The sequence below is a fragment of the Haliotis cracherodii genome, unplaced genomic scaffold (genome assembly GCF_022045235.1).
Source record: "Haliotis cracherodii isolate W230 unplaced genomic scaffold, xgHalCrac1.p SCAF_7, whole genome shotgun sequence".
NCBI classification, from domain to species: domain Eukaryota; kingdom Metazoa; phylum Mollusca; class Gastropoda; order Lepetellida; family Haliotidae; genus Haliotis; species Haliotis cracherodii.
Genome location: NW_027266330.1, coordinates 35,041,645 through 35,113,733, shown reverse-complemented (window position 1 = coordinate 35,113,733; position 72,089 = coordinate 35,041,645). Strand labels below are relative to the sequence as shown.

The following is a 72,089-nucleotide window of genomic DNA, read 5'->3' as shown; positions in this document are numbered from 1 at the left end:
CCTCCCTGTTGCTCAAACCAAAGGGAAGTAACTCTCATTTGAAATTGTCATAATCCTTGCTAATAAACACTAGGCAGATTTCTGATGCTCATTTCATATCTTATTTATGGCTTATTGTATCTATTGCATTCACCCGGGGGCATGGGTGGCCCAGTGATCTAAGGCGCCGCAGTTCACTGTGCAGAGTTGCGTTCCTTCGGCACGCCAGAAACCTATGATTGTGGGTTCGAATCCCGGTTCGCCCCGATTATGTTTCTAGATTTGTCAGCACCATGCCCGTGCTGGTGGGTTTCACCAAAGTGGTAAATGTCTGAGACCTGCATCACTTTGGGCTTTCCACCCACTTTAAGCTGGTCACAACTGGAATACTGTTAAAAGCGGCGTTAAACCTAACTCGCTCACTATTGCGTTCACCATATTATCGACAATACTAATGGTATTTTAAATTTCTATTGATATAGTACAATCGTAGGGGAAACAATTGCAAAAAATTGATAGTTCGATATATAGTCAACTCCTAGTCTGCCTCAGTGGTCTAGTGGAAGAGCATCAACCCGGAGAGTGGAAGATTGGGGGTTTGATTCCTGGCTTCGTCATACCAAAAGAGGATAAAAGATGGTACTTGTTGCTACCCTGTCTGGCGCCTGGCATTAAGGGGTAAAACAAGGACTGGTCGTCTTGGTCAGTATACTGTGTCTGAGTGGGGTATTCATGTTAAACTGAGGCATGGTATCTCAGTGGACAGGACTAGCATGCACGCATTCACATCACTATAAAAGTGCAATGATATTAGACACGATGTTAAACCCCATTTCACCTCACCTAGTCAACTCTAAATGTTAATGTTAATATATTCTTGCACAGAGATTGTAGAGTTTGGCAAATGAGAATAAAAACAATTAATGATGTATTAGTTATTTGTTACATCATGTTAGAATGAGGGCGGCAGTGGCTAGTGCTTCACATGTATGCTGATTGCTAGGGGTCAGGTTTGCTTCCTCACTGGGGTACTACTTTAGAAGCCCTGTTCTGGTGTCCCTAACTGTTCTGGAAGATTGGTAAAATTTGAAGACTGTGTCCCTCCCTGTGTTACAGGTGGAGCAGTTCTGGATGTACTACAGCCACCTAGTCCGGCCGGGAGATCTGTCGGGGCACAGCGACTACCATCTGTTTAAAGACGGAATCAGACCCATGTGGGAGGTGAATATGTTCACGAAAGCATTTCCCCAATGGGATTAAAGATCAGGGCCTTGTTCAACAAAGCAATGTTTCCGCTGAGATGATCGTAACTTCCATCCTTTAACAGACTACAGACAATTGTAGCGCGATGATTGCGTTGTGGAACAGGGACCCGTTCCACAAAGCGATCTTAGCGCTACGACTGTCGTAAGCCTATGTTAAAGTATGGGACTTACGATCATCTTACCGTTAAGATCGCTTTGTGGAACAGGGCCCAGGTCCCGGATCTGCTCCTCTGTATGTTATGCTTGTTGCTATTGGCAACAGTCATCAAGTCTATTTTACTCGATAAATCAAGTTTGATGTATCTGGATATTATTGAATTTAATTTCTATATTTGTGGAAGTTGCACTGCAAAGACGATGGTTGTAAGTAAATATTTGCTTGCATGTGATGGTGATATACAGATAAACAAGTTTGTTTTGCATATAAAAAATGTTTTGTAATGTTGATGTAGGGGCAGTGGAGGGAGTTCTGTATGTTTTGATCTGTTCGAGTTCAACAACCCAGTTAAATAAACTCAGCAACTTGTCGTAAGGGGCGACTAACAGGATTGGGTGGTCAGGCTCGCTAACTGGTTTATGCATGTCATCGTATCCCAGTTGCTTAGATTGATGCCAATGATGTCAATCAGTGGATTGTCTGGCCCAGACTCGATTATTTACAGACCGCCGTCATATAGCTAGAATATTGCTGAGTGTGGCGTTAAACAACAAACAAACAAACAAGCAGCTTGTGCTTGTCGTATGAGGCAGTGGAACAATGGACACGTCCAGTGACCTGGTTGACTGCGTATTGCTAATTAATGGGGTTTATTTTATTCCTGTTAACAGTACTGGTGTTAGGGGTAAAAGGTTGTTAGTATTGATACTTCAGGACAGCGCCAACAAGTCTGGAGGCAAGTGGATCATCCGTCTAAAGAAGGGCCTGGCATCTCGGTGCTGGGAGAACCTGGTGCTGGCCATGCTGGGGGAACAGTTCATGGTGGGGGAGGAGATCTGTGGCGCCGTCGTCTCAATCAGATACCAGGTAACAGGTTCGGTAAATATCCGGGGTAGAATAAGTCTTCAGCAACCCATCTATTGGGGGGGAAGGGGGGTATGCTTGTTGTCGTTAGAGATGACCAACAGGATTATGTGGTCAGGCTCACTGACTTGGTAGATGCATATCATCATATGCCAATTCGTAGATCGATGCTCATGATGTCAATCACCGGATTGTCTGGTCCAGACTTGATTACTTACAGGCAGCCATCATATTGCTGAGTGCAGCGTTAAACAACAAACAGATTAGCAGGCAACAGTACCTAAACTAGGATGTATTAAGTCACGACACATTTTTTATAGTTCTAAGATCATGTATCAATACAAGGAAGTCATGGAATACAGCTAAAGACATAGCATGTAGTTTTTCAGATTTTGTATCATATTTTTGTATCTTGGATTGGCTAGACGGGAATGGATAGACTCAGGATTCAGACATATGGCTTTTGAGACCAAGTGTATGGTTGCAGTCCGACCTTTCATGATAATTTGAGGATCCTACATAATTGAGGCTGCTTTGATTTTACATTTAATAGCTGCAAAGTTGCTGATGCAATTTGTGTAAAACAATTAAATTCCAAATGCATGTTGGTGTATTGTCAGGAGGATATCCTGGCGCTATGGAACCGAACAGCCTATGACCAAGTGACTACCTCTAGAATCCGAGACACACTGAAGCGGGTCCTCAATCTTCCTCCCAACACAATCATGGAGTACAAGACACACACCGACAGCATCAAGTAAGAAACAGTTGTCAGTTTTGTTAAGAACAACACGCTACCCATGAAGATCCGGGCTAGAATAGGTCCTCAGCAACACATGCTTGCCGTAAAAGACTTATATGATTGTCATAAGAGGCAACTAATGGGAAGTCAGGCTCGATGACTTGGTTGATGCATGTCATTGTATCCAAATTTAATAGATCAGTGCTCATGATATCAATCACTGGATTGTCTGGTCTAGATTTGATTATTTACAGACTGCTGTCATATACCTGGAATATTACTGAGTGTGGTGTTAACAAACAAACAAGGACAACACACAGAGTCATGACTCCTTTGACAAATTAGGGGGGAAAAAAGATTTTCAAATAAAAATAGCTGTTGACATGAATGTTGTTTGAGTCTGGTGATTTTAAACTGTTTTCGTTACTGTCACTTTAGAATACACTACTGAATGGTAACTCAATAAAGTATATTAAGCTCAGAAAGTAAATAACAGTATTCATAACATGATTCCCTTGTTTCAGAGACAACTCAAGTTTCCGCAACACTGATGTGTTCATGAGGTGAGATTTCCATGCTTAATGAAGTCATCTCAAAATGACCATACTTATTTCAATGAGCCAGTGGGGCTGCATGGATAGCCAGTGGTATTGACAATGATTGCTATGTATGACTTTCCTGTGTAGGAACATTTGATATGGAATCTCGGGGTACATATCTGAATTTGTTTATACAGAGTTCCTTCTTGGGATTCAGGGAGACCGTTGGATGGTCAGGGAGATCCCCAGTGCTGCTTGCTGGTCAGGGAGATCCCAAGTGCAGCTTGTTGGTCAGGGAGATCCCCAGTGCTGCTTGTTGGTCAGGGAGATCCCCAGTGCTGCTTGCTGGTCAGGGAGATCCCATGTTCTGCTTGCTGGTCAGGGAGATCCCCAGTGCTGCTTGCTGGTCAGAGAGATCCCCAGTGCTGCTTGTTGGTCAGGGAGATCCCCAGTGCTGCTTGCTGGTCAGGGAGATCCCATGTGCTGCTTGCTGGTCAGGGAGATCCCCAGTGTTGCTTGTTGGCCAGGGAGATCCCCAGTGCTCTTTGCTGGTCAGGGAGATCCCCAGTGCTGCTTGTTGGTCAGGGAGATCCCCAGTGCTGCTTGTTGGTCAGGGAGATCCCCAGTGCTGCTTGCTGGTCAGGAAGATCTCCAGTGCTGCTTGCTGGTCATAAAGATCCCCAGCGCTGCTTGTTGGTCAGGTGGATCTCCAGTGCTGCTTGCTGGTCATAAAGATCCCCAGCGCTGCTTGTTGGTCAGGGAGATCCCCAGTGCTGCTTGCTGGTCAGGGAGATCCCCACTGCTGCTTGCTTGTCAGAGTTTAAGTATATGTTTAAAGCAAAATTCTATGATCACTTTTGTTGCGTTATCCAATGTTTCAAGTTTTGGATACCATCAAACTCTTACCTATACACTTGTTTCAGGTTTTAACAAGAACAGGAAGCAGAGGAATACATGAAACCGTGGTGGAAGTCCTGATTAGAGAGAATTCTAGTCGTTTCTAAATCAGATACATATATTCATTGTTGCAGAAAAATCTAAGAATATGTATCTGGTGTCTTAATATTTCTCAACAATGCTCGACCATGTTATTGTGTTCGCAAATATTTTTTGTAATATAACTTGTATTGTAAAAGGCCATAATGTACATCCAGTACACATGTAAAGAGGCATTCTACTTTGAAATTAATGTGCCATGTTCTACTTTGAAATTAATGTGCCATGTGCTAATATGATTTCATGTATACATTGGAATACATGTAGCAGATGACAAGTCATGAAAATGCATAAGAAAATGGTGGTTTTACCTATTGATTGCAGATGTGTTGAATTCAGTTATTATCTATCAAATTGTTAAAATATGCTTTGCTGTGAAAATGTTTGGCAACAACACAGTTCACCGGGCGCAGCTTATGGAGATGGTGATAATTGGCTCAGGCTGTCGTTCTTGCTTCACAGATCTGCCGTGCCTCCTCCATCCTTAGAGTTGGTTACCTCTATCCTCAGCTCTTGAATCCCTATTCTGATCAAGAATCCCTTTGTGATCATAAGGATTTGTTGTAAGCTTGGGTATGGTTAGCTATCTCTTTTAGTGACTTAATTTTATTTTTTACTTATCCTGCATTACCTTATGACAATAAAGAACAGCGCCTAGCGGTGGTCTTGGGTGAAGAGAAAAGTTGTTTCGCTCTCAGATCCCACTTTTTATATGGACCATCGCTGCTGTCATGTGACCTTAATGGAATATCATTACTGCCGTATCTCAGCTGGACAAATTGCCTCACCTAAAGCCAGGCAGATTTCATCTGCACGCTTGTTTCGTCTTAAAAAGGCATTAAGTGCGTAGGGCTATTCAGCGCAGGCTGACAGGACTATTGCATTCCTCTACCAGAGGTTTATTCTAAGACAAATGGGAATCATTTGAAAACTATTGCAAGGCAACAAATAAAGATCCCACGACATCGTCACCACAATTCTTAGCTGAATACCTCCTACACATGCTAACCAAAAGACGTGGGGTAGAATAGGTCTTCAGCAACCCATGCTTGCCATAAAAGGCGAGTTTGCTTGTCGTAAAAGGTGACTACCGGAATTGGGTGGTCAGGCTTTACCACCGCTAGGTGCTGTTCTTTATTGTCGCAAGTTAAGCTGTAAATGCATTAAGAAGTAATGCAAATGTAAAAAGTATGTAGATGGAACTAATTTTTCCTAAAATTTTAGTAACATTTTTATCACGTTTCGCTGAGAAAAAAAAACAGTGGGGTGCTGTTTCTTTGTAAATGAGCACTAAGTATTTGTGATCGCTCCAGAGGTCCTGTGTTCGCTAATTAGATAAGCTTATCTTCAAGGTGGCAACGTGAGTCGATCCTCCACATGGTGCTAATTGACATCTGAAACAGTGTGCCCGGTAAAGAGCACACCTCCCATGTGTGTCACCCAAGGTAAAAGACATCATCTATTATGGCCTCGATTTCATACTGCTATTTCAAATGTCCTTTCAAGATTACTTTAAACCCGTCTCGTGCACTTGAAGTGTCAACTAATTAAAGCTAGGTGGACCATGTCTTGAAAAACTTGGCAACATCAGTCAAAAACGCTTTGGCACAAATATTGGTAAATTGTTCGATAGGCATTTCTTAGAAATTAGTGAATGAAAATGAAGATATTGTCAAATGATATTTGTGTTGCCATGGGTACCAGCTGACATATTTGTTGCATAATTCTAATATGTATGTGTGACATTTCTAAGAGGTTTTATACTAGAAAACTTGTTTTGAGGATTAGAGATGTGAAAATGGCACGAGTGAATGTTACTGTAGCCTTGATTCAGGCTTCATCAATTTTCCTTAGATAAGAATTCATCCTGTCCTCACCAAACTGTACATGACCACATAAACAAAGGAGATGGGGTGAATTCTTTTTTGTCAATATTGTTTATTTTTGAAAAAAATGTACAGTTGTAATTAAAAGTCTCAAGTTTATATTTGTGTCTGTTATTGTTTGAAAGGATAACCAGATTCAGCGTCTAAGGCGTCACAAACCTTCTGCTGATTGTTAGAATGAATCCCAGACCTTCCCTGATTGTGTTTGGTTAAACCCATGAGTATGGCTGCTGACAAAGTGATGACCATCTTTGGCCTCCATCAGTTCTAGATTATACTGAAAGTGGTGTTAGCTTTAACGAGATGCCGGTTGTTTCAGAAGCATTGGGACTTGTCACTATTTTTCAGCTGCTACATATCTATTCTTGACAGAAATACATGAGTCGCTATCTTTGTACTGGCATACACTATAGACATGGTCAGATGTGCAGGCCTGGAGAATTGGTCGAGTCATTATACCCATACAGAATGGCGTGACTACTTTGCCAGCTTGAATAATATTGATGGAAGTGGAATACCTCAACCATAGGGATGGTGGAGTAGCCTAGTGGTTAAGGTGTTCGCTTGTCATGCTGAAGACCCAGGTTCAATTCCCCCCACTGTCATCAGCCGTGATATTTCTGGAATATTGCTTTAAAGGTCAAGTAAAATCAACGTAGAAACTTTGCAGATTTTGGGGGATACTTAATTACAAATGCTTGACCAAAGTTATATTCAAAAATAAAAACGGCAATCAACAGACTGGTGAAATCATCCCTTAAATGAAAAATTCTGTCAATGTCCCCTTATTGAAGTTAAAACAGTTTCCTGGTACTGTGGAACGATCCGACGCCAAGCCTGCCCTCTTCTGCCGCAGATTTTTTAATACATTGTCTTTTTTCTGTCTGATCACCCATTTGATTACCATGTCCATTACTTGAATCAACACTGAAGATGGCAGGCACTTATTGTGTGCCATGGGCGTCTGGTGTTTTATCACCCAAACAGGATGTTGGCAATAAAATGCTAGTTGATGATTGTTTATTATTCACAAAGTCAAAATGAAAGGTTGTTTCACACATTCAACAATGTATGTGATTTTAATTTTGTAGGATTAACAGAAATTGCAGAAACAGTATCATTTTTATAACAGCTAAGAACCACAAGATAAACACAAACGCAGCAAACATAACAGCCAATGAAAACTGTTGTAGGCCACGCCCCCAAATAGGTTTGTTAGGGATGACGGAGTGTGATTTCAGCACTTTTACTTGGACATTTAAATAAAGTATTTATTTTTTATCCGAATGTAATGAATTTTTCTTGGGAAATGTACACAGGAAAATTTATCTTCGCAACAAAATTGCAATCATTTTACTTGCCCTTTTAAAGAATCAGCATCAGACCACACACTTTATCTGGAAATTATGGAATGATCTTCAAAAAGCTGCATTTTATTCCACATGAAAAATGCTTTTCTGGCTTCATTTAATAAATATGAGTCATAGGGCTATGACAATAGCATATATCAAAGTAACGCAAATTGACCTAATCTAGCCTATCCAACTGACACTGTGATTACCCTTAAAATGTACTTTTTCAGGTAAAATGATGATTTAGACAATACTCGTGTGTTGTCATGCATGTATGAAATGGCCTATAACCTGAGGTAATTGCCTAACACCTGTCCCGAGGTGATGACCTCACACCGTCCGTGCTTTCTCACAGGTGCAAATGTCACCCGAATGGTCTCCTCCCATTAGTAAGACAGCCCAGTTGTGAGACACCTTAAAACAACAAGGTCATACCTGGTTGCACATGTTAATCAGGTAATTAACCCCTATCATGAAAATGGACTTGTCTTATTATAGACAAAAGAAATTACTCAAGATGTTTGATACCCTCTTTTACTTTATTTAATTCAACATTTTAATTCATCCATCCCTTAAAATCCATTAAAATCCAGTTAAAATTAATATCACAGTTCACACCACAGTTCACATCGAGGTTGTCACACGAGACAACCTTAGTCCATCTTCAGAAGTTTGCCAACAGCATCCAAGAACTGGAGTGGTGTCTTGACACCCTGGGATAGCTGATCCTTCAGTCTGGAAAGTCGATTGTCAATCTCCTTGTACACACGCTTTCTTGCTGGTGGAGCTGCACCTAGGTCTAACTGAAATAGCTTGGTCTTCTCAGATTTCTCAATCATCTTGATGATCTCGATGAACCTGTAGAGATTAGGATGACGATGATTCAGTGATGCATTGAGGCGACTGTGGAAACCCTCCAGGTTGTTGTTGGTCCTTGGGCCGAATGTCTGGTGATGGTTCCACAGCGAAAGAGGGAATCTGGCTTCATAATCCGCCAGTTTGTGACTATGTAGTCGTTGAATTCTTCAGCATTGGGTACATCGGGAGACTGGTTCATGGAGTCAATCCATTCATCCTGAACCTGTTGCAGAGGCAGCAGAGGCAAGGCAGCAGCTCGTTGGATCCACTGTTCCACAAGTGGGTTACCTCTGTATAAAACAGCAAGACCAAGCTCCTGTGTTTTCCGCCAAATCGCCTGGGTAAAGTGGAAGAAACACCCCTTGATGTCTGAACCTTGAAACTCTGTCCGGAGGGCTCTAATGGCAGCAACTTCAAAGTCCACCTGGAATGTCTCTGGGTTGAATGGTTGGTTCAGTAGTTGTTGGATGTGGACCTTCAACTGAGCAAAGAGGCGTTGGTAAGTTGTAGTCCGACGATCAGGCATCAATGCGTAGACTAGGGGATAGGTAATGCTTCCTTTCCGTGCATGCAGTATGTAAAGCTGATTCCAAAGATCTGGGCAGGCGGAGAAGGAACCATCCATATAGACAATGGAAGCCGAGTGCCAATGCAGGTCTTAACGGTACATCGCCAATGAGTACCAGTTTGTCTTACTTTGTTCTTGTAGTGGAGATATCCCTGAAAGAGGACCTGGAGAGTACCTCTTTGACTGGTAATGAACTCAACCTGCTAGTTCACAGACTAGGGGGAATTTATATATGTAATATGTAAGTTTTATCAAAACATGCATCTCAACTTTCTTAGTAAGCTCCTACTAGCTCCTAACTAAGTTATTTCCTGAGAATATTCAAACAGAATTACTGGCCTACTCTTATTAATTAATCCGCTAATCATGGGCTGTGACCATTGTTAAGTGGGTAGCCTGGCTGTGTTTGATTAATTAATCCCACCTACTCCACTGTCTTACAATGGGTGTCTCACTAATGGGATGTCTCACTAATGGGATGTAACCCCCCCGAATTGGGGACGGTCTCACATGCTCATATTTCTATAGGACCGCCTCCATGGTCTAGTGGTAGAGCGTCCGCCCGGAGAGCGGAAGGTCCGGGGTTCGATCCCCGGCCGCGTCATACCAAAAGACGTTAAAAGATGGTACTTGTTGTTACCCTGTCTGGCGCTCGGCATTAAGGGGCTAAAACAAGGACTGGTCGGCTCGGAGTCAGTATACTGTGTCTGAGTGGGGTATTCATGTTAAACTGCGGCATGGTATCTCAGTGGGCTAGCACTATAAATCAGCATCAGTCCGGACTAGTACAAGCAGCCACACACACAAGTACATGCACGTAGCTATAAGTGCAATAATCTTGGACGCGACGTTATACCCCATGTATAAGCAGTATTCTCCAAAGGCACTTCGGCTATTCAACAAACAACAGAACACGTCCTGACATGACAAAGTTTATACTGTACAGTTCAGCCCGTACGTAATGTTTACATGTGGCCGCCGCAACCACGTGACCACTTTGTGCAATGTTAAACTCATTCATGTTGGAGTATACACCTATCTAGATGCTAGCAAATACTTGTACATGTTCTCAAATAAACCTCATAGCACCAATAAAATACAAAGCATATAAAATGAAAGGCCTCAGTGATTTATTGTGGCTGACTGTAAGCTAACAGAGGGGGCGGTATTCTTCCACAATGACACTCGAGGCAAGCTTCTACAAAGGAGGCAGACTGGAAAGAGCATTTCAATGGCACTGCAATCTGGAATTCAAGGTCAAACCGTCTTTGTCTCTTCGTAATTAGATGGAAATTTATTCAAATGTATGATTTTCCTTTTTCTTTAATTTTAATAAATCCTGATTTATTTTTTGACAGTTTTTATTAAAATTCTCTGATGTAAAAATATGCAATAGGTCCTGAATAGCTATAGTGAACAGTAAGTCATACTTCACATTAAAACAAATATACATGGTTACAAATTCCACGAGGTTAATTATGACAACATTGATCACAACCAAAACCTTAACTTCTATTTACAAATGACATTTCCATAAATTACATTGGTTCCTTTAACACTAACTTGGTCCATTGAAGATGCCACGACTGAAACAATACCACAGCGTCGAGAGGGTGAAGCCGAATTTCTAGCTATGATGGTAAACAATCTTCAGAATTAACATGGATTTTTTAGTACTGGCTGATCGCAAAATAACATGAGATGCCAACACCATTTTGTTTGTCTGTTTGTTGTTTAACGCCGCACTCAGCAATATCTCAGCTATATGACGGCGGTCTGTAAATAATCCAATCTGGACCAGACAATCCAGTGATTGACATCATGAGCATCAATCTACACAATTGGGATATGATGACATGCATCAATCAAGTCAGCGAAACCTGACCACCCAATCCCGCCAACAGCATTTTAAAGCAGTTAGGAATATCTGGGTTGATAAGAGATGTGAATTTAGCAATTTCCAAAAATCCACTGTAATTATCATTGGCACAATTGTCCTCTCTTGTCAAACATAAATGATCTTTTACGATGCTAAGAAACAATGAACTCGACAAACTGAACTTGGACACTGCTGATGAATTTACTTTACTTTGTCAACCAATATGAAGCAATATGTTTTCTCCATTAACCACAAACACAGTGCCAAGGGAATCCAAGAGTGAGTGAGTGAGTGAGTGAGTGAGTGAGTATGGTTTTACGTCGCTTTGAGCAATATTCCAGCAAAATCACGGCGGGGGACACTAGAAATGGGCTTCACACATTGTACCCATGTCAGGATTTGAACCCGGGTCTTCCGCGTGATATCGAATAGGTGTCATCTCTGAATTTTAGCACTAGAGCTGACAAGGCTTACTCCCCAGCCAACGGAGAGATTGAATTTTTAGACTTTGCCTGAAACATCCAGTGGTAGTAAATACATCTGAACTACAGTGCTGCTGGCAGGAAAATACACATGGAAAAAAATGGAGCCCAGTATTTTTTTATTTTCATATGTACCAAACATTTGTCACCACTCACCCCTTACCCTAACCTGCAAGAAGACTCGTGCCCCTATCGATGAATGTTATGCGCAAAAATATGATAAACCAATCTGAATGGGTTTGTGACTTCAAGTACTTCAGTCAAAGATTTCCTCAGGAATAATTTTTTGTTTTACACATGTCTTGCATCTATAAATATACCCTAGATTGTGTTCAGTCATACTGTATAAATACCTTAAGTCCCGATGTTTTTTAAATAGCATCTGGAAAATATATGAATCATTACAAAACGAGTTAACAATTCTTTTAACAATGCCCGTTTGCGCTTAAATGGAACCCAGTCGCAAATTTGGCCACGAGAGGGGCACGAGTCGCTATTCAGCTTGTCCCGGAATAACACGAGTTGGTCAGGAATGATGTACAAAGCTAAAGGTAACACACATCCTGTTACGCCACGAGAGGGGCACGAGTCGCTACTCAGCTTGTCCCAGAATAACACGCCAAGTACAACTTATTATTGTAAATGCAATCCATGATTCATTTTGAAGTTTGTTTACCAGCTGTTGCAATATGAGTATACACGAGACCTAACTACATCATTAGTGATTAGTAATCTTAACCCGAAAGTGCAAGAATATGAACTAGCCATGTTACAATGGTCCGAGTACTGTTAACCTAAAGACTTATTTCAGTGACAACCAAATAACACTGAACATGAGGCTACCAAGGCCTGCCTTGATATAAAGACAGTGAAACAGGACGCCACAGAAGCCATGAAGAGAGGTGGATGTCATGACATTGCTATGATCAGTCAATGAATGGTGGCAATTTATACATAATGGGGTTAAAGAAACAACAGTTTGATTACATTATGTGATAGGCAGAGAATGGGTTAGCACACAAAGATACTGGTAGCACTAGCGTTTTAGAACAAAACAAACATGTAGACAGTTGTCTAGAAAATACTATTTGTGTTTCCAATTTTATTTACCAAACACAGACATACAAAATGCCCTGGCGTAATACCATTTCAAACAACTTTTGTTTGTTTAACATTCTAGTTGCCTGGGAACCAAGAACAGATGTTAATTTCCTGCTGAATCTTTTCAGTAGCCATGTTGGAAGTTCAGTGACGAAACAGCACCTAAAACACACCTGTTTCACGGAGCAGTTGACAGAAAACGCAACATTTACAGAGGCCAGGTCAGGTCAATTCATTTACTGTCTTACAGATTTTCTCGATATAAATACCAAAACGATCAGGCAAAATAAATGCAAATATAAGGTTTGTGTCTATCATATTTTCATAATATAATTAGAAAAAAACCCTTAAAATAACTTCTTTTTTAAAAACACCCCTACCTTTCATAATTTAGTGTAGATCTGACAATGAAATGAAAATTAAATTTGTCTGGCTTAAGAAGTCTTGTTTCCTTGAAGAACATGAAACTGTTAATCTCTTGTCACTAGTTCAAGACTGGATGAGTTTTCCTGGTTTGAACGTGGGAAAACTGATCCCCATTCTGCTTCAAATGAAATAACGAGTCTCAGAACCTAACCAGCATCTACGTGACACAAAACTACCTATATTGCTTTTAAGGAAAGAATCTACCGCAAAGATGGGATTACAAAGTACAATACCAACTTTCACAACACTGACTAAATGCATAGAGTAAGTTCAAGTAGCATATTCAGCCTTAGCGTTCCCTTCTAATAAAGGGCCTAACTCTTTCAGCAGCATATTTATCTCAAATAATCAGTTTTCTCAGAAGTAGTGAAGAGACAAAAATCTCACACTACCATCCCTACTGCTTCAGTTCACCATCTCTGTTGTCCAATCTTGTAGACAATACCAACACAGCCTAGTGTTGCCACAGTATTCCATAGTGAGACAATATTCCTGTGACTTAGTTTGCAAAACTGGGGCCAGTCTTGTCATTTGTATTGAATCGTTTGATGAATGTAAGTTGCAAGAAAATGTTGATGGGCCTGATAAACATGTCTTCCCAGTGTTGAAGCAAACGGTTTGTTTATTACATGGTGCAACCATTAACATAGAGCAAAATGACACCACACATTAGAACATGTCACCAGTACATCTCTACCATACCAATAAGATGCGTTCATAAATCTGGTTGGGGCTTCTTTGCCCAAATCAGCATATTTCAGCTAGGTCATGACATCCTGCCCAGTCTGGACCAGTCAAACTAGTGGTGGACAGCATGTGCACGGATCTAGCAACAATCATTGCTGTCAGGACACGATGGCCTCAAACAAGTGATCGATATCATGAGCAACGATCCTTGCTGCTAGGACACGATGGCCACAAACAAGTGATCGATATCATGAGCAGTGATCCTTGCTGCTAGGACATGATGACCACAAACAAGTGATCGATATCATGAGCAGTGATCCTTGCTGCTAGGACACGATGGCCACAAACAAGTGATCGATATCATGAGCAACGATCCTTGCTGCTAGGACATGATGACCACAAACAAGTGATCGATATCATGAGCAGTGATCATTGCTGCAGCACACGATGACCTCGAACCACTGGTGGACAGCATGAACAATTCCCCATGTTGCCACGATACATATACTGCAATCAAACAGGTCATCATAAGAATCGAACCTCCTGGCAATCAACTCAGATCCATCCATAGCATCACTGTGTCCACCCAATCCACATCTTATGGACAAAAAGGATCATCTGGGCTTCCCAACAGGCATCAACTAAATCTAGCTGAGACACTACCAAGTGGTGGGTTTGCTGGACATGTAAAGCCACAATCTCATTAAAATCAGATCTTAGTTCTCGCTATGGCTAAACAAAGATCTGAGGACATCCCATTACGGGTCACGTCAGGCCGACCTAGCGCAAACTTTGACCGACCAATGGAATGACCAATCAGAAGGCAGTTTTCTCACGCTTTACGGCACAAATTTCAAATTGGCGACTACGCTTCGAAACATATTTTGACAAATTCTTGATTACAAATTTGAAACCTGAACAAAAAAAAAAATTCTGGAATGGCTAATCGATGGTCTAGATTGTATGGATTCAGTCGTTAAACCCGTAACTATCTTTCGGAATAAAGTTTTCGAGATTGCATGATTAGAAATCACATCTCTGTCACTTTCATAATCTGGTAAGCGACGCACTGATTGGTCGGATGAAAGGTCGTTCTGAAGTGACCCTTAATGGGGTGTCTTCAGATCTTTGTTTGGCGGTAGCGAGAACTAAGGTCTGATTTTAATGAGATTGTGTAAAGCCACTATGGAGAATGTCTTCAATGAGTCCATTGACTACACTACAGTTGAATATTGAGAGATTTGTACAATGACTCCAAACAAAAGAACACCCACTCATCCATACATCTGATGGCCACAGAAAATGGCTGACGAACACACATCAATCATGCACACATTGCTTCTGAATGAATCTTCTCTTTAACAATTCAGTTTTTCACAGTGAAGTGTTATCTTTCCCCTGTTGTGTTTTGAACCAAGTCGAACAAGTGATGACTAACACTCCGCTGTGAATCTACCCATGTCATCTCAAAACCATCTACCTCATGTATGGTTGCTTGGGAAATAGCATGCTGCTATGGACACTGACGTCTAGAAAGCGGATTCTAGGGAAATGATTTCAAGATAGTGGGTTGTTATGGATACTGAAATCAACAAAATTGGTTTCCCTGGATACTGACTTCAAGATAGAGGATTGTTATGGATACTGATATTGGTTGCTATAAATGCTGACATCAAGGGAATTGATTTTCATAGACAACGAAAAACAATGCTAATAGAAAGTTACTTTCTATCTTCTGAATACTGATATGAAGTGAGCCATGTTTTGGCAAACTAAGGTTTGTCATGTGGCCTTTTAATGAGAGAATTCTTTGGTATGTTTTCATCAGCAGGATCAAATGAACCTCTTGAGCATCAAGCAGAAAGAAAAAAAGAAAAAAAATATCATGGAGAAATTGACTCGTAAAGTTGTGAAGCAGACTTTCAAAAGAGTCATACATTTTCCTAGAAAAACGCAAACAGTATTTCGCAAAAACAAAATCTCACCTAACATGAAAAAAATCTGATTTCAATTCCTGAAGCACTTTTTCACATGCCATTCATTCACCCATTCATTCTGCCACAGAATAACAGCCTGTTTACGGCCCATTATGTCAGTCTCAACTGTCCGATTTCATACCAGATCTAGCCAGTCCATTGAGCAATCACATGATCAACATATGAGCATCACGTAAAACACAGCCATTAGAAGATTCATCTGTGTACCGCTTCAGTTCAATGTACAACGACAGAAGCCTCAATCTCAGTTTCCACTTTGTTTCCAGGAGATGTGGAAAGCAGTTTCCTATTTGGACGAGAGGTCAAGGGAGACAACTCAGTGTCCCTTCTGTGCCTCCTTAGCGGCAAGAATGAGCGGGACGAGGCTGGCTAATGGCTTTGCTAGTCGCAGGAACGGATGCTGAAAGAGAGACATCATGGTTTAATTTCATCCGAAATTACATTGAATTCTTGATGTGTTCACAGGACAGGTGAAATCATTTGTCATACATTATGAGCTTCACTACCCACGTGTTTCTAATTATTGATTGAGTGAGTGTGTTTGGGTTAACGCCGCTTTTAACAGTTATATCACGGCGTGTAAGCTTAATGTGGGAGGAAAGCACGAAGTGATGCAGGTCTCAGACGTTTACCACTTCGGTGAAACCCAAGAGCACGGGTATGGTGCTGACAAACCTAGAAACATAATCGGGGCGAACCGGGATTCGAACCCACAATCATAGGTTTCTGGCATGCCCAAGGGATGCAACTCTGCACGGTGAATTGCGGCACATTAGACGACTAGGCCACCCGTACCCCCCTACTCACATAAAAGACAAGGTAGGTAGGATGAGGGCCCTTTGTGGCCTACTAGAAATGTCAAATTTTAAAGTTATATTGATAATGAAAATATAAGACATGTTCAACTAGCTGACAACTAGCCTTTAATCATATTCATATTCACATTAGTATTATTCTAGTAAAATCCTAGATAATTTTTATATTTGTATACTTATCCTGCACTACTCTTTAATGCATTTACTGCTTGTTCTTGACAGAGAGAAAGTGCTTATGAGAGGTCTTGCTGCTGAAGAAGTTGTACCAACTGGTTGTGTGGCTTACCCTATCACACAGTTCCCATGTGACCCCAGAAGTAGTGACATCGCTGATCAGCACATTACTGCTGTCTAGACCTGTTTTTGTGTCTCAGCATTAACACTTAGAATCATTTGAGTATCAGCTACTAAATGCATTAGGGAGTAATGCAGGATAAGTTAAAAAATATTATTATTGGTGTTAACAAGGAAAATGAGTGAGTTGGGTTTAATGACGCTTTTAGTGAGTGAGTGAGTGAGTGAGTGAGTATGGTTTTACGCCGCTCTTAGCAATATTCCAGCAATATCACGAAGGGGGACACCAGAAATGGGCTTCACACATTGTACCCTTGTCAGGAATCGAACCCAGGTCTTCCGCGTGTTGAGCGAACGCTTTAACCACTAGGGTACCCGACTGCCCCCAATGCCGCTTTTAACAGTATTCCAGTTATATCACAGCGTGTCAGCTTAATGTGGTGGAAAGCCCGAAGTGATGCAAGTCTCAGACGTTTACCACTTCCGTGAAACCCACGAGCACGGGTATGGTGCAGACAAACATAATCGAGGCGAAACAATCATAGGTCTCTGGCGTGCCGAAGGGACGCAACTCTGCACAGCGAATCGCAGCATCTTGGATGACTGGGCCCCCCATTAAGAAGGAGATAATTCTCCGTTACCTTTAGTAGTTCTGAAGCCGATGCTCTCTTCTCCACGTCCACCTCCAGACATTTGTCCAGGAAGTCCTGGAAGACTGGAGACAGTTTCTGCTTCTCCTTGATCTCTGGTTTGCCGTTTGTTGCAATCAAGTACAGAGCCTAATGACAGGGAAAAAAGAGGTAATACTTCACAAGACAGCTTCTACAACATCCACATGTTTGTTTGTTTGTTTGTTGTTTAAAGCCGCACTCAACAATATTCCAGCTATATGACGGTGATCTGTAAATAATCAAGTCTGGACCAGATAATACAGTGATTGACATTATGAGCATCGATCTACAAAATTGGGATACGATGACATAGACTTGTCAGCGAGCCTAACTACCTCTCATGATAAGCATGGGCTGTTGAAGACCATTTCTAACCTAGATATTTAAGATGCAGATCTTAGGCATTTATCACTTTGGTGAAACTCAGAGGTATCACTTGGAGCTGAAAAACCTCAAATAGATTTTGACCTGAAGAACATACAATTGCGACACTAAGGGAAAAAACAATTTCGGAAAATTTTAAAGAATTAAAGAGAAATTGTTTAACAACTCCCCCCACAGAAATCCCACTGCACAGTTCATTGGAAATAGGTCGGACATGTAGGGACTGTACAGGGAAATAGGTTGAACATCTCGGAACTGTACAGGGAAATAGGTCAGACATCTCGGGACTGTACAGGGAAATAGGTTGGACGTCTCGGGACTGTACAGGGAAATAGGTCGGATGTCTCGGGACTGTACAGGGAAATAGGTCGGACGTCATGGGACTGTACAGGGAAATAGATTTGACATCTCAGGACTGTATAGGGAAATAGGTCGGACGTCTCAGGACTGTACAATTCAGTGGACTTACCCTGAGTGGGTTTTCATTCAGGTAGGGTGGTTCTCCCTCAATCATCTCAATGGCCATGATACCCAAACTCCAGATGTCAACTTTAGGCCCATACTGCTTTCTGAAACACACAGACCCTCAAGTGTGAAAGTCACTCAGAACCATCATGTGCTCCAAACACCAAAGACAGCTGGAGTAGGACAACTACATTTAAGTAACAATCTCAAACAGTAACAAATTAAACATAAATACTGATCAAGTGTCGCTTCTTACAGACAACAGAGTACTTGCTAGCACTTCCAAGTTTAACCCATCCCTTGATTGTCAGCAGGAACGCATATTTTCAATAGGCCCAATGCTAAATGATGGTTCCATGCTGGAGTACCTGGTGACAACCTCTGGAGCCATCCAATAGGGTGTGCCCACCATGGTGGACCGCTTGCTTTGCTCCGGAGACAGCTGAGCACAGAAACCAAAGTCAGCTGAAAGACAAACAATCTCAGATGTCATCATGTCTCTTTATCTCCATATAAATTTATTTGTTTGTTTGTTTGTTTGTTGTTTAACTTCGCACTCAGCAATATTCCAGCAAATAATCGAGTCTGAACCAGACAGTCCAGTAATTGACATCATGAGCATCTGTCCCAGCTATTGGAATACGAGGACATGCATCAACCAAGTCAGCGAGCCTGACCACCCAATCTCGTTAGTAGTTTCTCATGACAACCATAGTCGTCTTTTCGGCAAGAATGGGTTGCTGAAGACCTATTCTAGCCTGGATTTTCACGGGTCGAGTTATTCTATGAGCGAACTTTTGCAACAGTGAGTGTGTGAGTATGGTTTTACGCCGCTTTTAGCAATATTCCAGCAATATCACGGTGGGGGACACCAAAAATTGGCTTCACACATTGTACCTATGTCGGGAATCGAACCCGGGTCTTCGGTTGGACGAGCAAACGCTTTAACCACTAGGCTACCCAACCGCAACACTATAGCTGGGATCATTTCCGCTTCAGAGGAGATTTAAAAACAGCATGATCTAAATGATCAACAAGATGTATACTTGACAGTGAATTTGACAGTAGCCATTTTGTCTTTTAGGGTGTCCTTTGTCACGTTTATCACCAAATAGAGTGGAAATTACAGTATTGAACACACTCCCTACAATATGTAAACAAGGAACACAGTCTTGTGTACAGTTAGTTCAATAAACTTTGTCCACCCAACAGACTCATGTGACCCTGAAACTAGGGGGAGATGTACTTACTCAATTTGACGCTGCCGTCCATGCCGAGGAGGATGTTGTCGGACTTGATGTCTCGGTGGATCACCTGGTTCTCATGCAGGAACTCCAGGGCTTGCAGACACTGGGGGAAGAAACAGACACTGCTGGGTTCCATGCATAGACTGACTTGAGTGAGTGAGTGAGTGAGTTGGGTTTAACACCGCTTTGAACAGTATTCCAGTTATATCACGGCGTGTCAGTTTAATGTGGGACATCTTCCCGAGGCAAGAGAGTTAACTGACTTTAAAAGTCCTGTTTCGTGACACGTGTCATATCCTGATCTCACTCTTGTGACACATATCGTATCATGATCTTACTATTGTGACACGTATTATATCCTGATCTCACTCTTGTGACACGTGTCATATCCTGATCTCACTATTGTGATACGTAACATATCCAGATCTCACAACTGTGATACGTTACTTATCCAGATCTCATTATTGTGATACGCATCGTATCCTGATCTCACTATTGTGATACGTTACTTATCCAGATCTCACTATTGTGATACGCATCGTATCCTGATCTCACTATTGTGATACCTTACTTATCCAGATCTCACTATCGTGATATGTATCGTATCCTGATCTCACTATTGTGATACGTTACTTATCCAGATCTCACTATTGTGATACCTATCGTATCCTGATCACACTATTGTGATACGTTACTTATCCAGATCTCACTACTGTGATACGTTACTTATCCAGATCTCATTATTGTGATACCTATCGTATCCTGATCACACTATTGTGATACGTTACTTATCCAGATCTCACTATTGTGATACGTATGGTATCCTGATCTCACTATTGTGATACGTATGGTATCCTGATCTCACTACTGTGATACATTACTTATCCAGATCTCACTACTGTGATACGTATTGTATCCTAATCTCACTACTGTGATACGTGATACGTATCGTATCCAGATCTCACTACTGTGATACGTATCGTATCCAGATCTCACTACTGTGATACGTATCGTATCCTAATCTCACTACTGTGATACGTATCGTATCCTGATCTCACTACTGTGATACGTACCGTATCCTGATCTCACTATACGGGAGACGTATCGTATCCTGATCTCACTATTGGGGAGATGTATCGTATCCTGATCTCACTATTGTGATATGTATCGTATCCTAATCTCACTATTGGGGAGACGTATCTTATCACATCATTGTGTATCATTCCATCCCTGACATCAGTTAACCAGTCGCTTACCCCTCATCACTCCGTGCCCAATACAGGAAGTACTCTTCCCACCCCTTGACAACTCACCTCTCGACAAACAGCAGCAATCTGGCCCTCATCCATGCACGTTTCCGTGACGACATCAGTTAGTGATCCTCCAGCTAAGAACTCCATAACAACCTGAAATGTGTCAACCACAGTGAGTGGTGTGTGAGCAAAATCACAGACCAATTTACTGTAGGCCATAAGGACCCATACACATTGGACACAACAGGCCTGGCAAGAGATCTATCTGCCAGAGGCCTACGTGCAGGCACTTATTTCGAAAAATGGTGAACAGTAAATTTTCTCTGCAAATCCTGAGAATTTTTTTTTCAGGATTTTTGAGAAGTCATTATTAAAAACAAACATATTCTAAGCCCCCTCAGAACATAAAACGGTCAGTTCCTATAAAGCAGGAGACTGACTCCATGAACTACAGTACTGATGCATTTACCCAGAGCTCCTCCCCGACCAGGTAGCTGTCCAGGTAGTTGACGATGTTGGGGTTCTGGTGCTCCCGCATCACGAGGATCTCATTGATGATCAGTTCCTTCTTCGGCTGCTGAGACAGGTTCATGGTCTTGATGGCAACTTCGCGCCCCGTCGCCACTTCGATGGCAATGTATACTGTGCCCGAAGCTCTGGAATTAACACAATAGATTTATCTCCAAGAATTGGTGACAGGACTATACTTTAGGAAGACATCCAATAAGCTTGTAAACCTTTCAGGCAGGACCACAGTTTGGCATTCATGTTACCAACTCATCCTACCGGGTACCCACTAGCTTCTAGATGGACATAGATATGACGGGGCAAATTTCAAACGAAGACACTGGACTATGACTACGCCACATGTTTTAAAACCTGTGTTGCAGTGTGGGACAGGAATGAGCCCAAGAAACTCTCTGGAGTCAAGCTTATTCCTTCACAAGCATTGCTTAATTTCACCTGATTTTACACTATCTTTTGGACAAAAGCCTCCACAAAAGGTTTCATGTTTTGACGGATGGAATTCTCATTCTACAGGTTTAACGTTGCTTTTAACAGTATTCCAGCAGAGCTTCAGATAAGTTTTTGGTGTTGTGGGTATTTTACCCATGCATTTTAAAATCATTGGGTATCAGTAATTCTATCTGGGTATTCAAATTTCTGTAACTCACTAGTTTTTACACATGTGGGTATTTAAGTTAAATATTTAAAAACACTATTTATTTAGTCCTTGCAAACTGGTATCATGTGGTTAAGAGAGCTTTATAGGACTCAAACTGTTGATTCTCTAATCGAATACGCAGAGTTACTTCACAATATTTTGATGATACGCACAAGTTTTATTTTTGTAGCGTATCTGTAATTTTCGTTGTGTATTTGATACGTTTGTATTTTCTTTTACTGCGTATTTCTGCATTTCTGATGCGTATTTTACGCAGATACGCAGCTTATCTGGAGCTCTGGTATTGCAGTTATATCATGTCAGCTTAATGTGGAGGAAAGCCCCAAGTGATGCAGGTCTTAGATGTATATAACTTCAATGAAACCCACTAGCATGGGTATGGTGCTGACAAACCTGGAAAAACAATCGGGATTCGAACCCACAATCCTAGGTTTCTGGCATGCCCAAGGGACACAACTCTGTACAGTGAATTGTGGCCCGTCAGACGACTGAACAGGGGTAGAAACTAACATATTTAGTCCACTAGTCCTTATAATGATGACATATAGCAAAACCCTTAAAAAATGACAAATTTCTACTAGTCCTTAGGATACCTAACTAATGGGCAGTTTGGCAATGACTACAGGACTAGTGCCAATTTCTAACGCTGCTGGACCACCCGTGCCCCTTCTACATGTAATGAATGAGTAAGTTGGATTTAACACCACATTGAGCAGTATTTCAGTCACTTAACAATCTCTATGTGGGAGGAAAGCCTGGTGACACAGGACTGAAATGTTTACCACTTTGGTGAAACCCACAAGCATGGGTATGGTGCTGACAAACCTAGAACATAGTTATGGCGATGCTAGGATTCGAACCCACAACCATAGGTATCTGGCACCCCAGCATACACAACTGGCTCACCCATTCCCCCAACAATCAATGACAAAACAAGCTGGAGGAGACGTGTATGTCTTGTATTATCACCTACCCCTGGCCAATCTTCTCCATCTTGGTGTACTTCCTATTGGGATCGCCCAGTGAAACAATTGTACGAAGTTTCTCCATGATTTCTTCATCGGTCATCTTCTTCTTTTTTGGTTTTTCAGTTTTGTTGTCGGAGTTTTTCTCATTTGGATGTTCATCTTCTACTGGTTTTGTGTACTGAAACAGACACATAGATTGTCATAGCAAAAGTGAGTGAGACGGTGTTGGTAATTGAGGTGGTTTTGACGATGGTAGTGTATTGGACTGAGTGGGTGAGTTATATTTACGCCGCTTTTAAGCAATATTCCAGCAATATCCCGGCGGGGGACACCAGAAATGGGCTTCACACATTGTACCCATGTCGGAAATCGAACCCGGGTCTTCGGCGTGACGAGCAAACGCTTTAACCACTAGGCTACCCGACCGCCCCTGTTTAGGGAGTGACTAAAGGTTCATGCAGTTTTTAGCAATATACCATCAATATTAAGTCGGGGGACCCAAGGAATGGGATTAACACATTGTACCCACGTAGAATATGGAACATGGGTATTTACACAATAGAATGGTGATATAATCAGGGCTGGCTATTGATATCGATCTTAGAAATCGATAATCGTTAACTAAATATTGATAAAAATCAAAAAGTAACTTTGAGCAAATAGCTAAAAGCTCAGAGACAAAACAACATATTTCACATCACTGTTGAGTGGTGACACATCTAGGCATGGATTACTTTGTGGACATTTGAGATGTAACGAAATCAGTTGCTTTCTGTCTTTGGCAATGGACATAATAAGTCTGCTTCGGTAATTAAAACTTCATCACAATAGATTATGTAAGATATTATCAATGACACAATTTTCATATCAATAATAGCTAAAAAATTTCCACATCAACGATAATTCTGATTATCAATCTTTTTAGCCAGCCCTAGATATAATACATTGGGTTATCAAGGAAGTATCAGTGTGAGACTCACTATCGACTTGGTCTTGTCGGGCCGGGCAGCTATGGGGGGTGGGGGTTCCTCTTCTTCCTCCTCACTGGGGGTGGGGGTTGCCGAATTCTGCTCCTTCGACTGAAACGTATCCTACAAAATCCCAGTTAATGGTTCTCAAGAGGAAAGGATTGAAGCTACTCATATGCAAGACTGAAACTGACCTGTAACTTGGTGTTTCACCAAGTTCACTTTCCTGCCATAAAAGTCCATAATGGACACTGTAGATTACAAGTGATGGATGACGATGAAACATCAACGTCCTTCACCAAGGAATATCACCGAACATCCTGAAGCTGGGATGCTTACAAGGTCATGTAGTAAGTAATTGATCAAAATGTTCAATGAATGCTATTTTACATAGAGAGTCTGACAGTTAAGGCAAAGATGACAACTCCGATAAAAAATTGAAGTAAGTTTTTTCGAAAAAAACAACATATGTTAAAAATACAAATGTTTTCAAAACGTGAAATAAAACATTCAAATTTAAGTAGTACTTGTGTAGTACTTAGCTCAGAAAACAGAATATTGTATAATTGATTATTTAATGCATTGATCCAAAAACAATGAACAGAATAAAATTGCCCAGCCCTGCGAACATGTGTTTGCAGCTACCTTTACCTATTGAACTTGCTCTGAAGTATTAATCGTATTAAAAGTTTCCACACAATTTGACGTAAATATGGATATCGCAATATGTATCATTTCGTGATCTATGTATCGTGATACGCATCATTTCGTGACCTATGTATCGTGATACGTATCATAATGTGACCTTGCTGTATCGTGTCACCCCTACAGATTAAGTTAACTAAAGTAATAGGAAAGAATCGGGTGATCCTTAACTTTTTTTGAGTAGTGTCCGTATGATTAGAATCCAGCTGCAGCATCAAATTGTTCCCTGGGGTGAACCCAGAAGTTGAATATACAGAAACTATTAAACTAAAGCTGAATACATACCTGTGTGAGTACTACGGGAGACGAGAGTTTATCAGACAGGTTCGACTTTGTGGAAGCGCTACCTGAATAAGAGAATAGAACTGCACATAGCAACGTGTAACCATGGTAACAGCTGTGGAGTTGTGTACATATTGGGCAAGTGAGTAAGTATGGTTTTACGCCGCTTTTAGCAATATTCCAGCAATATCACGGCAGGGGACACCAGAAATGGGCTTCGCACATTGTACCCATGTCGGGAATCAAACCCGGGTCTTCGGTGTGACGACAAACGCTTTAACCACTAGGCTACCCGACTGCCCCGTGTGAACATATTGAACAGAACAACTTCACTCGTGAAGGGAGAATGGTTTTACGCCACACTTAGCATTGCTTCGGCAATATCATGGCAGGGGACACCAAAAAGGGCTTCACATAATGGCCCCATGTGAGGAATAGAACACGTGCCCTTCGGAATGACGAGTGAACTCTTTAACCACTAGGCCATCCCATTGCCATTGAAATCTACCCGTGAAGATCTGATGTAGAATAAGTCTTCAGCAACCCGTGCTTGCCGTGAAAGGTAACTATTCTTGTCGTAAGAGGCTACTAACGGGATCAGGTGGTCAGGCTCGCAGATTTGGTTGATCATGTCATTGTATACCAATTGCATGGATTGATGCTCATGATGTCAATCACTGGATTGTCTGATTCAGAGTTGATTATTTGCCGACCGCTGTCATATAGCTGGAATATTGCTGAGAGCGGAGTTAAACAACAAACAAACAGACTAGACTCTGCAGCTGGTTCCCATGACAATTAGGGGATACTTGGGAGCTAGTCTTGCCCAGAATCCATACAGTTGTCTGAGATGAAGTATTATTTTTCTGACATTTTCAAGTGATGATCCACTCACTTGCTGGTTTCAGGTTGAGCATGTATTTAGACTCCTTCACGTCCTTGGATGTCTCGTAGTAGTTGAGCACGTCCAGCACAGCTTGTGGATTCCGTTTCTGCTCCATCTTGGAGATGTTGGAGTTCTGCAGCAGTCGCGCCCATGACTCCGGCATCCCCTGTAACATCAACATCATCAGCAATGTGTGGGGAGAATTGTTGAAAAATATCTGTAAAAACCTCAAGACACAATGTTTTAGAAAATCCTATAGTATAAATAAAATGTTCAACCCAAAGCATAAGAAGGAGGGCACATTTGTACGCATGTGGACAATCAAATCCGGGTCTTTGGACACTTAAACACTTAAACCACTAGGCTACCGCACAACTACTGATGTTTTTTTACAAATACATGAAGGATAGTAATCCTGGTAATACATGGCCACCCCATACCACCCCAACCCATCCTACCCCCACCTCCATGTCATGGTTCTCACACTTACCGTAAACCGAAGCCCACCCCACCCCACCTCAATGTCCATGTGATGGTTCCCACACTTGCCGTTAACTCTCTAGTGTGAGGATCGAAGCTCACCCCACCCCCACCTCAATGTCCATGTGATGGTTCCCACACTTGCCATAAACTCTCCAGTGTGAGGATTGAAGCCCACCCCACCCCCACCTCAATGTCCATGTGATAGTTCCCACACTTACCGTAAACTCTCTAGTGTGAGGATCGAAGCCCACCCCACCCCACCCCACCTCAATGTCCATGTGATAGTTCCCACACTTACCATAAACTCTCTAGTGTGAGGATCGAAGCTCACCCCACCCCACCTCAATGTCCATGTGATAGTTCCCACACTTACCATAAACTCTCCAGTGTGAGGATCGAAGCCCACCCCACCCCCACCTCAATGTGCATGTGATGGTTCCCACACTTACCGTAAACTCTCCAGTGTGAGGATCGAAGCCCACATGAACTGTGTGCTCAAAATTGGAAGGGGCTGATATGACTGGCTTTTCATTTTCTTTCTGCTTTGCAATTTTGTTCCCTGAAATGAAAAAAAATGTTATTAATTGTTGCACTACAAACAGATTAGCCTGTGAGTATATTTGCTCATAATGATATATAAAAACTGCATTCAGACTCAAGGCTGTCAACACAATACACAATACATACAGTATTATATATACAGTATTATACTAACGGGATCGGGTGGTCAGGCTCACTGACTTGGTTGATGCATGTCATCGATCCCAAATGCGTGGATCGATGTTCATGAAATGAATCACTGGATTGTCTGGTCCAGACTAGATTATTTACAGACCGCCGTCATATAGCTGGAATATTGCTGAGTGCGGCGTTAAACAACAAACCAAAACACTAATTTTGTCCCTGCAGCACATCATCTCCACACACAAGGACGTAATTAACTACGTAATTAAATATTTGTACAAGTATCACTTGTCCCCAACTTGTATTTTCATGATTCAAATAAAACTGTTTTCTATAAACACAGTCCAGGGGGCAACTGCCCACCCTGCCCCTCCCTGCCCTGGCTGGCTACGGCACTGACACGTTATGTCAAGTCAGCATTATTCAGCTATATCACACAACCGGTAATTTGCCAGGCGTGGCATGACAGCATAACAACAGTAGAATGAAACATTGAGTGGTCCTTCATTTCTTTTGAGTGGCATATTTCAGAGTACATTTGAGTGGCCTGTAACTACATAGTAGAGAATGGGTCACAGGCAGGGATGGGATTGGAGGTTTAAAGTGTATCACAATATTTGGAATGCACAAGGCCATATTGCATACGTATCACGAAATATTGCATAATTCTAAATTTCTAATTCAGGGGCAATCTGTTACATTAAGGTATGAACTGAAGTTCATAAATGGAACGAAACAAGATGATGGTACAGTGAGTGAGTGTGGTTTTACGCCGCTTTTAGCAATATTCCAGCAATATCATGGCAGGGGACACCAGAAATGGGCTTAACACATTGTACCCATGTCGGGAATCGAACCCGGGTCTTCGGCGTGACAAGCGAACGCTTTAACCACTAGGCTACCCGACCGCCCCAGATGATGTTACAACATCATGTTTACTCAGTCAACAAATACGCAGCCATCTTGGATGCTCGCTCCTGGGCAGTGAAGGCGTTCCACAAGTATATAACATTAAACACATGATAAAAATCTCAATTTGAAATCACTTGATATATCGAGCATGAAAAAGTGATATTGTGGTACGTATCGTGGAAAGAATGAACCTCAATTTACTGATATATTGGTAATACCCCACAACCTTAGTCACAGGCTTCATCATAATAGAATATAATTATAATGCTCCAGCTAATCAGGGATGAAAAGCCAAAGTATAGCTAAGACGCTAGGAGGCCAGTGCCAGTTTCTATCTGTGCTCGGGTGATATTTCATCCCTGCATGGTGCTACAAATGTACTGTGATACAATGACTAGAGACCAGCGCCTGACCAACTAATTGGACAGGGTTACATGATATAACCTGATTTCTCCCTTGTGTGTCACGGAGCTCTGACATTGTGTCACATGCACTTCCTTCTTGCTGTGTTGGTTTCCACACATCATAATCTAAAACATCATCATATCAAAACAACCCTGCATGAACTACTACCATACCAAATTAATACAGAATGGATCGCAACCATTTCCCAATAACTACTGGTACCGAAGTCTCTTGTAATCATAGGCATCAAATTCAGATCACCGAAACCACTTCACATTTTCCATTAAGTCGCCACTTCCCAATTACCCGGAAATACATATATACTTCAAATTTCTTCTAAAAATCAAAAAGATATTTTCATTGATGATATATTTTGCTGCCAAAATTTAATTTATGTACAGCATTATCAAAAACAACAACACAGCATCGTGAGAATTACATCTTCACCAAATATATTCGAACAGAAAAAATATTCAAATCGTACATACAGATGCTTGACTGAGTGTACAACCTTACCACTTCTTCGCTTCAGGGTTGCTGTGAAGTGCCTAACATTTCCTAACATAATGGTGGATTATCGGTGCTGGGTGGTCATGTGGACTGTCGGTGTCTGGTGGTCATGTGGACTATCGGTGTCTGGTGGTCATGGCGACTAGAGCTCCATGTGACTGTTGCAGCTCCATCCTGGACCTGTGTCTCACTAACAGTAGGCTCGGTTTACTCCCAGCCACATACCGTACTTATTCTAATAGACACCCTTGTGACAGTGAGTCGGGTTACTCCCACTTACATACCGTACTTACTCAAATATACACTCTTGTTGTGACAGTCTGTTGGTTATTCCCACTTACATACCGTACTTACTCTGACATATACCCTTGTGACAGTGAGTCAAGTTACTCCCACTTACATACCGTACTTACTCAAATATACACTCTTGTTGTGACAGTCTGTTGGTTTTTCCCACTTACATACCATACTTACTCCAACATAAACCATTGCTGTCACAATCAGTTGGTAACTCCCACTTACATACCGTATTTACTCTAATATACACCTGTGTTGGGACAGTTGTTAACTTCCACTTACATACCGTGTTTACTCTATTAAACACCTGTGTTGGGACAGTTGTTAACTCCCACTTACATACCGTATTTACTCTAATATACACCTGTGTTGGGACAGTTGTTAACTCCCACTTACATACCGTGTTTACTCAATTAAACACCTGTGTTGGGACAGTTGGTAACTCCCACTTACATACCGTATTTACTCTAATATACACCTGTGTTGGGACAGTTGGTAACTCCCACTTACATACCGTATTTACTCTAATATACACCTGTGTTGGGACAGTTGGTAACTCCCACTTACATACCGTATTTACTCTAATATACACCTGTGTTGGGACAGTTGTTAACTCCCACTTACATACCGTGTTTACTCTATTAAACACCTGTGTTGGGACAGTTGGTAACTCCCACTTACATAACGTATTTACTCTAATATACACCTGTGTTGAGACAGTTGTTAACTCCCACTTACATACCGTATTTACTCTAATATACACCTGTGTTGGGACAGTTGTTAACTCCCACTTACATACCGTGTTTACTCTGTTAAACACCTGTGTTGGGACAGTTGGTAACTCCCACTTACATAACGTATTTACTCTAATATACACCTGTGTTGGGACAGTTGGTAACTCCCACTTACATAACGTATTTACTCTAATATACACCTGTGTTGAGACAGTTGGTAACTCCCACTTACATAACGTATTTACTCTAATATACACCTGTGTTGAGACAGTTGGTTACTCCTACTTGCATATCATACTTTAATACAAACCCTAGCAGTGACAGTGAGTCATCGTATTGTTGTCAGCAGCATCTATATATACATCACCACATATCTAGCTAGCTCTTTGTCTTTGGGAGTTTTACATCCTGCAAAGAGTTGTACATTTGAGTCAGCACTAGGAAGGAAGTAGCAGCTTATTTAAGTGCCCTTGCTACTCCCACCACAGCTGGCTGGCTGTTAATTAACACACTCCAGACTGTGGCACTGCTCAATGGTGGGACTTACTTACTGATACTGCTAACCCTTTGGACACCATGACAACCAGGGACTTACTGATACTCCTACCCTGACGACACCATGACAACCAGGGACTTACTGATACTCCTACCCTGACGACACCATGACAACCAGGGACTTACTGATACCCCTACCCTGATGACACCATGACAGCCAGGGACTTACTGATACCCCTACCTTGATGACACCATGACAACCAGGGACTTACTGATACTCCTACCCTGACGACACCATGACAACCAGGGACTTACTGATACCCCTACCGTGATGACACCATGACAGCCAGGGACTTACTGATACCCCTAACTTGATGACACCATGACAACCAGGGACTTACTGATACTCCTACCCTGACGACACCATGACAACCAGGGACTTACTGATACCCCTACCCTGATGACACCATGACAGCCAGGGACTTACTGATACCCCTACCTTGATGACACCATGACAACCAGGGACTTACTGATACTCCTACCCTGACGACACCATGACAACCAGGGACTTACTGATACCCCTACCGTGATGACACCATGACAGCCAGGGACTTACTGATACCCCTAACTTGATGACACCATGACAACCAGGGACTTACTGATACTCCTACCCTGACGACACCATGACAACCAGGGACTTACTGATACTCCTACCCTGACGACACCATGACAACCAGGGACTTACTGATACTCCTACCCTGATGACACCATGGAAACCAGGGACTTACTTACTGATATTCTTACCCTGATGAAACCATGGCAACAAGGGACCAATACATCTACTTCAAGGTAGGTATACTTTCATTGTAGGTGTGTATGCTTGTGCATCATTGTCTTTTTGGAGAGACACTGTGCCATAAGTAGGACATAAGTATGCTCTCTAATCTAGTCAACATGGACGAGTATATTTCTAGTAGCATCAAAGCTCATTTGGCATGCTCAGGAGGAGTCATTGTATCAAAAACATTCTAACTTGAGTGTTCAGTCGGTTCAGATTTGGTTGGGATTACATCATTGAATAGTCATTACTTATAATCAGTTTGTTCCAAACAGATAATTATCTGTTACAAATATGTTGCATATATAACTGCTTCTGATCATGATAAAATATATTTTTGAAATCTATTTTACTGATCAGTGTAATTAGGAGTACCATGGACCGATAGATTTAATGAATGGTTAACATGGTTAAACTTCAAAATTTGAGATTGAATAATATTTTTATTATTATAAATATTTTAATCTCACAACCAATCAAATGCTTCTGTACATCTGGTATGTGTTGACTGTTTGATAGTCAATAGTAATAAGAAAGGGTCAGGGGCTTAACCTTAACCTCCAGCTGTGTAAGAAAGGGTCAGGGGTTTTACCTTTTCTCTAGCTGCGAAAGAAAGGGTCAGGGGTTTTACTTTTTCTCTGGCGGTGAAAGAAAGGGTCAGAGGTTTTACTTTTTCTCCAGCGGTGAAAGAGAGGGTCAGGGGTTTTACTTTTTCTCTAGCTGCGAAAGAAAGGGTCAGGGGTTTTACTTTTTCTCTGGCGGTGAAAGAAAGGGTCAGAGGTTTTACTTTTTCTCCAGCGGTGAAAGAGAGGGTCAGGGGTTTTACTTTTTCTCTAGCAGTGAAAGAAAGGGTCAGGGGTTTTACTTTTTCTCCAGCGGTGAAAGAAAGGGTCAGGGGTTTTACTTTTTCTCTGGCAGTGAAAGAAAGGGTCAGGGGTTTTACTTTTTCTCTAGCGGTGAAAGAAAGGGTCAGGGGTTTTACCTTTTCTCTAGCAGTGAAAGAAAGGGTCAGGGGTTTTACTTTTTCTCTGGCGGTGAAAGAAAGGGTCAGAGGTTTTACTTTTTCTCTGTCGGTGAAAGAAAGGGTCAGAGGTTTTACTTTTTCTCTGGCAGTGAAAGAAAGGGTCAGGGGTTTTACTTTTTCTCTGGCGGTGAAAGAAAGGGTCAGAGGTTTTACTTTTTCTCTGGCGGTGAAAGAAAGGGTCAGAGGTTTTACTTTTTCTCCAGCGGTGAAAGAAAGGGTCAGGGGTTTTACTTTTTCTCTAGCAGTGAAAGAAAGGGTCAGGGGTTTTACCTTTTCTCTAGCGGTGAAAGAAAGGGTCAGGAGTTTTACTTTTTCTCTAGCAGTGAAAGAAAGGGTCAGGGGTTTTACCTTTTCTCTAGCTGTGAAAGAAAGGGTCAGGGGTTTTACCTTTTCTCTAGCAGTGAAAGAAAGGGTCAGGGGTTTTACCTTTTCTCTAGCAGTGAAAGAAAGGGTCAGGGGTTTTACCTTTAGGTGTCTTCATCTTTCTTCTCTCTTCCGGCTCCTTAGGGAGCGGCTTGTACTCCTGCGGCATGGAGGACTCTCTGAAACAGAAGTGAGTGAGTGAGTGTGAGAGAGCGAGTGAGTGAGTGAGTGAGTGAGTGTGTGAGAGAGTGAGTGAGCATATTGCTTAACCTCACGGTCAGCAATACTCCTGGCTTATCACGGCGGTTTCTTAAAGACCGAAGCCTGGCCAGAGGGGGACATAATGAGAAATAAACACACCATTGGGGTGCACTGCCAACAATCAAGCATGCACAGTCTGACCACCTAATTCATTTTTTCACCTCTTATGACAAGCAAAAGTGCTGGGTACCAATTCTATTATGGGATCTCCTTAGGAAAAGTAGCTGTACAGCTTTATCACTTCCCATAAGTGTGTAATTTGTGAGAACTGTAATTAAACTTTGAGGCAGACAGAGCACTGAGAGAAACTGGTGTGCATCCACCCACATCACTGAGTACAGTGTACACACTAATACTCAGGTCACACACTTACGAGGGGTTGTAGAAAAGTTCTGAGCCTTTGAACTGTGTATTGTACACCCTCAACAGTTTGAGTGAGTGAGTGAGTGAGTGAGTGAGTTGGGTTTAACGCCGCTTTTAACATTATTCCAGTTATATCACGGCGTGTCAGCTTAATGTAGGAGGAAAGCCTGAAGTGATGCAGGTCTCAGACGTTTACCACTTCGGTGAAACCCACGAGCACGGTTATGGTGCTGACAAACCTAGAAACAAAATTGGGGCGAAGCGGGATTCGAACCCACAATCATAGGTTTCTGACAGGGCCAAGGGATGCAACTCTGCACAGCGAATCGTGGCGCCTTAGACGACTGGGCCACCCGTGCCTCCCTCAACAGTTTGAATGTATTGAGTTACTACATAGAGAATCTCACCTGATTGTCTTCCGAGATTAAATATTATCAACATTGGCTTGTAAAAGTTACAAATATCTGAGGCTTGCCAGGGGTACTTTCACTTTTATCAGTGAGTCGTGATATATTTGAACTTGGAAGATACAAGGCTGTGATTCCATTTAAATGATTCTTCCACCTGTTTTAGTTTGTAAACAAAAATGATAAGGGTATGTGTGTAAAAAGTACAGCTAACCATTTTCAGAGATTAGAGAAAATCTTCTGATTGTGACATCATGGTAACTGATGATGTCACAATGGTCTGCAAAGCACTGTGATGAAATTTCATTGTTGCAATATCTCCTAGGATATATCACTTGATATCACCCAAGTGATATCTACTGATGAAGCCTGGTTTTTGGGGCTGGGAAGGGTTACTTGGGTACTCGGGTGGGTCACTAATGTTAGCATTTCTTTCTGACTATGCACCCATTCTTTCTGACTTTTATATGTTTGACATTAAATAATCAGAAAGAATGGGTGCATAGTCAAAAAGAAATGCGAACATTATCGACTTGTAGTGTAACCAGAGAGTTTTAGATAACTTTTTTAATTAAACGATATATCACGTGACTAACCACAGGTCTGGGTAAAATGCCTGAAATGCATCATTGAAAAATGCGAATAGCCCTGCCATTGTCACCGACGAAGATTGTATGCATGGTATGGTTCCATGTGTTGTCACAAACAAGTCTGTGTAATCCTTTGAACGTAAATGAGCAGAGTATGACAATATACTCCAATATTTCAAGATAAAAATGTGTTACTTTAATGTGTGCAGGGACACACTCATTTACATATTTGATAACTTGGGTCTGTAGTCAGTTCCGGTGATCATCATGTTTTTGTGTCTATTCAGACCTCATTACAAACATATTGTGACCTTTCTGTTTTTGTGTATATTCAGACCTCATTACAAACATATTGTGACCTTTCTGTTTTTGTGTATATTCAGACCTCATTACAAACATAATGAGACCTTTCTGTTTTTGTATATATTCAGACCTCATTATAAACATATCGTGACCTTTCTGTTTTTGTATATATTCAGATCTCATTATAAACATATCATGGTTATTGTATATATTTAGACCTCATTACAAACATATTGTGACCTTTCTGTTTTTGTATATATTCAGACCTCATTACAAACATATTGTGACCTCTCTGTTTTTGTATATATATTCAGACCTCATTACAAACATATTGTGAAATTTCTTTTTTGTGTATATTCAGACCTCATTACAAACATATTGAGACCTTCCTGTTTTTGTATATTTAGACCTCATTACAAACATATTAAGACCTTCCTGCTTTTGTGTCTATTCAGACCTCAATACAAACATATTGTGACCGTTCTGTTTTTTGTGTATATTCAGACCTCATTACAAACATATTGTGACCTTTCTGTTTTTGTGTATATTCAGACCTCATTACAAACATATTGTGACCTTTCTGTTTTTGTGTATATTCAGACCTCATTACAAACATATTGTGACCTTTCTGTTTTTGTGTATATTCAGACCTCATTACAAACATATTGTGACCTTTCTGTTTTTGTGTATATTCAGACCTCATTACAAACATAATGAGACCTTTCTGTTTTTGTGTATATTCAGATCTCATTACAAACATATTGAGACCTTGTTTTTTAAATTACACAAAATGTGTTAAAACTACAAAAATTAGGAGGGGGGAGGGATAGCTAGATTTAAACTAAATTATTCTGAACACTGTCCATAATTATAAAGATTCAGAGGCTGTGAATATATGCTCACTTTAATGTTGTGTTCAATTTCTTCAAGATCATAGCATTTATATAGCGATGTACATGCATGCTAGCTTTATAGATCTAGCCCACTGAGACACACCATACAGATGCTTTACATAGATACCTCCACTCAGACACATTCTACTGACTCCGAGCTCCCACCTCTTTCTTTTATCATGTTAATACCAGGCAGGGTAACAGCAAGTGCCATCTTTTATGTCTTTAACAAGGACAGGGGATCTCACCACTGTCCTTCCGCTCTATTCCAGGCCCTCTATCCACTACACCAGATTAAGTGAGTTGTGTTTAACGCCGCTTTTAACAGTATTCCAGTTATATCACAGCGTGCCAGCTTAATGCGGGAGGAAAGCCCGAAGTGATGCAGGTCTCAGACGTTAACCACTTCGGTGAAACCCACGAGCACGGGTATGGTGCTGACAAACCAAGAAACATAATCCGGGCGAACCGGGATTCGAACCCACAATCATAGGTTTCTGGCGTGCCCAAGGGACGCAACTCTGCACAGCGAATCGCGGCGCCTTAGACGACTGGGCCACCCGTGCCCCCCCACTACACCAGAGGCTCTCCACCTCAAATCACAATCTGGTCTTTGCAGGGCACTGTGATCTCGTCGACATATTGCGAAGTGCATAAGAGTATTTACAAATATTGAACTTCAGGCCACTGTGAGAATAAGTTCCAAAACATACCTCTTTTTGAAAGCCCGAAAAAGCATAATTAGCACTGGTGAAAATGAAGTATCCCTTGAGTTGAACACCTAAATGAAGTCTCCCTGGTATTGAACACCTCCATACAGCCCTTCACTATGCTATGTAACCACCATATGCTAGCACCCTGTTTTATGTTTAACCATATGCTCCTTATGTGGGCAGACAATGAGGACAATTAGAGAAAATAACTCATCATTAACATAATTCCACATTCCTGATGGACTACACACTAATTGTGACTGCCAAACCAACCGCAGTAGACACTTTGCTTCTTTACTCCTCTTTGATCACATCCATTCACATAAAAACCTGTCACGCCGCGCTTTTTTACAACATGAGATTTCCCAGCAGCCCCACTTCCAACATGCACAGTATCCATTATCATCATGATCATATCGACATTTTTTTTTTATTCAGTAGTTCTGGGATTTAACTGGCATTCCAAACTAGGTGTCCTTGGCAAACAAAATTGAAAACCAAACTGTAATTTCAATCAAATTTGGGATTTAATCAAAGTCACAAATTTGATTGAAATTTGGAGGTATTATATATTTTATTCAATGCAAAAATGTAAAAGTAAACATTACAGCCTCTTCTTGTTTATGAGTGAGTGAGTATGGTTTTTTATGCCGCTTTTAGCAATATTCCAGCAATATCACAGCAGGGGGACACCAGAAATGGGCTTGACACATTGTACCTATGTCGGGAATCGAACCCAGGTCTTCAGCGTGACGAGCTATCGCTTTAACCACTTGGCTACCCGACCGCCCCCTTATTGTTAATGAAATGTAAGTCAACTGATGGCAAAGCCATAACATTAGTTATTACTTGTACAGCATAACTTGCCAAATACTTTTATTCCAGTTTGGGAATATTTGCAGACAATGGCCTCAGAATAAGTAAAATTACTGAAACCCCATAATAATTAATGTTCCCTTTATGACTCAGTAGCAGGGCGGGGATGAGTCAATATTTACTACCGGGGTACCCACCCCCCTATTACCCTACCCTACCCTAGAACCCACTGTAGGTCTCAGGAGATGTCTGAAAATGTCCGACTGGTAACATTTTTAGCACAGCCCTGGGAAAACGAATTTTGATACATGTATTAAACAATCTGGTCATTCATACACTGAAGTTGAATTAAGTTATACCTTTATTCAACCAAATGAAAAATCAGAAGGAATGGGTGCATTGTCAGAAAGAAATGTGAACATTAGTGACTTATAGTGTAACCATAGAGTTCCAGATAATTTTTGTCATTAACTATATATCACCTGACTAACCACGGGTCAGGGTAGTCCTGTGGGTACCCAACTCAGTACCCTTCCAACCTGGGTACCCGAGTTACCCGTCCCAGCCATACCCAGAAGGCAGAAACCAATGCACCAAACATGCCAGCATAATTAACATGACTAAGGAAAGACAACTCTTACATCAAAATCCAGATCTGATATTAAAACAGGACAAAAACCAAAAGATACCGACCGCCCTTAAAATGATTCACATAGCTTACCGTATTCGATATAATAAGCGCCCAGGGCTCTCTCAAAATTACAAATATGGGGGCTCTTATTAGAATAATTTTTTGGGGAAAAAAACAGAGTTGAAAGATATATGTGGTTGTTTATGCTGACAGGTATATTTTTCCAGAATTTAATTGCCCATATTTAGGGTGCATAAAACACACGAGTGCATATTATACGGGAATAAATAAGTCTTGTGTACATTGATCAATGGGAAGGGGTGCTAATTGGGATTGTTCACTAGCCAATATACTAGCAAATATCACCGTGGGCACTTATTAGAGCGGGGCGCTTATTATGTCAAATACGGTCATATCAATGACCTGATTGATGACAACAAACAAAAATTAATTGCCTGATTATAACACATCCTAACAAATCTTACTGGCAAGTATTGAATACTAGATTCAAGCAATTCTCCCTCCATGACCTGTGTTAATGTGGTGGTTCATAGGGGCCTTTCACCTACACAAAGTAGAGACACTCTTGATCATGAATTTATACCATAATTATCCTGATACTGATCCCTTCACCAGACCCATGAAGATCCAGGGTAGAATAGGTCTTCAGCAAGCCATGCTTGCCGTAAAAGGCGACTATGCTTGTTGTAAAAGGCGACTAACGGGTTCGGGTGGTCAGGTTCGCTGACTTGGTTAGTGCATGTCATTGTATCCCTGTTGTTGGATTGATGCTCATGATATCAATCACTGGATTGTCTGGTCCAGACTCGATTATTTACAGCCCGCCGTCATATAGCTGTAGAATTGCTGTGTGTGGCGTTAAACAACAAACAAACCAAAACACTTCACCAGGTTCAAGATAACTGAGTCAGGGAGCATTATTCACATCATTCACATTGGATATTGGGTTTTCTTTGGGTATTCCACTTAAGTTTACTACCTTGGAGCCAGTTTGTTGGGTTTTGTAAACCAATGAGTAGATTTTTTAAAATAATCCTACTTTGCTGTTCCAGTAAAATCAACATGTAAAAACAGAGCTCCAGATAAGCTTTTGGTGTTGTGGGTATTTTACCCATGCATTCTAAAATCATTGGGTATCAGTAATTCTATCTGGGTATTCAAATTTCTATTACCCACTAGTTTTTACACATGTGGGTATTTAAGTTAAATATTTAAAAACACTATTCATCTAGTCCCTGCAAACTGGTGTCGTGTGGGTTCGAGAGCTTAATAGGACTAAAAAATACCACGATACTTCCACAAGAAAGTGTGATGGCAAATGATCATGATGGAGTTTGGCAAGGTTGATGGAATGCCCGTTTATAATTTCAAAATAAGTTGCTGATTTGCTAATCGAATACGCAGGGTTACTTCACAATATTTTGATGATACGCACAAGTTTTATTTTTGTAGCGTATCTGTAATGTTCATTGCATATTTGATCTATTGGATTTTATTTTACTGCATATTTCTGTATTTCTGATGCGTATTTTACGCAGATACGCAGCTTATCTGGAGCTCTGAAAAAGTATATGTTGGTGTGCTACTGCAATGACAGTCCTGCACCATGACTGTGGAATATATTTATTTAATGAAAACAAAACAAAACCAATCTAGATGAATATACAAAAGCATGTCTAGCCAGCTCATGTTAGCTCTATTAGCATCAGGATAATTATTTGTTATAAATTTAGAAGAGAGAAGTGTATTGTGCAATATAAGATTTCATAGACAATATGTTGGCCTGCCGCAATGAGTCATGTCGCAGTTTCTCATAACAGTGATACATTATCCACTACAGTTCACATATATACGCGATGCCTGCGTCAGTCAGCTAGGAAACATCTGTAGTGACACGTGTACACAAGTTAAAAAAGTTACATTGGGTAATTACTCTGTGTTGTGCTACTACTGGGTTATCAAATTTATTCATAATAAAACGTAATATTGACTGATAAACTTATCAATTATGTCCCTACATACTTGTTATGGCCTCCCAACGCAAATGCTTTAGGTCAATTTCTATGGATGTCAAAATTAACAATATTTATTTAATTTATTTTTACACATATTCATTGACAAATGTTAATGCACTGGTTGAAAAATTATGTACAATTTTGTAAGAATACGCACAATACGATTGAACATGTATAGACAAAAAGAAAACCCATTTCTCAGGTATTTGAAATTGACATTAATATTTACACTGCCATGATGTAATGAAAGACAAAATAGATACGTAGACGTACTCTTAATCATAACTAGATTGGCCTTAGCAGACAGGTTTTTTTCAAAATAGATCCGTCTCTTCATCGCAACTAGATCGGCCTTACCGGACATGTTTTTTCCTCATCAACACTTTAGCCTGCATCAGGTAGATCAGTCGCTAACTCACTGGCCCAGATGTCGTACGTCTAACAAGTCCTAAACATACTGCTGATATCACAGGGCGGTAACTGGTCTGGTCGAGCTGAACAAGGGCTTCCCATGACAATACACCTCAAATCTATATCTTGTCATGGTTCAAAGCTGTAAGTATCATTACAGGGAAGAGGTATATTTAGAAGATCTGATTGATGTGGGATAATTAGTTTTATAAACATATAATTCAGGCGTACTTACTTTGATCCGACACGCCCTCGTTATGTGTGACTAATAGTGACATAACGCAGAGTGAGTGAGTAACTTTGGCTTAATGCTCCTTTGAACAATGTTTCTGTAATATCACACACTGATTTATCTGGAACTCCAAACAAAGCACCTTGGACAGGCACGTTGGGAAAAAAATTGTTTTGTTCAAATCTGGCATTTTTGAAACTGTTTTGTTTTTTATATTCAGAAGTAGTTTGCATTGTATGCAAAACACAATGTAAGCTAAAGCACTTAGGTCTCCCCCTTTTAATTGGTACTGTTATCAGTGAAATACAAGTCACCTCTACAATGCTGTAAAATTTGTTATGACATTATTATCATGAAGTTTGAATTTTTTTAGTCTAATTTGGGAATTATTCCCATTATTTGAGTCCGACTTGGAGCCAGAAATAGGCCTCTGAGCAGGTCAACTGACATCCCTGATAAAGTTGTGCCAAGCAAGCCAATCCAAACTGATGTCCATCCCTGATCATGTTGTGCCAAGCAAGCCAATCCAAACTGATGTCCATCCCTGATCATGTTGTGCCAAGCAAGCCAATCCAAACTGATGTCCATCCCTGATCATGTTGTGCCAAGCAAGCCAATCCAAACTGATGTCCATCCCTGATCATGTTGTGCCAGGCACGCCAATCCAAACTGATGTCCATCCCTGATCATGTTGTGCCAGGCAAGCCAATCCAAACTGATGTCCATCCCTGATCATGTTGTGCCAGGCAAGCCAATCCAAACTGATGTCCATCCCTGATCATGTTGTGCCAGGCAAGCCAATCCAAACTGATGTCCATCCCTGATCATGTTGTGCCAGGCAAGCCAATCCAAACTGATGTCCATTCCTGATCATGTTGTGCCAGGCAAGCCAATCCAAACTGATGTCCATCCCTGATCATGTTGTGGCAGGCACGCCAATCCAAACTGATGTCCATCCCTGATCATGTTGTGCCAGGCAAGCCAATCCAAACTGATGTCCATCCCTGATCATGTTGTGCCAAGCAAGACAATCCAAACTGATGTCCATCCCTGATCATGTTGTGCCAGGCAAGCCAATCCAAACTGATGTCCCTCCCTGATCATGTTGTGCCAGGCAAGCCAATCCAAACTGATGTCCATCCCTGATCATGTTGTGCCAAGCAAGCCAATCCAAACTGATGTCCATCCCTGATCATGTTGTGCCAGGCAAGCCAATCCAAACTGATGTCCATCCCTGATCATGTTGTGCCAGGCAAGCCAATCCAAACTGATGTCCATCCCTGATCATGTTGTGCCAGGCAAGCCAATCCAAACTGATGTCCATTCCTGATCATGTTGTGCCAGGCAAGCCAATCCAAACTGATGTCCATCCCTGATCATGTTGTGCCAGGCACGCCAATCCAAACTGATGTCCATCCCTGATCATGTTGTGCCAGGCAAGCCAATCCAAACTGATGTCCATCCCTGATCATGTTGTGCCAAGCAAGACAATCCAAACTGATGTCCATCCCTGATCATGTTGTGCCAGGCAAGCCAATCCAAACTGATGTCCCTCCCTGATCATGTTGTGCCAGGCAAGCCAATCCAAACTGATGTCCATCCCTGATCATGTTGTGCCAGGCAAGCCAATCCAAACTGATGTCCATCCCTGATCATGTTGTGCCAGGCAAGCCAATCCAAACTGATGTCCACTTTGGTAATTTGTGGCATCTGACCACTAGGTCGACTGCAACTCAAACATGTTTTGGTGGGTCTCATGTCCACCCTTTGGATGGTGTTTCTTACCATCAACATTACCCAGGGCCAACATACAGGACTACTCCCCAGGGCCAGTGTATATGCTGCTAGTATGTCATGAAATGTTTACCACAGCTTTGGTTCTGTCAGTGTCAACTTAGGAGGCAGTCTGTGCCAACAGCTCTGGAATTCACAGGTCATTTGAATCATATTCTCATCACTCAGCATTATTTCCCCAAAGATTTAAGTGAAAGTACAAGTCTTTCATAAGCTATGCTTCGTACACCAAAAGAAATGCGCTGGCGCTGGTCTAGAGGCCAATGTGTCAAGGAACTAGGGGTGACAAGTGGGGCTAATTTCACAACTGCAACTGTATTGCAATAGTAGCACACACTACTGCGATTGTATTGCAATAGTAGCACACACTATTGCAATCTAAGCAAACACTATTACAATCGTAGCAACCAAGACAGTTTTAATTTGTACAATCTGTCCCTATCCTTGTCATTGAAATTGATAATACCCAATTCATCAATGTACAAAACGTGTCATATGTTCATTTGTTTATCATTTATTTGTCCTTTTTAATTTTTGGTTTAATATAACAGCTGATGTAACAGATATGTCACAATGTGTTGTTGTCAAAATAACATCTGTTATAAGTATGACCTTCAGGTATCAGGCATGATATTAACCATGCCGTTATGATTATTAACCATGCCATCACTACTAAAATGCAATGAATTTCGAACCCTGTTATTGCAATAGTATTGTGATTTCAACTGTTGACCTTTTTCCTCCCCATTCTTGCCTTTTAAGACGACTATGCTTTTCGTAAGAGGCTACTAACGGGTTCAGGTGGTCAGGCTCACTGATTTGGTTGATGCATGTCATCGTATCCCAATTGCGTGGATCGTTGCTCATGATGTCAATGACTGGATTGTCTGGTCAAGACTCGATTATTTACAGACCGCCGTTATAAAGCTGGAATATTGCTGAATGTAGCGTTAAACAACAAACAACCAACCTTGAATGATGTCAGTGCAATATCTCCCCAGTACTTGTCAATTCTAGAAACGAGCAGTGCGGCTTGGTTAAAAAAAATATTTATGGTACTCGTCAGTTCTGATAAGCATGATAAGGGACAGTACAGTACTCATATGGTTGAAAAATTATCTGGAGTCAAATACGTCTGTCATGAGGAGATGAAGTGAGTGAGTGAGTATGCTTTTACGCCTCTTTTAGGAAAATTCCAGCAATATCACAGCGGGGGACACCAGAAATGGGCTTCACACATTGTACTCATGTCGGGAATCGAACCCGGGTCTTCAGCGTGACGAGCGAACCCATTAACCACTAGGCTACCCGACCACCCCTGAGATGAAGCCCAGTCTGAGCCAAAAATGTTCATGCCCCCTAACAAAAGCCTTTTCTTATCGATGCTGTAGGGTTCAGTGCGATCATATTATCTGTTCTAGTTGGACAGGACAACATTTTTGAAAGACTCAGGTTTTGGAATTGTCGGGAATTTGCAAAAAGATATTCCGCTGACCACTCAGTGGCCATGATGTCCTGGAGTCTCTCCCCAGGGCAGTGACGAAAGGGTGACTTACCTGGCACTCTCTAGTCTGACGGGCGGGGCTGGGGGCTTGTCTACATCCTCCGACATTGTAGTGTCAGCAAGTACTGGTGTGCCCTCTCTCCACTACGGGTTACACTGTAGAGACAAAATAAACGCTGCCACTTGGTGTCGTGCCCTTTCTACGGTCTACTCATGCTCTACTAGAAGTTACCATGGTTACACTGTAGAGACAAAATAAACGCTGCCACTTGGTGTCGTGCCCTTTCTAGTCTACTCATGCTCTACTAGAAGTTACCATGGTTACACTGTAGAGACAAAATAAACGTTGCCACTTGGTGTTGTGCCCTTTCTACGGTCTACTCATGCTCTACTAGAAGTTACCATGGTTACACTGTAGAGACAAAACAAACGTTGCCACTTGGTGTTATGCCCTTTCTACGGTCTACTCATGCTCTACTAGAAGTTACAATGGTTACACTGTAGAGACAAAATAAACGTTGCCACTTGGTGTTGTGCCCTTTCTACGGTCTACTCATGCTCTACGAGAGGTAACCATGGTTACACTGTAGAAACAAAATAAACATTGCCACCTGGTGTTGCGACATGATTTGGCCTTTTCACTGTCTACCCTGCTCTACTCTTGCTGTACTAGGAGTTACCAAGGTTACACTGAATTATCTTTCCGACATTGTATCAATACTAATAGAATGATCACTATGAGGTCCTGTCTCTTCACAGTAAAAGCAGGCAGTAATTTAGATTATCATTAAGCATCTTGAACAGTCATTAACACAGGAATACAATTCCACAATATGACATTACCCTCAATCATATGTTAGATGATGTTACCATGGTAACAGATCTGTGTATTTTGGCAGTGTTTAAAATTCAGATAACTAATCTAAGTGGAGTATCAAATCATTGCAAGTTTTTAGCATATTTAGCGATATATTCAAGTCATTACCTAAATGCCACTCACTTCATGATTTTATATGCTATAAAATTTAGAATCTTTCAGACCTTCCGATGTCTCATAATTTAGCAGTCCTACACAAAAACATCCTAACTCGGAGAGTTTGTGGGTATAAACACTGGTCATGGTAGGCTATTATCAAAAATCTTCCCTGAGTGAGTTGGGATTTACTTGAAAGCTACTTTGAACAGTAGTTCAGTTACCTTGGCTACATGATGGTGTGTCAGCTAACCTACTTAACGTAGGAAGAAAGCCCAAAATGATGCACTTGATATCATGCCAGATAACATCCAGGTTTGGAGCTGGTGAGGTGAGGTGAAATTGGGGTTAACGTCACGTTCACAAGATTATTGCACTTATCTAGGTGAGGTGAGGTGAAATGGGGTTTAACGTCATGTTCACAAGATTATTGCACTTATATAGGTGAGGTGAGGTGAAATGGGGTTAACGTCACGTTCACAAGATTATTGCACTTATATAGGTGAGGTGAGGTGAAATGGGGTTAACGTCACGTACAATATTATTGCACTTTTATAGGTGAGGTGAGGTGAAATGGGGTTAACGTCACGTCCAAGATTATTGCACTTATATAGCGACGTGCATGTTCGTGTGTGTGTGTGTGTGTCTGCTTGTACTAGTTCGGACTGATGCCGATTTGTAGTGCTAGCCCACTGAGATACCATGACGCAGTTAAACATGAATACCCCTCTCAGACACAGTATAATGACTCCGAGCGGACCAGTCCTTGTTTAAGCCTCTAAATGCCGAGTGCCAGACAGGGTAACAACAAGTACCTCTGAATGAGTGGGAACCAAGGCTCTGAATGAGTGCAAACCAAGGCTCTGAATGAGTGTGAACAAAGGCTCTGACAGTGTTCGAAATACCTGCCTGCCCGACCGTCCGAGACGGGTTGATTTCAACTCGGGCTGCCAGATTTTCAAATCCCCCTGCCCGACGGTCGGGTTATATTTCATATGTGAAAATATTCTAAATATTTCCCGATGATAAGCATTAATTCACATGTAAAGATGAATGATAAAATGTAACCAAAAAGAAACCCCGCTTTTAGACAACCTAAAATTTAGCAATGCGCTTATGCTACAAACGGACCGTCTATATACACAATATCGTGCAAATAGTGGACCAATGCCGTGCAATATACACGACTGGAAAACTCCCTTCTCTGCCGTGAGATGCACACGCTGATTGGTCTATTAATTTTCTACAAAACAAACCTGGTTCCCGGTCTCAGTTGTGCTACGCTACATTGTATATTACTCCCCAAAATGTTAACTCTACACCATAGTGCGGGTATCCTTTCTAAGAGATATATCAAAGATATTAAAAATTCTTTACTTGGTGATAAAATTGTTATTTCTTCTCTAAGCATTTGCGAAGATATAAAGGTTTGCTACGGTGGATGGACCAGGTATCACAGTTAGTTAAAAGTTTTGCAGTCGTACAGACATGTTGTGAACATAGAGTCTTACAGATCATAAATATTTTGAGTGTAAACATACTTTACCTAATGAGATACCAGTTTTACAACCAGAATATTTATAATTTAGTTTTGTTGAACCAATTAAAATCAAAACATAATTTCCCCTATTAAAATACTACTTCTGGTAAAACAAAATGTACGAACTTTCTGTAAAAGAGCAAGCAATCTAAAGCAAGCATTTATTTTCCGCGTCGTGATTTACATGCAAAGTATATCACGCGTTGTAGTGGAATATATGTAATGTTATTGCAAAGTATATGCAATCCCAATGCCTTCAGAGAAACATATGATTATAGTGGGCAGGCAGGTTTTGGTCAGGGCTGGCAAGTATTTCAGCTAGCCAGTCCTGTGGTCTAATTGAAATTTTTGGGAGTTTCATACCCTGGCTCTGAATGAGTGGAACCAAGGCTCTGAATAAGTGGAACCAAGGCTCTGAATGAGTGTTAACCAAGGCTTCAAAGTCAAGCAGTGTTGCGAAAAAAGCGCCTGTCTATAGGCCTGAGGCAGAGAGATCTCGTGTCAGGTCCATAGTTTCAAACTCATTTGTTTGTTTGTTGTTTAACGCTGCACTCAGCAATATGCCCGGGCGGTCTGCAAATAATCAAGTCTGAACCAGACAATCCTGTGATCATAAGCCTCGATTGTGATACGTTGACAAGCGTCATGAAAGTCAGCGAGCCTGACCACCCCAATCTCATTCAAACTTGTATAGGTCCTTATGGCCTGCAGTAATTTATGTGTCTTTGCAACTTGCACAATTATTTCTTTAGCTAGCACAATCACTTCCTTTCGATATTTGCTGTAGCCTGTCTATAATGCAAGCTCCTTTCTGAGTAGTATTAAGCATCACACTTAACACACAATCACAGTTCATCACAAATCAACATGCCAACTGGAGAAATTTTGAAGGAATTTCATTTGTATTTTAGGTTTGTTTAAAGAAATTCAACTTTCACTCAAATATTAAGGGGCTGACAGGTTTACTCAGGGCCTGTATGTTCTAGAGTCTGTGGGTCCTGATGGCCGCCTGTCATTTCCTTTAATTCAGACATTGAACTCATGGCCAATGGAATTCTTCAGACTCAGGGATTAATTCTCTTCATGAACATGTGTCCTCTTGTATGAAAAATTAGTCCTCTTGTATGAAAAATTAACCAGGTAATCAATTGTAATAATCAATTGTCTCACCATCAAAAGCAATACAAATCAAAAACAAGAGACTTAATGTAGTATCAATGATGTGATAATCAGGAGTATTTAAATGAAGGTATCCCAGCGACCTCTCTGATGATCATAATAGATAATGGAAATATATTGTATGGATAACCCTCTTCCCAATAAACATTCATTATGCCCTGAAAACATTATCACTGAACACTATCCCAGGGACAGGCATGGTCAGCTTCGGTCAACTGGCCTGCATCTCAAATCACAATATTTGTGGAGAAAACGAGTGAGTGAGTGAGTGAGTGAGTGAGTGAGTGAGTGAGTGAGTGAGTGAGTGAGTGGATGGGTGAGTGAGTGAGTGAGTGAGTGAGTGAGTGAGTGAGTGGGTGGGTGGGTGGGTGGGTGGGTGAGTGAGTGAGTGAGTGAGTTGAGTTTAACACTGCTTTCAACAGCATTCCGGTTATATCATGGCATGTCAGTTTAATGTGGGAGGAAAGTGAGTGAGATGCCGATGACTTGCCAGAAAATTGCTATGAAAATAATGTAGGTTGTTTTGTGCATCCTCGCCTAGAGTGTTTGTTTTGAAGCAGTGTTCAAAAACATATCATGTCTCTGACTAAATAAAGCCAGCTCCCCACCACCCCAAATAGTAAATGGTGGGTCCCTGTCAGCAGGCATGTTCACATGAAATATGTCATTGACATGTCGTGTCACAAGGCTTGGTTCTCTCCACGATAACCTCAAGTCTATAATTACTCCCACTGGAATGTCAGTGATAATTGTTCCTGATTGGTACAAGGAGGTAATTGTCCTGTTGTTCCAAGCCTGATTGCAAAGCCCACTAACTAAAGCATCCAGGAGGCAACATTATTCCTTGAGTAGCCTAAAATACTAAAATTGGACCTAATGATTGGTTGGTTGGTTGGTTGGTTGGTTGTTTTACGCCGCAGTCAGCAATATTCCAGCTATATGACGGCGGTCTGTAAATAATCGAATCTGGACCGGACAATCCTTAGATTGATATCATGAGCATCGATCCACGCAATTTGGATCAATGACATGCTTCAACCAAGTCAGCATGCCAGATAACCCGATCCCGTTAGTCGCCTTTTACGACAAGCATGGGTTGCTGAAGACATATTCTACCCTGGATCTTCACGGGTCGAGTGTACTGTTACATCTACATTGAATTATTATCCTCGTTGACACACCATTCCCTGTTCACAATGCGACATTACGCGTTTGTTTTGCATGCTTCAACCAAGTCAGCATGCCTGACCATCCGATCCCATTAGTCGCCTCTTACGACAAGCATGGGTTGCTGAAGACCTATTCCACCCCGGATCTTCACGGGTCAAGTGTACTGTTACATCTACGTCTTTGTTTTGCATGCTTCAAACAAGTCTGCGTGCCTGACCATCCGATCCTGTTAGTCGCCTCTTACGACAAGCATAGTCCTAAAGTGAGGTGAGGTGAAATTGGGTTTAATGTCACGTCAAAGATTACTGCACTTATATTGCGAAGTGCATGCATGTGTGTGTGTGTGGCTGCTTGTACTAGTCCAGACTGATGCCAATTCATAGTGCTAGCCCACTGACATACCATGCTACAGTTTAACATGAATACCCCACTCAGACACAGTATACTGACTCCGAGCCGACCAGTCCTTGTGTTTGCCCCTTAATGCCGAGCGCCAGGCAGGGTAACAACAAGTACCATCTTTTAATGTCTTTTGGTATGACGCGGCCAGGGATCGAACCATGAACCTTCTGTTCTCTGGACGGACACTCTACCTCTAGACCATGGAGGCGGTCACCACAGAACTAAGTCTGTGGCAGTCTGTGCTTTTGTGTGGGAACCACCACTTTTGTAAGCAAATGGTAAGGCTAGAGAGTTACGATTCTGTGGCATTACATCTGGAAGTAACTGCAATCTTAACATCTTAACCATGTTTACACAAAACATGTCAACTGCTAAGATTGTTGCAAGTCTGTTAAAACATGGGACATTCGACACTCACAGCACTGAGATTGATAACCCTCTCTTTTCTGCCACCACCAAGTTATCGACCATCCTTTCAAGCATTATTTGGAGAGTTGTGTAATTGTACATGCATCCTGTTCCAAATCAATCATCTTTATTATTTAGAAAATGGTTTCCGCCATTAATGATGACTGGCAAAAACTCCTCCCACAACCTTGTTATTAGACAGCCTTCATGACTGGGTATTAAACATTACCCATAAATCTTTGACTGGACAGAGAGATGCCAAGCCGAGCGTGTACATGCTTTTCTGTAATGAAATATCTAACTTCACATCTAACATGAATAACGATCTAATTTTTGTGTGTTGCCAACCAGCAAGGTGTTTATTTCATTTCACTGCGATAGCACGCAATCAACAAAGTTGCTGAGCTTGACCTCCCAATCCAGAAATGGCTAACTTTCGAGCAGAATTGACTGTTATAGGTTGATGTTGACCTAATCTATCCTGGAATCTGAGTGAGTGAGTGAGTGAGAGAGTGAGTGAGTGAGTTAGGTTTCACACCGCTTTGAACAGTATTCCTGTTATATCATGGCGTGTCAGGCATGGTCAGCTTCAGTCAACTGGCCTGCATCTCAAATCACAATATTTGTGGAGAAAACGAGTGAGTGAGTGAGTGAGTGAGTGAGCGAGCGAGCGAGCATCTATGTCATGGTATGTCAGCTGGATGTGGAGCTGGGTAGAACGTCAAAAGTAACAAGAGGATGCAAATCCCCCGATGTTCACCACTTCAGTAAAACCAACAAGCTTAGATATGATGCTGACCCATGTAATTAATCAGGGCATAACTTGGACTTGAACCAACAAGGGACAGCCACGCATGAGTAAGGGACACAACTCTGCCTGCTGTGCCCCAAGACCACCAGGCTGCTTGCGCCCATTCATTGCAACAGATTCCTCTTGACTCCATACTTTTCTTTTACTGGCTCCTTGAAAATATGTTTCAGAGACACTTGGCTCCACAGAACATACCCAAACTGTGAGACCTGTGTATCGATGCCTCATCAAGCTGTGACACCCAAAATACTTTCTTGACAACCATCTCAAACTCCTCCTCAGCAAAGTTCTTCCTTTGATCGTTGCTACAACTACAAGAGGATGAAGAGGTTAGCAACACACTCAGTGCATCCTCCTGTGATGTGGCCATCTACAAAAAGCCTTCCATCAGTCCCCCAAACACCACTAGAGTCTCAACCGAGGACCCATCCTAACTGCCTGGTTAGTGTGAAGAGCTAGAATCCATTACAACATCATGTGGCCCCCTGTCTGCTGACTCAGCATTGGATAATGTAATAGGTTTATCATTGATTTCTACTAAACAGTCACAGAAACCCAGTGCCCCGGGGCACCTGCACAGCAGGTTGTGTGTACGAAGGCTTGAGAATGTCAGTGAGAGTAATAAGTCAGGACTATCACAGCCTGTTAGCATGGGAGCAGTGGGCAGCGTGCAGGCTTGTAATCAATATTGGCAAACTGTTGTCTGGACAAGGCAGACAATTACTACCGTGGGTTTAGTCTCGTTATGGGCTATTTCTTCCAGTTTATCACAGTGATCTGTTCCCTGGTTTAAGAATCGGGAATAAATGCAGCCAAGGCAGAGGCACCCGTCATGTCACTATTGGCAGATCCGATGCAAAAAGTGATTGCCGATAATCAGCGTTAGAAATTGGCACTAGTCCCATTGTCCTTGCCAAACTGCCCAATAGTTAAGGTATCATAAGGACTAGTAGAAATTTGCCATTTTTAAGGGTTTTGCTATATATATGCTATCATTATAACGACAAGTGGACTAAAACAGTTCGTTTCTATCCCTGATAATGTGTGTGTGTGTGTGTGTGTGTGTGTGTGTGTGTGTGTGTGCGTGTGCGTGTGTGTGTGTGTTGTTTGGCGATATTGCAGCCTAGGGAAGGGCATTGGAGGTTTAAAGTGTATCACAATATTTTAGGATGCATATGGCCATATTGCGATTAGCAATGATTAGTATCATGATATATTGCATTAATATAAAATTTGAATTTAGAAATATAAATTGAGTAATGGAAGATGGGGGGAGGGAGAAGAGAAGAGGGGGGCTGTTCTGGGGAAGGAAGGAGGGAGTGTAAAATATTTTATCTTTGCAATTGTGGTACTGTCAGTTAATATTACTCATTCTGAAACAAACTCATATACAAATTAACTTATGCATTAACACATGATTAATTACAGCGATTAGGCTAGGGATTGATCTGACTCGGGTTTGACATTTACCGTGAGCTATAAATACCATGTATACTGTTTACCATGTTTACTACACAAGTAAAACAATCCATGCCGGAAATCTTAAGCAGCCATACCGTTATGTCACATTTTTCATACAATTTAGAAGCCATTGTTAATAAAAAGTTGTGTGACTCGTACAGTGTTTTCAGAGTGAGTATTTGGATAAACACCTGTGAAAGAATACAATTCAACAATCTGCACAATTCATTCAATCAGTTTCACATTTGTGAACATCCTCCGAGGCAAGAGCGTCCACTAGCCTTTTTATCAAAGTCTTGTTTCCAACCTTGCCACATCAAGCCCACTTTTTTGTGCTAAATATGATTGGGCTATCACACATATCGAGAGTCCAACCTTTGAACGTTTCGCAAAATCAACATCCACGACCAGTACACCTTCGTATGAAAGTGATTTGCCGCTGCCTGTCTTTGTTCACACGTCTTTTTCATCGATTAAAGATTGTCTATGTTTTTGTGTCAGGGATGAAATCGCTAATGATTTTGTTATCTGATCGACTAGGATATACCACCTATGGTAGTTGCCATCTTTGTGAAGCTATATGAGATAAGAACTGCGATCTGAGTGGATATTGCGTTTTCATTATAAGGGGCACAACTTGTGATCTACGCAAGGTGGCGCCAGAGTCGAGCCCAGAAAAGTGGCCTTGATGTGGAAAGGGTAGAAACTAGGCTTTGATATAGGCTAGTGGACACACTTGCCTTGGGAAGATGGTATGTGAAGCTCTTCAGATATAATTCTAGACACCTTATTATTCTCTTGTTGTGAAAGGTTGGCCAGGTGAGGTGAGCTGAGACAAATGGGAGTGTAATTGCAAAGCAGTGAGGCGTTATTATTTGACACAACAACAGTGACAGGTGCTTCGCGTAGAAGCTAACAACGCACAGGAGAGAAGGAACATATGAGAAGGAAGCTGAGGACAAAAGTACCTTAGGAGATTCACCTTCCCATACAATGGGTCGGTACTGCATTCAACAGAGCTCCAGATAAGCTGTGTATCTGCGTAAAATATGCATCAGAAATACAGAAATATGCAGTCAAATATAATCCAAGCGTAACAAACATTACAGCTACAAAAATAAAACTTGTGCGTATCATCAAATCATAGTGAAGTAACCCTGCGTATTCGATTAGCAAATCAGCAACTTATTTTGAAATTATAAACGGGCATTCCGTCAACCTTGCCAAACTCCATGATGACAGTTACATCATGATCATTTGCCATCACACTTTCGTGTGGAAGTATCGTGGTACTTTTGAGTCCTATAAAGCTCTCGAACACACACAACACCAGTTTGCAGGGACTAGATGAATAGTGTTTTTAAATATTTAACTTAAATACCCACATGTGTAAAAACTAGTGGGTTACAGAAATTTGAATACCCAGATAGAATTACTGATACTCAATGATTTTAAAATGCATGGGTAAAATACCCATAACACCAAAAGCTTATCTGGAGCTCTGATACAATCAGAATATTTCTACCTACTGTCACAAAGTAGTAATCTATTTAACAATATGTATGCAATCTAAACAGAAATAAAATTACAAAATAAATATATTGCAAGTGATTCCATGTCATCATGTGCCATTTGATTGGCTAACCAAGCAATATTTGAAGCGTTTATTAGTATCGGGACGATACACTGATGTTTCGGTCGAACGCGATTTCTTAGTTCTCGATACAAATATCGATCACAGTCGCACACAAAGTAAAAAGTATCGATTCTTAACTTAAATGTATTCTTCAATAAATGTTACACCAAATCACTAACTACTGGTGAAATGAATAGCGAAAATGTAAATATTTTCATCCATTGTGCCAAACTTGGCATTGCCAACTGTAAATCGTTAGTGTGCCAGGTATTTGGCCTTCTTGTCTTTCAAAAAGATGGCTTATACACCACAGGAAACAGCACATGCAAGTATCGCTCTCAAAATTAGAAACAGGGGGCTCTTATTAGAATATAATTTTGGTGAGATTAAAAACGAGGTTGAAAGATTGTAAATTTTGTGGTTTATGCAGACAGCCTGAAATGATATAAAAGAAGTATGTGTGTGTATTATACACGATAGATATATTTTCGAGAATTGAATTGCCCATAATTAAGGGTGCATATAACAAACGAGTGTGTATTATACACGAATACATAAATCTTGTGTACATTGATCAATCGGTAAGGGTGCTAACTGGGATTGTTCACTAGTCAATATATTAGCAAATATCGCCGTGGGCGCTTATTACGTTGAATATGGTAATCTAAAAATTAGGTCGCATCCACTTGTGAGCTACTGTTTCCCTGATTGGCTGATAAACATATACAGGGAGGTGAGGCATGTGCTGCATGATTCCACCGATAGATGTCACCGACTTTGTATCGTCTACAGATTTTGTGCTAATGATTAAATAAGCAGTTTATGAAGTTATTACTGACTTATTTATTCACAAGGAATGACGTTACCAGATCCGTGTGTTTACTGGGTGCAAATGTAAAAACCATTGAACACACTTTGTATACATGGTGCAGGCAGAAATCAGTTCTTAAAAAATTTAAAGAGGCATTAGTACATTTGCCAAGACAAATGCCGGCCAAGACATACATTTATTCATAATCTGAGCACCACCTGTGTCTTCGCGGTCTTATTGGACATAATATATGACACAAATTGAGAGTGGACGCAAGTGAGTTACTCTGCGAGTCCTGTAGGACAGGGACCAAGTATCAACCAAGTCGCTCTGTCTGACCACCGATCCATTCTGTCGTATCTTACAACTAGCATAGGTTGATAGGACCTATTCCTACCAGAAATCCCCACAAGGGCATAAGACAACATGGGAAATAATTTTCCGTACGATTCACAAACTAAATGGCATGTTCAGAAAATGGTATTATCAATCTCAATGAAGAGGAAGGTGGCAAACTTTCTACAAAACGACGACAAAATACATATCTAGATTGGCTTCCTCATCTTGTGGTTTCTGTCCATCATGCTGTGACAGTATTATCCTTCTCTGTTCTTATTAAACCTATTTATGTTAATCTGTCATGTATGCATTTGTTGTTAGTGTTAACCTACCACATATATTCTGTACCATGTTCATTATTCAGCCTTACTTAACAATGGAATGATACCGAAACATTGCCATTACAGGAAAATAAAGAAGTTGTTATCCATAAATTGTGTCTACTTTATCATCTGTCAACATCTAAGAAATGCCTATCAAACAAATTCAAACATCAAATGTTTCAGCTTGATGTGGGATGAAAGCCTGAAGTGATGCACGTCTTACAATATAACCACTTCGCATAAAGCCACGAGCAAGGGTATGGTGCAGACAAACCTAGAAACATAATCGGGCAAATCAGGATTTGATCACAGGTTTCTGGTGTGCCCAAGGGATGCAACCGAATTACCGCTTCTTAGGCAACTGGGCTACCTCTGTCAACCCCCCCCCCCCCCCCCCCCCTCCCCCAGCCCATGCCCGAAGTGTGTGTCAAAGCTTTTGTGACAGGCTGTATTGTAATTGGACAACCAACTGACCAACAGCATGGGCATCATGGCATGTTATCCTATGAATGAGGAGACATCATAGTAATAATAATAGGTCTTGCTTGATGTAAGAGCTGGAGGGGTACTGTGTTATTACAGGAAAGTGTCCTGTGCTGATACTGATACCGATAGTCACACCTAAATGACATGCATCACCACTCATGCTGTCAACCACTAGTATGTCTGGTGCAGACTTGATTCTATACGGGGTGGGGTATGTAGCGGTGGGGTATGTAGCGATACCATGCCGCAGTTTAACATGGATACCCCACACAGACACAGCATACTGACTTGACCAGTCCTTGTTTTACCTCCTTAATGCTTAGCATCTCGAAAGGTACCAATAAGCACAATCTTTCAATATGACGTGACCAGGGATAGAACCACTGTCCCTCTGTTCCCCGGGCAGATGTTCATGAAAGTAGGTGAGGTGAAATGGGGTTTAACGTTGCGTCCAAGATTATTGCACTTATATAGCGACGTGCATGGACGTGTGTGTGTGTGGCTGCTTGTACTAGTCCAGACTGATGCCGATTTATAGTGCCAGCACACTCAGATACCATGCCACAGTTTAACATGGATACCCCACTCAGACACAGTATACTGACTCCGAGCCGACCAGTCCTTGTTTTAGCCCCTTAATGCCGAGTGCCAGACAGGGTAACAAGAAGTACCATCTTTAACGTCTTTTGGGATGACGCGACCGGTGATCGAACCCCGGACCTTCCGCTCTCTGGGCGGACGCTCTACCACTAGACCATGGAGGTGGTCGTTCATGACAGAAAGTGAGTGAGTATGGTTTTACGCCACTTTTAGCAATATTCCAGCAATATTACGGTAGGGGTCACCAGAAATGGGCTTCACACATTGTACCCATGTCGGGAATCGAACCCGGGTCTTCCACTTTAACCACTAGGCTAACTGACCCCCCCCCCCCCGTGATGACAGAAGTGTGACAGAACTGTGCATGATATTGCTATCTGTGTCTAGAACAGACTTCACTCACCACACAATTCGCCAGATCACAAACAATAGAATCTGATCACTACTACCCCTCAGCTGCCAACAATGATGATATGGGACATATTCTTTTCTATTTCCTATTGAGACCACAACCCACACAACTCAGGAGTCAACTCTGCTATTCATTTAACTATTTTCAGTTCTGATATTCAAATTACGTTTGCTAAATAATCATGATTATGAGGTAGTCCACAGTGTTGCAGGTAGTGGATGTCTACCACAATTGAAAAGCCAGCTAGCACTGTATCGAGTGCAAGGAAATCATTAGGCAGTGAAACTGGGATTGAAAATCACAACCTGAATATCATGTGATCCATGATGATTCTCCATGCCGCTCCTTAAATCTTTGGCTCTTCGAACTGTACATGTTGCAGTAAACAGGTAAACAGGTAAACAGGAGCACGGCTCCGCTGTCCATGATTAAGAAGTAATATCTCTACCACCATGTCTCATGCCATTAATAATTAGGGCTGGCTAAAAGGATCGATAATTGGAATTATCGTCAATCATGTGAGAAATTTAAGTGACAAGTTTCTTATTTGCATAAGAGGCCACATGACCCATAGTGCTGCATATACCAAAATGCATACAGTACAATGTTACTAAACAGATATACACCAGTAAGGTCCTTATCTGGGTTGGTTTCTTTATAAATATAAAGATACACTTTTAATAACTGCAGGGTCGCTGATGAAAGAAGCTGGGATAAATTGTCAACGGAAGGATTAGTATAACTATAATAAAAGGTGGTCAAAAATATTTCTCTACTCAACTGAAAATAAGGACATTCAAAGGGAAAATGAAACTCGTCAGTAACAGATTGTCAATCATGTCAATTGCCGAAGACGAAAAGCAACTGTTTTTTTGTTATATCTCAAATGTTCACAAACTGATCCATGCACACGTGTCAGTGCTCACCAGTGGCATAAAATGTTGATTTCTTTCGGGATTTTCTTGCATATTTGCTTGAAGTTACTTTTCTGATATTTATTAATAATTGATCGATATTTCGTAAGCAATTATCAATCTCTACATGCTCTATGAATCTAAGATCTATATTGATAGCCAGCCCTATTGATAAATATTATGTCATGTACTATCTCTTTCCTATTTTGTAGACACAGTCATTAATCTACAAAAAAAAGCAAGTGAGTCATTATCTGTTATATTGTCACTGACAACTGTGTCAGTGATAAACAGTGCCATAATCTCGTGCCAAGAGACTTCAAATGGCTTTATTTTCAATAACATTTGGGTGTCGGGCTAAGACATATCATTCAGTGGAACTATTCAATCATGTCAGAGTGATATTTGTATTTTATAGTATACATGAGTAGATAGCAAATGTTTCATTGTGCTAATCTGCACAAGCGTGAAACATATTTTGACTTATTCCGTATCATGCCCATCCTTTGTGGGCGACTGGTGACTCAAGCTTGGACAGCCAGACTACTTTCCTAACTACTGACAATTGATGAGTAATCCTCTGTTGGATTATCAGATTATCAAAAGACAAAATCACAGTGTCTATACGAGATAATATTAACTACTATTTACCAAATATATTAACAAACGTATTCAAACCCAAGAAAAAAACATATGTTTATAAATTGAAACGTCTTAGGCAAAATTTACAGACAGAAAAAAGATTAAATTATTTTACTAAATAACGTAGCTATCGGTGAAAGGTTTTCTCAATAAAACCAGTAATGATTCATAATATTACAGTTGAATTAATTATGTTTGAAATTCACTGCAACAATGTTACAAGTATTAAATCAGTGATGTTAAATTATAAGTTGTGTCGCGATCAATACCAAACATCCAGTCCACGAACTTCGTCTGTCATGCCGGTCTGTCATTAGTCAGAGGATCAAGAACTACAGTCAATACAATCTTATTAACAATAAAAATCAAGTCGAACATACTATCCGCAAAAGTACTTACGGTAAGAATGTATAAATATGCCGATTACAACGGCAATGAGACAGACATTCGTTCTAGGTGCAGCACGAAACTCCAGGAAGTCAACAAGATGGCTGCATCGATCTCGCTGAACTCTCGCAGGTGCGTGCGAGACTTGAAAGACAATATCATCTCATCTCATCTCTCGGGGCTTGGGCAAAAGTGAATCAGAATGTGTTTCATCCAGCGCACCGTAATCATTGGTTATTCAAAGGCCGGGATAGTTTAATTTATTTAAAATACGACAAAACGAAGAAGACAAAAGCAGTTTTGGTGCTGTACTTGCCCGCAAAAATATTCATCATGTCAGAGTTGAGAATAATTTCTCACTATTCAATAAAATTCATCGAATTTTATGAAGTGATGACTGCAAACCTTAAATATTATAGAAAGAAGGAACTTTTTCATGGAAATTGTTAAAACTATTCAAGCATAGTTATTTACAATGAAAAGAACCGCATTAAAACCATTAAATGTCATTGTTAACACGCACCTACGCACACGCACGCACGCACGCACACACACACACAAACACACACACAATTCCCTAATTTTTCTAAAGGGAAAGATAGTAATTTCCCGATGTTTTCACTGACACTAAGACAACCCGCCCAGTCATCCAAGGCGTCACTTTTTGAGGCATGCCAGAATTTAAGCTCAATACTGTGGGTTCGAATCCCGGTTCGCCCCGATTATATTTTCTAGGTTTGTCAGCACCATACCCGTGCTCGTGGGTTTCACCGGAATGTAAACGTCTGAGACCTGCATCACTTCAGGCTTGCCTCCCACATTAAGCTGACACGCCGTGATATAACTGGAATACTGTTTAAAGCGGCGTTAAACCCAACTCACTCACTCACTCATAACTGAGAAACTGTTCAAAGCGACCTAAAACCATATTCACGCGTTCCGTTGTTATGCATCTGATTTGCATGGAAAGGCTAAGGGTGGATCCATGTTTGCGTGGGACTATTTGCACACATTTGCTCGCTGCCTTGACCATGCTAGTGGTGTGTCACACTCTGACGACTGGATCGATGCTCATATACTCAACCACATGTTTACCTGACCCAAACCAGACATAGCATAGTCACGAATACTATGTCATATTACTAAGATTTTAATCCAATAATCCTGTAATAGTTATGTTATATTGACGTAATATTTCTTTGTGATGTGAAATTGTTGCGGTATATATGTATGTAATATTGCTTGATGTTGCTAGACTGACATTTAGTCCCAGAAATAAAGTTATTATTTAAAAATATGTATCTACAAAATGAAATAATAAAATCCAAATGGAGCCCAGAACAATCCTTAATTTCAGAGCTAGAGCTGAGGCAATCTAGACTTGCCAAATCATTCTAGACTTGAGTTGGACTGTGATATTGCGGCGATGATATGATCTTGCTGCGGTCTTGGTTTAGTATTGTTGTCATATATTGCTGTATTATCGTTGCAATATTGCTGTGGCAGTGTTGCTATATTGTTACTTTGCGAGATTTAATCATATTTAATATCTGTATCTGTGCACAACATTATCGGGTGATGTATCCAAATATACAACACATTACATGATTATGCCACAACACAACTGAAGGCGAGTCTGACCGCCCAAAACAGCCCGGATGTAATGGGGACAAGGTTCGCGGATAAGATAGAAGAGTCACAGACTCCGTGATGTGAAAACCCGATGACAACGTGTTCTGTCACACTGACAGCGTCTTCTGTATCTCTAACAACATCTTCTGTCTCTGTCAGAATGTATATATCACACTTCCATCAACACCCAAGTTTGGATACCACCGAGAAGGGTAACTGAAGTCCCGGAGCAGGTCTCGCTTAGTCATTGTCACTATGGGTCTTAGAGCAAAGGATATAGACAAATTGCATCACTAAAATTCTGTCTTCCTTGACTATAAGATGAGGTGAAATGGGGTTTAACGTCGCGTCCAAGATTATTGCACTTACATAGCGACGTGCATGTGTGTTTGTGTGGCTGCTTGTACTAGTCCGGACTGGTGCCGATTTATAGTGCTAGACCACTGAGATACCATACCGCAGTTTAACATGAATACCCCATCCAGACACAATATACTGACTCCGAGCCGACCAGTCCTTGTTTTAGCCCCTTTATGTCGAGCGCCAGACAGGGTAACCCTCTTTTAACGTCTTTGACGCGGCTGGGGATCGAACCCCGGACCTTCCCGCTCTCCGGGCGGACGCTCTACCATTAGACCACGGAGGCGGTCTACCTTGACTATAATGGCCAATTGCACATGAATTCATCATTTAATGTCTCTTGGTTGTCACCACTCGAGGTGGGGGTGAGATGACCTTTATACCACTATAAACAGTATTTCATTAATATCACAACGTGTCAGCTTGCTATCAAAGTACAGGTTCTTAATCGGGGCGAATCTGGGATTCGAACCAGTTATGAGCGGATACTGGCAGGACGAAGGGACGCAACTCTGCACGGTTGAATGCGACGCCTGAGACAGCCAATGTCAGCAATGCAGGACAGCATTAACATTGCACATATATACGTGGACTGAATATATGAATGTTCCAACTGATCTATGAATTAATTAATGGGACCAAATCACTTTGTAAAAGCTGCCGTGTAAGATCGGGTCGGAATTGAGTTATTTTAGAGAAAACATGATAAGGTTAGATTTCACTGACCTTGTCATTTCATGGGAAATATTGAAAATGTAAAAGGTTTGCGACTCCCATAGAACGGACATGGCATTCTTACCATCAGTTATGGTGAGCTAACATGGATCCGATAAATGCACTAAGCGTACGTTCCACTTGATCTTTGGAAAGAGAGTAGTTACTCGTGTATATGTAGGGGCGTCTTGTATACTAAAGAGTTTTGTCAAATACAGAGAGAAATGAGCCAGGCCCACGGTTTGGTTGAACTTTACTGCTGTTTTGTCAGCATACAAGTAGATTGCCTTTTCGCAGCATCGGCCAATAGAGCGCCGCGAGGTCGCTGAGAATGTTGATGCTTACTACAGATGTTACGTGAAGCGTTGTTATATTAAGATATCGCTCAACCTAGTCCGAACAGTCCAGCCTCCACAACCTATATTAGCCCAGTAATATTTAGTGAAATTCACGACAGTTCATTATACTGTTGTTGTTTGTTGTTTAACGCCGCACTCAGCAACGTTCCAGCTATATGACGACGGTCTGTATATAATCAAATCTGGATCAGACAATCCAGTGATTGGTATTGTCGTTGATGAACTCCGCTGGGACTTAATGAATTGCAACCACACAAATCGCCTATCCGGACCACCCCGATCCATGAATTCACGTCTTACGACCAACATAGGTTGCTGTGTAACAATCCCGAATTCAAACGAGGTAGTTCAGTTTACATAGTGGGACCAAATTCCTGTGTTGTGAGATACTATTGATCACAATGGAACTTCGAAAGTGGAACCCCGTTAAAAAAATATATATAAAAAAAAATCAGACAAAAAAATAATAATAAATGCATTTACAATGCGCCAGATTCCATTCACCAAGTGGATGCTCATAGCGCTACACTCTTATTCACCGGTCAATGGATCAGTGAGCACTCGATTTTCATTCTCAGCTCCCTGGGGAGTATACAACCTAAGCTGCCCGTGAGGCGCTAGAAGTAGCCTGTCTGACAGAACCCGATACAAATATATATCAAATACAGCCCATGCAAGTCTATAATGTTTGGCAAGTCTAGACTATTGCAGTATCAGGGTGATAGGATCCTTTACAGTGTCGTAAAATTCCAAGAAATTATAGCTCTGCAGATTTGTTTAGTCTCTGAAATTGAAGAGAGTCACTGGGCTCCCTTTTATTACGTTTTTATTAAGATAACTGAACAACTGTTTTTTTTCTGTACGATATGTTCATTTCAGAGACTAGATGTTAGTCTAGCGCTAGAAGGTTAACAGCCACATTACCATCTCATCCTACCGGGTACCCACTCACTGCTGGTCGAACAGAGGCACATTTCTAGCAAAGTCACTTGTATAAGGAGGCACCACATGTAGTACACCACGTGGGAACTTCGTCATTCGGCATACCTTACTATACTCGGTTGGGGCGGTCAGGTAGAATATAGCACTAAAAGCGTTCGCAACTATACCCGGGTTCGATTGCCGCTGTGATATTGCTGGAATATGGCATATAGCAACCTAAAACACCTCTCACCGACTGACACACTCATTCAGTCACTCACTATCCGAACACAGGTCCGACTTCCGATTTATGCCACGATCCTCGATGATCCAGTGTAGTATGTTTCCAACTCGGTTCCAAATTTGACTGCATCAAATTTTCAAACAGTATGTTTACCACAATTCTACCATTACGTCAAAAGCCTTGTGAAAACGGTGCTCTTTCGGAAGGCGTAATTACACATGGGAACAGGTGAGGTGAAATGGGGTTTAACGACGCGTTCAAGATTATTGCACTTATGTGTACGTGCACGTGTGTGTGTTTGTGTGGCTGCTTGTACTAGTCCGGACTGATGCCGATTTCTAGTGCTAGCTCACTGAGATACCATGCCGCAGTTTAACATGAATACCCCACTCATACACAGTATACTGTCTCCGAGCCGACCAGTCCTTGTTTTAGCCCCTTAATGCCGAGCGCCAGACAGGGTAACAACAATTACCATCTTTTAACGTCTTTTGGTATGACGCGGCCGGGGATCGAACCCCGGACCTTCCGCTCTCTGGGCGGACACTCTACCACTAGACCACGGAGGCGGTCACAGGAGAACAAAAGTCCGTCAACTTAGAACATTCCGAAAAGGGGTCATAGGTCGTTTTAAATGTAATAAATATTACTAAAGTTCAAGACTAAAATATTCATAGTAATAACTGACTAGTTCAAAATGTCGGTTCAAAACATAGTACTGCACTGTTTTGACATAACCAAGTAATTTCATGGAAACATCTCCCATTGTAGGGATGTCAGATTGTAGAAAAATAATAGTGAGTGAGTGAGTTGTGTTTAACGCCGCTTGTAACAGTATTCCAGTTAGATCGCGGCGTGTCAGCTTAATGTGGGAGGAAAGCCCGAAGTGATGCAGGTGTCAGACGTTTATCACTTCGGTGAAACCCACGAGCATGGGTATGGTGCTGACAAACCTAGAAACAACTCGGGGCGAACCTGGATTCGAACCCACAATCATAGGTTTCTGGCTTGTCCACGGGACGCAACTCTGCACAGCGAATCGCGGCGCCTTAGACGACTGGGCCACCCGTGCCCCAAGAAAAATAATAATAATAATTCTGAAATAATTTACTTCCCCAAGAAACAGGATTTTATTTATTTGAAGTTGTACTTATGTGTCAGCTGGTTTGTTTGTTTGTTTGTTGTTTAACGCCGCACTCAGCAATATTCCAGCTATATGACGGCGGTCTGTAAATAATCGAATCTTGACCAGACAATTGAGTGGTTGACATCATGAGCATCGATCCACGCGATTGGGATGATGACATGCATCAACCAAGTCAGCGAGCCTGACCGCTCTTACGACAAGCACTGTCACCTGTCAGCTGGTTTAAAATATCTTCCAAACAGTAAATCAGAATCAGAATAATTGTCTCGATCTCCAACCCGAACTTCCGTCACTCGTTGCTAAACATGGCTGCCAAAATAGCCCCAGCACAGCGGTTAGTGCGTGTTACACTTAATTGTGTGTCCTGAAACACATCCAATCACGTTGACGTCAGTCAAGTCTTTTGGTTTCGGAATCAACAAATTTGAGCAATGTCTCCATTACAGATATATGTTTGTTTGTTTGTTGTTGGGGCGGTCGGGTAGTCTAGTGGTTAAAGCGTTCGCTCGTCACGCCAAAGACCCGGGTTCGATTCCCGACATGGGTACTATGTGTGAAGCCCATTTCTGGTGTCACCCGCCGTGATATTGCTGGAATATTGCTAAAAGCGGCGTAAAAACCATACTCACTCACTCATTGTTTGTTGTTTATAAAGTCAAATAGCTATATATACTGTACTCTGTGCCACCTAGGGCAATTCACTGATATCTCTGAACGTGCTTATATCAATGTGTGATGTTGATCCTAGCTCGAAAATGTTTGCTGTCATTTACACCTCGCTAGTCGGATTGCTGGAACAGCCGTGCAACACGAGAAGGGTCTCCGCGGCCGGGAGAATCGGACTAGGTTCAGCCGTGTTGCGGTTAGCCAAAGCTCCACACAGCTGTTGTGTGATGTGAGACGCTGTAGTAAGTCTGGCTCGTCCCAGATCATAGACTCATTAACATCTACTCACGGTGAACGTAGCGGTTGAAGAGCAAGCTCCCATCTTCACACAGTCGTTACAACTGTATGCAGTATGCATTAAGATGGTACACATGCATTCTGCATTCACCTTGAACATGGTCAAGTGTTCGCATGCATATGGCGCGCTCATGTCGTGGTCTTCCCAGCCATACATACATTTACACACAAAACTTTATTTGTCAAGCTCATTTGGAACTACCCAGTATATATCATCGGTAAATGATACGCAGAATTAATCATGCTTAAGGTTCGAGGTACAATTTAAGAGATACAAGCTCATTTACGACAAATATTTAAACGCGTGAATGAATATTTGAGTTTGCATGCCAATAGACATTTATGAATGTACCCCACGTGCATTAAAACCTTGACAACGAAACCGTGAAGATCCGGGTTATTTATCTTCAGGAACTAATGCTTGTCGTAAGAGGCGACTAACGGGATCGGGTGGTCAGCCTTGCTAACTTAGCTGATCATGTCATCGCATCACTGGATTGTCTGGCCCAGACCCAGACCACAGCCATACAGCTAGAATATTGCTGAATGCGGCGTTAAGCAACAAACAAACAAACAAACAAATCTGTCGCTCAAGTTATGCTAGTGAACGGCTATTTTTGCGTCGAATCAAGGTATAAACGAAACTACAAATGACAAAACTTGCAAACGCAAAAGTATTACACCTGCATGGCAGACCTGAAATGCCCTTATGGGTAGGGCATACTAGAAGTATCGGTATACCTGACATGCCCTTATGAGTATGGCATACTATAAGTACTGGTAGACCGGACATGCCGTTATGGGTAGGGCATACTATAGGTTCCGGTAGACCCGAAATGCCCTTATGGCTAGGTCATACTTTAGGTACCGGTAGACCTGACATGCCCTTATGGGTAGGGCATACTATAAGTACCGGTAGACCCGAAATGCCCTTATGGGTAGGGCATACTATAAGTACCGGTAGACCTGAAATGCCCTTTTGAGAAGGGAATACTATAGGTACCGGTAGACCCGAAATGCCCTTTTGAGAAGGGCATACTATAGGTACCGGTAGACCTGAAATGCCCTTATGGGTAGGGCATACTATAAGTACCGGTAGACCTGAAATGCCCTTTTGAGAAGGGAATACTATAGGTACCGGTAGACCCGAAATGCCCTTTTGAGAAGGGCATACTATAGGTACCGGTAGACCCGAAATGCCCTTATGGGTAGGGCATACTATAAGTACCGGTAGACCTGAAATGCCCTTTTGAGAAGGGAATACTATAGGTACCGGTAGACCTGAAATGCCCTTATGGGTAGGGCATACTATAAGTATCGGTAGACCTGAAATGCCCTTTTGAGAAGGGAATACTATAGGTACCGGTAGACCCGAAATGCCCTTATGGGTAGGGCATACCATAAGTACCGGTAGACCTGACATGCCCTTGTGGGAAGGGCATACTATAGGTACCGGTAGATCTGAAATGCCCTTATGGTCAGGGAATACTATAGGCGCCGGTGTACCTGAAATGCCCTTATGGGTAGGGCATACTATAGGCGCCGGTAGACCTGAAATGCCCTTATGGGTAGGGAATATTATAGGTACCGGAAGATCTGAAATGCCCTTATGGGAAGGGCATATTATAGGTACCGGTAGACCTGAAATGCCCTTATGGTCAGGGAATACTATAGGCACCGGTTGACCTGAAATGGATACCCGGAGTTTAAACTATGTTACGAAAACATGTTTAAATCCATTTGATAAATAATAGAAAGAAGCCTAGAGAATCTAGACTTGCTTCATATAGACTTGCAGGGGAAATTTAATAAACTACAGGGCAAAAAGGCATACACCCATGCTTGATTGTGAAAAAATGAAACGAACACAAAACGGTTATTCGATGATGTTGTATTTGATACGGGTATCATAGTTGTATCTTGGGCCTTAAGTTTTACATTTGTTTGGCGACTTAACGTTTCGATAAGTATAAGTGTATACTTTCTTTTGCCTGGCAGTGTATGTTCGTATGGATATGACAGGTAGTCTCTGTAACACACGGACAGGCAAAGGAAGGAACGGTTGACGTTTTTATTGGGTCTAGACACATCCTTCATAATATTTTTTTTTTCTGAAATTATACACACCTTCTGTCCGGGACATTATATTACTCTCTTAATAGCCATTTACAATACTCTCGAAAACTAGCTTCTGGCACGTTCACTTCAAAACTATGCACAGAAAGAGAGTGTAACTTCAGTACGCGAAAAGGCACGTGGGTTACCGCGGAGACCGACTGTAAATATTGTGGAATCGTGTTGGGAACCGCTTGCCTGGAGGTTAGACTTGCACAAGTCTCTAAGGCAATAATTATCAGTTTCAATCATAATTTCGAGATTATGTAAATAATAAGAACAAGTTGTCTCTATAAGAGAATGGAGTCTTGTTCTGTCCACATATCTAGACTTGCCGATAGGAGGATAGAATTACTACAACTCCATGGACTTTTCTTTCAGTACAGCCTTGGAGCAAGGCCCCCTGGCGGTGTAGCACTGTAACTCTAGGCGATACCCCAACACGATACTATCTGAGAGAGGTGTAGAATGCTCAAAGAGAGAAAAGCCTCCCTGTCGAGAACACATCTGGAGCTTTCGATTGGAATAACTGATTCGACGTCGAACCGAACATATTTACGTACACAGCTACGCATATTTCCATATCATAAATGTTTTGAGAATATTCCGATCAAAACTTACATTTGTATTTATTTTGGATTACTTTGCAGACGCAGTTTCATTTCAATACATTGTATGAATAATGAACAAAAGAAGTTAAAGATCACGGATATTCTTGGGAATATTTGAATGAAATTGTATGCTCAGGCTCCACTACAAAAATATCCCCCAAATATTCATGATCGCTATCTTATTTTGTTCAGTATATAAATACAATTAATATCACGGGATACAACCGCAATAACTTTATGATGAATATATGTTTGCATATGCATATACCTGTTGCCAGGCAACAAGGAATGATCTCTCGAGCCTTAGTAAATATTTGTTCACGCCATGGTGTAAGTTTGTTCCAGCACTTCTCCGAGTATCAATGTTACTCAACCCACCACTGGTATTTTTCCTGCTTATGGGTACCCGGTAGAAAGTAACGGTCTCGTTTATACTACCTCAGTAAAAATCCCCATTAAGCAAATAAAAAAATCCGAAGTATGCTCACTTGAAGGTTCATACAAGATCAGCCTTCTAGAAACCTGGGCCCATTCTCTTTTTGCTTCTAGGATGTGATACTTTTCATTAATGTTTATATTTGGTTTAGTGAATCAAAAACAAAATCTTAAGAATATTTTTCTTGCCCTTTCTGAATCGTCTATTAACACAGATAAACAAACAACTTCCAAGTTACATATACATCTGGATTTGTGAAGCAACGTGTCTTTCATTAAATCTTTTTATTTCATCCACCGATTTTATTTCTTTTAAGTTTCGACCACCGATCCTATAGCAAAAACAAATACAACGGATAAATACAATGTTCTTTTGCCTTGCTGTAAAAGGCGACTTTGCTTATCGTAAGAGGCGACTAACGGGATCAGGTGGTCAGGCTCACTGACTGCATGTCATCGTATCCCAATTGCGTGGATCGGTGCTCATGATGTAAATCACTGGATAGTCTGGTCCAGATTCGATTATTTACAGACCGCCGTCATATAGCTGGAATATTGATGAGTATTTTTATTCATATATATGGTCTATATCGACGACTGTATGAATGTCAGCATGGCCGGTTTCTGTCCATCTCATCAAATTCCGATCTTAGTGCACATGCTTGCTCCGGCTACAAGTTTGTGCAGCGAGCATTAAGCTCTGGTTTTAATGAGATTGTGTTTCTGTTGGTAGTCTCTGTAATGTATCACATAAACTGGTTTCCCTGTCAGTTTGCGCAGTCAGCTTAGCGGGTTTCACTCGTTTGGTTAGACAGGCGCCCTGCGCTGGACGCACTGAAGTGATTACTGAAATTTAATTTGTCGTTTATATAAAATCAGTCAGTTCCACAAATGCGATGAAAATTATTGATCTAGTACTGTTGATGGATTTTGCCTTTATAATCACTCATTGAAACATATTAAAGTTTCCTTTTCGGGCCACTTTCCTAAAATTGTCCCAGGTGATCGGAACATATTAATTAAAAACTATATAAAATGATGTGTTAGTCACAATCAAAAGAAATAATCAGATTAGTTTTAGAAAAGTGATAAAGTCGCCATGACAACAGAACGGTTCTGACTCTGTCCTTACCCCGTGGATGTCAATCACTGGATAATCTGGTCCAAACTCGATTATTTCCAGACCGCCGTCATATTGATGAGTGTGGCATTAGACAACAAACAAACAAACAAATATTGATGTGGATTCCGGGCTGGAATGGGTCCCCAGCAACCTACGCTGGTCGGAAGAGGCGACTGAATGGATCGGATGGCCAGGCTCGGCGTCATCGTACCCCGACGGCGTGGATGGTTTTTGATAATATCAATCACTGAGTTTTCTCGTTCAAACTCGATTATTTACAGACTACAGCCACATAACTGGAATATTGCTGAGTGCAGCGTTACTAGGGCTGGGACGGGTAACTCGGGTACTCGGGTCGGGTGGGTACTGAGTAGGACCCGCGTACCCAAAGGACTACCCGGAACCGTGGTTAGTCACGTGTCATATTTTTTAATGACAAAAAGTGTCTAGAACTCTATGGTTACACTACAAGTCACTAATGTCATTATGTACCCATTCCTTCTGACTTTTCATATCTTTGAATAAAGATATAACTTGAGTCAACGTTGGTGTGTGCATGACCAGATTGTTTAAAACATGTATCCAAATACGTTTTGCCAGTGCTATGGTAAAAGAATGCCCAATCGGACATTTTGTACCTATCTCTTGAGACCTACAGGTAGGGTCGGGCAATAGGGCGTATTAAATTCGGACTCGTCCCAGCCCTAAGCGTTACACAGCAAACAAACATACCTCAGTGACTCACATTCGAGTATACATTGTATTAGATGTCTCAGTTATGTTCAATACGCCTGAACCATTCCCAAGTAGAATGACATTTTACTTGCTCCGAATGGCAAAACGCTAAAAATAACTGTCCAATCAAATTACACAAATGTGCGAGAGAACTTCAGTGGGGTGCTACTGAAAGAGAGATGGGGATGGACACGTCACTTTCCAAACGAAGCCATGGTAACAAATAGATCCAGGCTAGTTAGAAGATATAATACACTGGACAATCGAGGATGGGGAACAACGCGAGGAGTCAAGCATGACGTCATTACAGGCGACAGTCAAAGGAAGCACAGGCTTCAGGTATCACACGAACTCGTTACGTGTTTCTGTGCCTATTTGGGTCGAAGTCTAGATTGAAGTTAGGTCCCGCGTGTTTAAGTAGGGTAAATGGCTGCTACTAGATTGATGGATGAGAACAATTGTTAGTGGACATGTTAGGTGTTTCAGTTGTTATATTGCTGTGTATTTTCTTGTTGAACAGGGATTGTGGCTGTGTTACATTATTTCTGTTGAGATTCGGTTATTGCGTTTGGACTGTGGTTAGTTGTCAGGAATGTTGTACTTTTTTGCGTAAGCAGTTTTGAGGAAGTTACTATATTTAGATCCTAGCGCGATATATAACCTTCCGGACTACCGTGGACTGATATGGAATATTCTGTAAAGACTAGTGATGTCAATGTGTAGAAAGTTCCAGAAGAAAGTTAGACTGCACATTAGGGGACAGACAGGAGCATGCCTCTCGTGTCTCTCACACATTTCATTATATCAAGACCAGCTTTCGTGTGAAGATCACTCATCACCCCGGATTCCCTGCCTAGGCCTTTCTCAGAAGCTTGACCACTTTCGCCGCTGGTTGAATATACTATTATTACTGACTATTGCTGTCACCACTGTATTCTTATATTTGATACTGGCCACTGCAATAATATCATAAACTGTAACTGAATATTGTACTACCACTCTATTGTGTACTGCCATTGTAATTGATGTACAGTAAATTGTATTGATTTGTAAACCTAGTTGATTTTGTAATACATTTGTTGATTGTATGCCACTAGTTGGTTGTTTGTTGGTTTTACGCTAAAATATGTTACGTACAGACTTCTGGGTTAACATTTGTTTCAATTTGGGAATCGACACGTAACACAATGAAAACATTTAACAATGTAAATCAAGTTATTTTACCCGAAAAAAGAACGTATACACCCATGTTTGATGTAAATGATTCGGGTATCAATGCTGTGTTTTGAACCTAAGGTCTGCAGTGTTTTGCCGACTGCTTTCAACCCAATAACGTTATGATAACGTATTGGTAAAATCCATTTTTTCATGCATATAATTTGTTTTGCCCGACAGTTTATATTTGATCGGGAGGCTCATGTTATTTGTATGGCGAATTAATTGCATGCAGTGACGCCAGTACTGAGTGAGTGAGTTGGGTTTAACGCCGCTTTTAACAGTATTCCAGATATATCGTGTCAGCTTAATGTGGAAGGAAAGCCCGAAGTGATGCAGGTCTCAGACGTTTACCACTTCGGTGAAACCCACGAGCCTGGGTATGGTGCTGACAAACCTAGAAACATAATCGGGGCGAACCGGGATTCGAACCGACAAACATAGGTTTCCGGCGTGCCCAAGGGACATAACTCTGCGCAGCGAATCGCCCGGCCTTAGACGACTGGGCCCCCGACGCCATTACTGAGTTGAGAACATTGCTGTAGATACATTTGAACATCATTGTTATTGTTTGTTTGTTAGTTTCTTGTTAAACGCCGCACTCACCAATATTCCAGCTTCTTGACGTCAACTTGTAAATACTCGTGCCTGTACGTGATAATCCAGTGATCGATATTGTGGTCAGAGGTCCACACCGTCGGGGTACGATGACACCCAACAACCAACTGACCGAGACAGACCAACATATCTCTTATGTTTTGTTTTGTTTGTTGTTTAACGCCGCACTCAGCACTATCCCAGCTATATGACGGAGGTCAGTAAATAGTCGAGTCTGGACCAGACAATCCAGTGGTTGACATCATGAGCATCGATCCACGCAGTTGGGATACGATGACATGTATCAACCAAGTCAGTGAGTCTGACCACCTGAACCCGTTAGTCGCCTCTTACGACCAGCGTCGGTTGTTGGGGGTTAAAGGGGCGGTCGTGTAGCCTAGTGGTTAAAGCGTTCGCTCGTCACGCCGAAATCCCGGGTTCGATTCCCGACATGGGTACAATGTGTGAAGCCCATATCTGGTGTCCCCCGCCGTGATATTGCTGGAATAGTGCTAAAAACGGCGTAAAACCATACTCACTCACTCACTCACTCACTGTTGGGGGTTGAATCTAATCCAGGCCTCCCACGGGAGTAGTTGAACAATAAGTTACAGTCTTTGGGAGAAAAGAGTGAAACGAGTGACGTTTTTTGACGTTCAGCTTCGTTACCGCAATGAAAACAAAAGTGAAACAAAACAAAAGTCAAAACTTCATAAATTATTTATAACATGTTTACACGACCTTACAAATGAACATTTCATCGTAAAAGATGAAGTCTTCTAAAGAAAGTTGGAACACTGATATGGGCGTTTAAATCTTACGC

General features: G+C 41.4%; 3 protein-coding genes across 8 annotated transcripts in view; 1 reads left to right on the top strand and 2 right to left on the bottom strand.

Annotated features, from left to right (window-relative positions):
* The window catches only part of LOC139447253 (eukaryotic translation initiation factor 4E type 2-like), an 8,944-nt gene extending 2,430 nt beyond the window's left edge, over window positions 1-6,514 (top strand). Inside the window, exons 4-8 of the mRNA XM_071228519.1 lie at window positions 1,096-1,200; window positions 2,116-2,268; window positions 2,886-3,022; window positions 3,532-3,570; window positions 4,470-6,514. Coding sequence (XP_071084620.1) covers window positions 1,096-1,200; window positions 2,116-2,268; window positions 2,886-3,022; window positions 3,532-3,570; window positions 4,470-4,476 — 441 coding nt within the window. The 3' untranslated portion in view covers window positions 4,477-6,514. The remainder of the gene's footprint in view (window positions 1-1,095; window positions 1,201-2,115; window positions 2,269-2,885; window positions 3,023-3,531; window positions 3,571-4,469) is intronic.
* Window positions 6,515-8,433: 1,919 nt separating this feature from the next.
* Window positions 8,434-9,164, bottom strand: LOC139448837 (uncharacterized). Its single transcript, XM_071230363.1, has 2 exons — window positions 8,820-9,164; window positions 8,434-8,727 (listed from the first exon to the last, which is right to left on the bottom strand). Exons 1-2 carry the CDS (start codon window positions 9,162-9,164, stop codon window positions 8,434-8,436), a joined length of 639 nt encoding a protein of 212 aa, XP_071086464.1.
* A 3,858-nt stretch (window positions 9,165-13,022) lies between these two features.
* On the bottom strand, window positions 13,023-58,213 carry LOC139447150 (serine/threonine-protein kinase PAK 3-like). Of its 6 annotated transcripts, XM_071228334.1 has the most exons (16): window positions 58,108-58,213; window positions 52,514-52,583; window positions 43,654-43,757; window positions 32,750-32,826; window positions 26,835-26,944; window positions 25,912-26,068; window positions 25,020-25,081; window positions 24,042-24,152; window positions 23,067-23,239; window positions 21,377-21,563; window positions 20,968-21,060; window positions 19,658-19,757; window positions 18,776-18,872; window positions 18,412-18,511; window positions 17,529-17,666; window positions 13,023-16,178 (listed from the first exon to the last, which is right to left on the bottom strand). In XM_071228334.1, exons 3-16 carry the CDS (start codon window positions 43,707-43,709, stop codon window positions 16,095-16,097), a joined length of 1,545 nt encoding a protein of 514 aa, XP_071084435.1. In that variant the 5' UTR covers window positions 43,710-43,757; window positions 52,514-52,583; window positions 58,108-58,213; the 3' UTR covers window positions 13,023-16,094. The 6 variants fall into 6 exon arrangements, with proteins under 6 accessions (XP_071084435.1, XP_071084438.1, XP_071084434.1 ...); XM_071228337.1 differs by lacking the exon at window positions 43,654-43,757; XM_071228333.1 differs by lacking the exon at window positions 52,514-52,583.
* Between the last annotated feature and the right edge of the window lie 13,876 nt (window positions 58,214-72,089).

Excerpts from the sequence above, each read along its gene's own strand:
- LOC139447150 (XM_071228334.1), bottom strand. The coding sequence starts at position 43,709 with ATGTCGGAGGATGTAGACAAGCCCCCAGCCCCGCCCGTCAGACTAGAG. Across the intron at positions 18,873-19,657 it reads GGACGGCAGCGTCAAATTGA|CTGACTTTGGTTTCTGTGCT; the intron begins GTAAGTACATCT and ends TTTGTCTTTCAG. Across the intron at positions 16,179-17,528 it reads CGGCTTCAGAACTACTAAAG|CATCCGTTCCTGCGACTAGC; the intron begins GTAACGGAGAAT and ends TCTCTCTTTCAG.
- LOC139448837 (XM_071230363.1), bottom strand. The coding sequence starts at position 9,164 with ATGCCTGATCGTCGGACTACAACTTACCAACGCCTCTTTGCTCAGTTG. Across the intron at positions 8,728-8,819 it reads CCATGAACCAGTCTCCCGAT|ACATTCGGCCCAAGGACCAA; the intron begins GTACCCAATGCT and ends AACCATCACCAG.